At 33.9% G+C, this 72,089-nt stretch overlaps 3 protein-coding genes across 3 annotated transcripts; 1 reads left to right on the plus strand and 2 right to left on the minus strand.

Moving 5' to 3' along the window:
- Nucleotides 1-31,968: 31,968 nt before the first annotated feature.
- LOC133791057 (CLAVATA3/ESR (CLE)-related protein 46) lies at nt 31,969-32,659 on the plus strand. The gene is made up of 3 exons (XM_062228944.1): nt 31,969-32,101; nt 32,246-32,313; nt 32,421-32,659. The coding sequence occupies exons 1-3, from the start codon at nt 31,978-31,980 to the stop codon at nt 32,496-32,498; spliced, it is 270 nt and encodes an 89-aa protein (XP_062084928.1). The 5' UTR covers nt 31,969-31,977; the 3' UTR covers nt 32,499-32,659.
- A 681-nt stretch (nt 32,660-33,340) lies between these two features.
- Nucleotides 33,341-38,632, minus strand: LOC133791056 (inner membrane protein PPF-1, chloroplastic). Its single transcript, XM_062228943.1, has 11 exons — nt 38,182-38,632; nt 37,923-38,033; nt 37,763-37,837; nt 37,550-37,610; nt 37,122-37,195; nt 36,914-37,018; nt 36,068-36,175; nt 35,867-35,970; nt 34,801-34,950; nt 34,595-34,721; nt 33,341-33,624 (listed from the first exon to the last, which is right to left on the minus strand). The coding sequence occupies exons 1-11, from the start codon at nt 38,506-38,508 to the stop codon at nt 33,523-33,525; spliced, it is 1,344 nt and encodes a 447-aa protein (XP_062084927.1). The 5' UTR covers nt 38,509-38,632; the 3' UTR covers nt 33,341-33,522.
- Nucleotides 38,633-49,797: 11,165 nt separating this feature from the next.
- On the minus strand, nt 49,798-51,383 carry LOC133791542 (WUSCHEL-related homeobox 2). Its single transcript, XM_062229464.1, has 2 exons — nt 51,005-51,383; nt 49,798-50,255 (listed from the first exon to the last, which is right to left on the minus strand). Exons 1-2 carry the CDS (start codon nt 51,381-51,383, stop codon nt 49,798-49,800), a joined length of 837 nt encoding a protein of 278 aa, XP_062085448.1.
- Nucleotides 51,384-72,089: the final 20,706 nt, after the last annotated feature.

The raw sequence follows: 72,089 nt of genomic DNA on the forward strand, positions 1-72,089 counted from the left end.
TAGAGAGACAAAAAGACTGAAAGGAGGCTGAAGAAAAGACTACAAGACTACATTACTTTTGTTCATCAATCTAGTTCTTTTCTTCCCTTTATCTCTTTAATTTTAATTATAATTATGTTTGTGATTATGATTACAATTATGGAGTAGATTCTTTTTAGGTTAAGGGTTAATTCAAAAACCAAGACATGAATTCTTGATTATTAATAATGAATATTTTTCTTCAATTTCTCTCAATATTAGATTGTTTCTATTTTTCCAATTGAATGTTATGAATCTTGTAATTTCTTGTTAGGTGGCCAACTAATTAAGGTTTTACATTGTTCAATTGTCATCTTAGAATTACTACTCACCTAATAGTGTAGGATTCTGAGTGTGTGTGATAAATTGCAATTGATAGTTAAGTCAAAAGAATTGTTGATTGTGATGAAAAATAGAACCTAGGTTAAATGAATTATATGCTTCATTAATTTATTGTCTAGATTAACTTGTTTCCATAGAACTTAATGCTTTATCTAATTTAAATAGATTGTATGCTTCATAGATTTATTGCTTAGATAAAAGAGTTAATTATTGAGCGCTTCGCCTTGATTACTTATAATAGGGAGACTGGGATAATTGTCTGCTTTAGCGTTATCTGCGGGGTTAATAGTTTAATTGAGAAATTGGAATAATATTTATTATTAGTGATTAGGAATGATTGTTGAGGGTGGAGATTAACCTTTAACTGTTTCTTAATATCTTAATCCCAATCTTTATTTTGCTTTCTAGTTTATGTTATTTTAATTTTGAGTTAAAAATAAAAATCCCCTTTTAAGTTTTAGTGTTAATTCTTGAATAATAAAGTGAACGATAGTCCTCGTGGGTTCGACCTGTGCTTGCTATTATACTGAAATAATTGGAAGTATTGAAAGAAAAATTATTGTTAAATTTGTGTGGTATACGACAGCCATCAAATTTTTGGCGCCGTTGCCGGGGACTATTTAATCACTATCAAATATAATTGATTCTTGATTCTAATTTGGTTTTTATATATATATTATTTTCATTTTTTTTCTTTTTCTTTTTCTTTTTTCTTTCTTTGTTGTTTGTCTTGCGAGGAACTTGAGATGTCTCATATGCAAGTCCTCATGAATTTTGTTCAACTTGACTTTGAGCCTTTATACAAGGCATGGTGGAGATACAAAGCTTTGCTAATGAGGTTCCCATACCATGGTTTGTCCAAAGAGTGTCAATTAGAGGTCTTCCTCAATGGGTTGAATGTCGAAGCAAGAGAATGGGTAGAAAGAGGAGATGGTACCACCAATTTCTACCAAGTATCTGTGGATGAAGCCTATTAGATGTTGGAAGACATGGCGGAATACAATGAATGGTGGTATTGGAATTGTTCAATGACCAACCAAGGCTGGGAGAGCAATTATAATAATATGGAGCCAACTTTTAACAATTGTACTCAAGGATCAAATGAGGAAAATTGGGATAATTTTCAAGAAGTAATTATAGAAGAGAAATCTCACCAAGCGGCTCAATCAAATTCACTTGAGGTATTGATGATGGAGTATATGGCTAAAAATGACGCCTTAATTATAAGCAAAGATTCAACCTTGAGGAATTTGGAAAATTCAAAGGGGAAAGAACAAAGTGAGGAGGTCAATTTGGGGAGTGGTGAGGAGATGGAGCTACCAATGGAAGAATTTGAACATCAAATGGAGCCCTCTTCAATCCAAAGTAACGAAGAAAAGGGAGAGACAATAGTAATGTCGAATGCTATCTCTACCCAAGATGTGGATAAATTATTTGAGCAAAGTAGTGAAGAAAGGCTAAATCCATCATCACACTCCATGCAACAAGTACTCAATCCTCAATGTAGTGAGCCAATGGTAATGGAAGAGTACACATATGACGATCCTTATAGGCCACCACCATCTCCACCTCCATTAGAATCATTCATTTGCATCCATCATGCTTACATTTCCAAAGAAAGTCAAGTTGAACATTGGAGCCCATCAATTCCAAATCTAGCCAAGCTTGAGGGCATTAACAATGACAACCTTCAAGTTGTATTATATGACGCTTATTATGGGCGTCAACCACTTATTGATGCGTCGACGAATAATTTTATATTTGCAACCTAAGGAGGATAGCAATGAATGTCACTATAATGGAGCAACGCATTATACTTGAGGGAGTTTTATTTTCCTTATCTTTCATTTTATTTTCATTGAGAACAATGTATTGTTTAAGTGTGGGGGAAGGGAACAATTTCATTTTGTCTGCTGTTGATTTTAATTATTTTTATTTTTATTTTTTTTCGTATCTTTATTTTGTCTGCTGTTGATTTTTTTTTTTTTTTTTTGTGTTTTCTTGTGTTGGTCTTGTTGAAAGCATTGGTCGATGATGAAACTTTGAATTATGCTTAAAGTGATGTCAGACAAGGAGGAATTTTGTATGATTTGTGTGCTTGGCTCTTATGTGAATTGCTATTTTGATTTATGTTGTTTTTCACTCTATGCACGATTGAATTCACCACTTAAAAAAAATTTTGCTTGTTGAAATTTTTTTTTTTGAAGTCCCAACCACTCTAGAAATCATTAATCAATTGTTTGAGGCGAAATCATAAGTACACATGATTAGGAAGATGATTAAGGAAGTTCTTTGGATCGTTTGAGCCGTTCAAGCCAACCTACTATATGATAATCCCTAGTTTCCCATGTTTGAGCCATGATGACTATTTCTTTTATTCTATGAACCGAAATTTTTGACCTTATACTTCCTTGAAAAATATTTCTTTTAGTCACCCATTACACCATGGTTATATATATATATATATGATTTGATCTTGTGGGATGGTTTGTTGTGGGATAGTTTGTTGAAAAAAAAAAGAAAAAAAAAAGGGAAATACTTATGGGTTATTTGTTTGGTTGTAATTGGTGTATGATCTCTATTTCTCTCATTGGAATATTATGGAAAAAAAAAAACAAAACAAAAGAAAAAATGATTTGCAATGAAAGGAAATGCATATATGCAAATTTTGCAAAAGTATAAGTGTGGGGGAAATAGTGAGATCATTATGGAAAGAAGAAAAAAAAATAGGTACTTCTTGATTTGTATGGGAAAATTTGGGGCAAGTTCAAAGAATGAAGTTGATGTATGCTATGGTGTGATTTGAGCTTAAATGTATCTTTCTCAACTACCATTAACCTTAGCCTTACATTACAAGCCTATAAAGACCTTTTGATTTTATGATCATTGTGTGTTTATATTAGTGGAGAATAATTGGTTAATGTCTATGGAGTGGATGCTTTTCATTGAAAAACATTTTGGTATATAGGGACTGATTTAAAAGAAAATTATTTGGCAAGTATGGATTAAATTTGATGCATTTGGGTTGGTGTTGTGATTAAGTTCTTAGTAAATTATTTTTTAAAATCAAATGGTAAATTACATATGGAGTTGAAATTCTAATGAGTATGAAAATCTGAATTGTTTTGGCATTACTTATTTGTATGATTCTCAGAGACATTCAAGCTTTTGACAAGACCGTTGTTTAGTGAGTCTAGATTAGTTTGTTTTATTTTTAGTTTTGTTATTTTAGTGTTTTGCTAAGGGACTAGCAATATTCAAGTGTGGGGGAATTTGATAAGGCCATTTTTGTATTAATATTTGTTAAGTTTTTCTATGCTTGGATGGTGTTATGATAGCATTTTTAATAGTTTTCACTAAGTTTTGTGATTCTACAACATATTTTCTACGTTGCGTTTTATGAAGATAAATCTGACCTTTTGATGGCAAGTGTAGTTAAAATAAAGTTTTAGGAGTATTCAAAGCTTTCGGGATTGAAATGTGGAAGTGGTGGCAACATGGAAGCTTTCTAAGATCAAGATTTGAAGAATTTTGAGGTAGGCTGCGGCTCATAAAATTCAGGCCGCGGCACTTTAAATGGAAATTGCAATGTCAGAATTTTTTTCTTCCAGACAGGCCGCTGCGCATAAAACTCAAGCCGCTGCCTATGGTGCCAGGCCGTTGCGCGTAATTTCCAGGCCGCTGCCTGAGGGACAGATTTAGGCACAGATTTTGTTCTAGGCCGCGGTTCGCATTTTTCAGGCCGCGGCTTGCGACGTCGTTTTCATATTTTTTATTACTTTTTAATTAGAATTTAATTGAGACTATAAAGGATGATTAGGGTTAATTTGAGAGGGATCTTTATTACGGTTTAGAGAGACAAAAAGACTAAAAGGAGGCTGAAGAAAAGACTACAAGACTACATTACTTTTGTTCATCAATCTAGTTCTTTTCTTCCCTTTATCTCTTTAATTTTAATTATAATTATGTTTGTGATTATGATTACAATTATGGAGTAGATTCTTTTTAGGTTAAGGGTTAATTCAAAACCCAAGACATGAATTCTTGATTATTAATAATGAATATTTTTCTTCAATTTCTCTCAATATTAGATTGTTTCTATTTTTCCAATTGAATGTTATGAATCTTGTAATTTCTTGTTAGGTGGCCAACTAATTAAGGTTTTACATTGTTCAATTGTCATCTTAGAATTACTACTCACCTAATAGTTTAGGATTCTAAGTGTGTGTGATAAATTGCAATTGATAGTTAAGTCAAAAGAATTGTTGATTGTGATGAAAAATAGAACCTAGGTTAAATGAATTATATGCTTCATTAATTTATTGTCTAGATTAACTTGTTTCCATAGAACTTAATGCTTTATCTAATTTAAATAGATTGTATGCTTCATAGATTTATTGCTTAGATAAAAGAGTTAATTATTGAGCGCTTCGCCTTGATTACTTATAATAGGGAGACTGGGATAATTGTCTGCTTTAGCGTTATCTGCGGGGTTAATAGTTTAATTGAGAAATTAGAATAATATTTATTATTAGTGATTAGGAATGATTGTTGAGGGTGGAGATTAACCTTTAACTGTTTCTTAATATCGTAATCCCAATCTTTATTTTGCTTTCTAGTTTATGTTATTTTAATTTTGAGTTAAAAATAAAAATTCCCTTTTAAGTTTTAGTGTTAATTCTTGAATAATAAAGTGAACGATAGTCCTCGTGGGTTCGACTTGTGCTTGATATTATACTGAAATAATTGGAAGTATTGAAAGAAAAATTATTGTTAAATTTGTGTGGTATACGACAGCCATCAACAATTCACTCCAGGAGACAAATCCCATCAAGTGGGATTCAGGAGAAGACGTCAGCAAGATATCTGCCTTAGTAAATGAACCTAGGTCAGGACTTAAGTAAACAATCCCGAATATTGGTAAATGAACCTGGACCCTACGTCCGGATAGGGCAAGCCTAGTTGTAACACCCAACATTTTCATAATACATTTTTTATTATAAATCAGAGTTTCAATACATAAAATGTATAAGTTTACAAATTTAAGAAATAGTAATGGAAAAATATTATTTAAAATATGATTTTATGTTATTAACGAGATTACAAAGAGAGAGAGAGAAACTTGAGTAGTCAAGTATTAGACCCAAATGTCATGTAATTTTAATTGGGGATTTTTATAAAATTAAGAAAGTTTTGTTAAAGGGCTTATTTGAAAAGAATTTTAATATTTTGGGGTCCAAATGTAATTTAAAAAAAGGGAAAGGTCTCAGCCTTAATTTCTCGTTGCTTCTTTCTCTCTCTCCTCATAATTTCTTCATTTCTTTCTCTTTCTTCTTCCTCCCCCCCCCCCCCCACCTCTCTCTCTCTCTCTCTCTCCCTCTCTCTCTCTCGCGTGCATCCGTCTGCCCGACCACCGAAGATCCACCAGCGGTCACCACATATAGCCACGCGTCGGACCATTGGATTCAGAGGCCTCCGAACTATCGACCACGTGGGATCCTAGGGCTCACTCGCTGATTAAACACCTCAACTGACCGATTTAAGTTCGGCCACCGCGCGACATCAAAGTTACGATTCGGCCACGTCGGGCATCCGTTTGCCGACCTGTCACCACCATCGTGTTCCTCGTGTTGTGGGCTTCAAAACCCAATAACTTGTTCTCACATCTACCATAGTTGGGTAGTGGGCCCACCACGAGCCACCGTAGATCGACGGTCGAAATTTAGTGTTCGAGGTTCCAAAGTTCGTTTTGAGTTTCAGAAAATCATCGTTTGACTTGTTGTGAAACCCGATCATTGTGGTATAATTTCTTTGACCTATATATTGTGATTTAATTGTGATTGATTAGAGTAATTGTTATTATGTGTACCTATAGTATATATTTATATATTCTTTATATATTGAATATTTTTCTGTAATTATACTGGCTGTCTGGGATTATATGTATTTCTTATACATGTTTTAATTTTGGTTTTGTCCATTTTATAGCCGTTGTGCTGCCCAAATTTATAGAAAATAATAGACCATTAATAAATTTGAGAAAGACATATTTAATTGATTTTCTATTAATATGGAAATTATTACGATTAATTAATTTTATTGTTATTATTTTGTTAAGTAAATCAAGAATATAGTTTCATGTGTATATATATATATATATATGAAAAGTATGATTTATAGTAAACCTATTATTTAACAATTATTATTATATATTAATATTTTTGTTAATATTTGAATATTAAAATAGTATCAAATATTAGTTTCTTACAATTATTGATATTTGTAAGACTAGTGAATTTTGGAGAAAGTATATTTATTATATCATTGAGATTGATATTATGACTAATTAATAATAATATAAATATTTATATTTATATTATTATCATTATATCGATTATTATAATTTTATGATAAAAATATGATTTCTTTTATAAAATGACTATTTGAATATATACATTCACATACGTATTGTTATGGAGGTATTTTGTTATTAATATTGAAATAAGTTTATTTATAGATGATAATTATTATTGTTGTTGTTGTTATTCTTCTTCTTCTTCTTCTTCTTCTTCTTCTTCTTATTATTATTATTATTATTATTATTATTATTATTATTATTATTATTATCATCGTAAGAGTACATTATCTTATGAGCAAGGTTTAAATCATGGTTTTATATGAAGAGTTATTTGCATTACGTTGATAATAATAATTATTATCATTTATATAGTTTCTGGTATTGTTAATATACACTATCAATAGTGTCTATTTACGATTTTTATAGAATTTAATAAATGATGTACCTTGAATATGATCTGTATGGATTGGATTGATTAACTCTTGGTGAGCAGTTTTAAAATAAGCTAAGGACCTAAGGTAAGTAAATTTCACATTTTGTGCTTAAGTGTGAGATGCATGAATACATTGATTGTGTATGTTTGATGAGTTAAGTATGAGGTGATGATGATGATGCATATGATGAGTATGTTATGAATAGTTATACAAGTTATATGTGGTGTGTATATCATAATGGATTATATGATATATAATAAATGAATTTCGTGATATGTGAAAGTTGTCTTAATTGGTTAAGTTTTATATGAGTTATGTGCAAGTATGTGTTCTCATGTTGATGAATACGTGGATTACCTTCTATGTTCATGATTTTGTTACATGTTATGATATATGAAGCCTTTAAGTTTTTAGGCTGGAAACCTTAGACCTAAGCCATAGCTCTGCTTTAATGTATAACAACGCCACCAACCCAAAGCTTCATGTATTATGACTAAAGATGTTTTGAGTTATATGAGATGTGATACAATGCCTTGATTGAATACCATCAAACATGAATCATGAACATGAACATTGGCATTTCAGCATCAGCATGTCTACATGGCATGTACAGCTATGTGATACATTATTATGTGATGTAAGACCATGCATATGAATATGAGAAAAGTTGTGAAATGCCTTGAAAAGTCTTATGTGAAGTTGAACATTTTAATGACAACAAGGCTTAAGCAAAGTAATAATAAGATGTTTAAAAAGGGTGCCACTGTTTCGATGAAGCAATTAAGTAAGTTCAGTAAAGAAGACGGAGGTCTTTAAGGCTTATAGTGGCTGCCCACTAGTGTGTGCTAGGTCAGAGTTGACCATTCAGATATGTTTGCCATGTTCCCGTTTTTCTCCTCCATATGTGTAATAAGTATGGCAGTTATGGCAACGATGGAATGAGTGTTATGATGAGCCTAGCTGCGATGATGGCTAGCTGGAGGAGAACCCATAAGATTTTATATGATATGTGTAACAAGCCCTGTAGACATTGGCCGAATCAAACAGTGTGCACAAGTGAAATTGGGCCCATAAAAATGTGAAAGTAAAAGAAAGAGCATAAAAGTAAAGTTTGAAAGTGCATGAGCAATAAATGAAATACATAAGTATATAAGTAAGCATATTAGTATATGTGTACTTCAAGCTCACGACATTCAAGTGTATGTGTATGTATGAGATTTACTTACTGAGCGTTAGCTCATTATGTTATTTTCCAACATTTTTCTGGGTGTGGCTTTAGATGTTGAGCAACTTGTGGAGAACAGACTCAGTAGCAATGCAATAGTGGTTTAGGGTTTTCATAAGGCTACATTAAACTTAAAGTATTCATACGTGTAATAATTTCTATTAATAAGTTTATATAAAAGTTTTAAATTTTTATGTATTTCTTAGTATCATTTTATTTAATTCATTTGGTCAAGTGCCTAACATACTCGTAAACCCTGGAATTACGAGTATGTGGCAAACGTACCCTACCTTAGGGACGTCACACTAGTCTTGCTTGATGCTAACATGTCCCTGAGAAATCTGTAGTTAAGATGGTTTTTATTAATTTATTTTTCAATTGATTAATATAAATTAAATTCGTGATTTGATTTAGGGTTGATTAGGTTTTAATTTAATGATATTTTGGTTATTTATGTTAATTTTTAATGAATTAAAGGGTTATAATATTTTTTTTAAAATTTATTTATATATTTGTATTTAATGTTTATTTTTAATTATTTAAATGATTAATTAATTAATAACACTAAGGGGTACATTGAAAATTATTTTGACCAAAATCTGGTTCAGGGTATTATTTTGATTTATTTTGCAAAACGCAATGTTTGAATTGTCATTTAACAAAATAGGGGTCCGGTCAATTTTTTGCAAAACATAGGGTTTATAATGGTATTTCCCCTTAAATGAATATGGAAATAGGAGGATTCTATTTATATAGATTTTTAAAAATCCTACACAAATAGTTATTTTTTGGGGTGATAAAATTTCATAATAAAATTTAGGGATACTGGCAGCAAATACTCAAATCTTCTCAAAAGTTGCACTTTAATACCCAAATCTTTTTTGTTTGGCAATAATACATTCTGTCAAGAAATCGGTGCAGCCGTTGGTCTGACACAAGTGCACACGTGTCATGATTTCATTAGTTCTTATCATTTTAATTATTTGAATATTATAAAAAAAATCATTTTAAAATATTCAAAATTATAAAAAATGAAATAAAAATAATTTTAAAAAATCCATAAATATTAAAAATGAACTTACGATTTAAACAAAAATTAAAATAAACTATAAGACTTATATAAATAAAAATTAAATCTTAACATAAACTTATAATAAAGATTTATATCCTCGAAACTAGTGTTCATCATGTCTTTAAAAAATTCACGAATAAACTCAAAATTACGATGAACAAAATATCGAAAAAAAAAAAACAATGTACAAAAAACAAGAACAATCTATCAATATTTTTTTAACAATAATCTCATCTCAATCAATCTTTCAACAATAGCCTTTTAAACTCAAAATTGATATTCGGAGCTTTTGTTTTGGGTTGGGGTTGTTGCTGCCGTTGTATACAAGAACAACAGATCAAAAGGATCGAGGATTTCGTGTAGGGGTTACTGCCGCCGCTGACTTCAGGGTTGCCGTGTAAGATTTCGTCTGGGGATTCGTTGGCTACCAGCCAAGGATTTGAGATCTCCCCAGTCCAAGTTCAGATCTAAATGAGCATGAACACTTAGAAATCCACTGCAAGATCTGAAACCTCGCGTTGGATGTAACGTCCCAAATTACCTAATAAGACTTAGGGCCTTGATTAGGGGGCCGAGATGGAAAATTATGTGCTTATGTGATATTTATGTGTATCATTGCATGATTATGTGAGTTATATTATAATATGACTTGATATGCATGTGTTAGGTGTAATAAATATGCATGTGGGCCTGTTTCTTATAAGAATTGCAATTTTTGTAATTTGGCCCATTATGAGTATATTTGGCATATATGTAATTTATGTGTGAGACCACATTATTATGTGGATATATTTGTATTACTCGGCACGAGGCGATCCTAGAGAGCAAATTAGCGGAAAGTCACAACAGGACCCAATACTTGACTCAGGGTGAGTCAAGGGGTATTTTGGGTATTTAGTACATTACCGGGATAGTTGGTAATGGGAATGAATATTTGAGGATATATTTGGAGGTAGTGAGATCAGAAGGGAATTATGAGAATTTTGACTATTTTACCCTCGGGGCGTTTTTGGTACCTCAAGCCTTAGGATTTGCTTAAGGTTACTTGAGCCCCAAGTAACCGTCATAAACAGAACTACGTTTAACACTCTCTTTCTCTCACTCCAGTTCTCTCATTTGACGCCGTTATCATTTTCAAAGGAAACTCGAGTTTTAGGGCTCGGATTCAAGCACAGTTAGAGTCATAACGATTCTAGGGAATATTAGAAGCTTCATAGCCGGAGGATTTGTTGGAAAAACAACATAATCAGAGGTAATCTAAGCTTTGAATTTTCATTTTCTTAAGTTTTGAATTGGATTTCACAGTTTGGTGAGTTTTTGATCCATCGGAACACGGGTTTTGTTGCTTGGGAGGTTCTAGAGATGTTGTGAGATTGAATGGTTGGTTTGGTACATGTTTGGGGTGCTTTTTTGAGAAGATTTTGAACTAAGAAAGCTGGGTTCGCGGGGTCACGCTGCGACCCTCATGAACCCAGGGGCCTGGACGGTTCTCTGAATCACTATCACATGCATGTTTATTAAGTATTTAAGCATTTTAGATTAATAAATTAATAAAGGATAGATCTAGAAGGTCTAGAATCTTCCAACAGCTGTTAGGATCACGTTTTATTCAGTCAAAGTTTTTTTAACAAACTGCAAGTGTACTAGAAGTGTGCAAAAATGTGTTTAAAATATCAGCGTATGTCGATATATCGCAGCTATAGGGGCCGATATATCGCCTATGGGTGATACGGAAAACACGTCGACTTCACACGAACGAAACCACGGAAGCTCGGGACATAGGGGTAGGCGATATATCGCCTATAGGGGCGATTTATCGACTCTTTATGGTATTTTTGAAACTTTATGGAAACCAAATTAGAAGCAGCCTCAACAACTTAGATTTTCTCTTGAACATTTTTGACCGAGTTCTGGGCATCTGTTGAATAGATGATTCAAATTTATTCAATTAGTATTCATTTATTTATTCTTTTTAAAATGGGTTAGTTTCACTCCTTTAACTCTATAAATATGAACTTTCACTCAGCCTTTTTCATCATCATTCAAGCATTCTTTAGAGCCTCCAAGCTGCTAAGTTCAATCTAGAGAGAAACACTAGGGTTTTGGGATTAAAAGCTTTTCAATCTAAGCTTTTCTAAACATTTGGGAAGTAAGATAGAGTGATATTTCGGTATTGAGGTGTAGATCGGAGTTCTAATCTATCCAATGTATTCTTTATCCTCAAGTTTAGTCCATTATAGTTCTTTTTATTCTTTCATTTTCTTCCATATCCTAACTTGTTATTTGTTGGGTTTTATGCCCTTATAAAACCATGTTGGACATGTAGCACGATTTCATATTATCAATAAAATTAGTAGAAATCATTTAGTTTGACAACCGTGTTGCTTGCTTGTTTTATTACATGATTATTGAAATAATACAAACATTTATAAAATCCCGAACATATGGATAGTTACAATTATAGTGACTAGGTCACAGTGGATTATAGTTGTAATTATATGTTCAAAAGAACGAGTCCTAAGATTAGATCAGTGCATTGGATTTTCACTGATTAGGCAATCTACGATACGATCTACTTACACATTCAGGGTGTGATGTCTTGTCAAAGGCATCGACCAAGTAGATAAGATCGGATGTATTTAATTACATCGGACTAGGACCGATATTGATTATTGATTGATAAATAAGTATCGTTGTTATCAAATCTAATCAATGTCACAACGTTGACCATATGTTAAGTCGATCTTAATTCTGAGTGATAATAGCCTGCTAATTATATTATTTATATCTTTTGACTTGTTCGTTACCAGCTTACCCTACGGTCTAGCCCATACTTACATCTTGGAGATTTATTAGTGTAATTGAGTGGGAGTATTATTCATAGATACGAAATCTATAACTTCTGTATGAGAAGTGAAAAGATGATTTCCTAAATTGCTTTGTTCAAAAGGTTAAATGATTGAGATCTCATTTCTGTGATTAAGTTCACGGAAATATCATTTAAAAGGAACTTAGTGGGAGTTAAGGATAAAATACTGATGAGGGGTAAAACATAAATTTGCACCCAGCTCGTTAGTAAGTCATCGATAGAGGATTGACTGATTGTAATGGTTATAACAATGGATAACGTATTTATGGTTTTGAAAATACGTTCTATGAATTCAAGAGTTCAATTCCGAGTCTATAGTGGAGTCACAAGGAATTAATAAGGTAGTGAAATTATTCGTAAATAAATTCACGGTAACTTGTTGGAGCTTGATTTCATGGATCCATGGTCCCCGCATCACCTTTGAGTAAATCATCTAGAATTTCTCAATTAATTGATTTAATTATCAATTAGGATTTTTAAAGTTGACTAGGTCAATTTTGGAAAATTTACAGAGATATGAGATTTAGAGAATAAAAGATAATCTTTGGGTAAATTTATTAATATTGATAAATTGATATCAATATAAATAAATAATATTAAATCAAGTTTCAAATTATAATTAGTTAATTTGAATAAGGATTTAATTAATTAATTAAAAATAAAAAATAAAAGGTTTTGAATTTAGGCCCAGTTGGGATTTAAATTCAAAACAAAGAGATTGGGCCGAAGTCCATTTATGGCAGCCCAAGGCTTTTATTTTCGTTTATTAATTTTAATTAATTTAAATTTAAAGAAATCCCATTAAGTTGCTTATATAAGGAATATGATATCTAGGGTTTTAAAAAGCAAGTCAGTCTCAGTTGATTTGGGTAAGTGAAAACCTAGACACTCTAATCCTTTCTTAGCCACATTCTCTTCTTCTTTTATAGATCTCTATCTCATGTGTTGAGAACCAGCCCACACTAGTTCTAGGTTGATCAAAGGCTTGGTGAGGAAGACTGTGTTGTTGATCTTGTTCAATCTCTTGATAATACTCTGCTACGGAAAGGAATCAAGGGTTAGAGAGATTGAAGGATGGAGTTGTTTCAGTTCCGCTGCGTAATGTAAGTATTTACTTTACTCTGTATTTGTATCAATTTCATAGGAGCATGTTCTATGAATTTGCATGTTTGTTTGATAATATGTAAATTGCAAGAAAATAAATAAAGATCCTGAAATAAGTTTTTCCTACAAATGGCCTTAGAGCCATAGGTTGCTAGCTTATTTTCATGAATGAACATGTATGAAATTGATTGATATGTTAGGTGTTAATTGGATGGTACATGTTATTGGTGAATGTGTTACGTTTTCTTATGTAAATTTAGCAATAATTTGGTTGTTTTTGGCTTGTTTTGGATTTAAAAACTGCACAGATTTTTTTTTTTTTTTTTTAAATTTTGACTGATTTTTGCAGTGTGTATGATGGACACGCATGGAGCCGCCGGTAGGACCCAGCCGTACAGACGCCGTACGGACGTCCATACTGCGTCATTGCCGGAACCCGCGCGCGACATTTTTTCGCAAAATTTTTTTTTTAATTTTTTTTTTAAATTGGATATTTTGTGTAGTTAAGTTTAAAATATTTAAAATTGATTATCTGATAATTTTATAGATGTTTTTTCTTTTTAAAATATTTTGAATTTGTTATCTGATAATCAAGATATTTTAAGATATATTTTTTTATTTTGTTATAAATAAAATATTAAAATTAGTTATCTAATTATTCAAGATATTTTTATTGTTTAAAATATTTATAATTAGTTATTAGATAATACTATTTTAAATTTGGTTAAATGATATTTTGATATTTTAAAATTTGTTAAAATATTTAAAAATAAAATATCTTATCATTCCTAACAACTTAACAACCTTGGTTAAATTAATTATTTGAAATTGAATTTTGTTTGATAAATTCTATTTTAATTAATTTAATATTTTGTAACTTGTTTAATTAATTATATTGAATTTTGTCCGATGAATTCTATGTTAATTAATTATGGTATTTTACAAAATAGTGTATTGTTGTGGAATATTTGCATAATTTAATAATACATGCTTATAGAATAACATGTTAGGCCCATCCAATTATTAACATATCAAACATCATTATTAAGTTATTTTTTTGCATTTAGGCTTTAAATATAAGTATAATGATGGCCCAATTTTTGTGTTTAAAAAATGTGGGAAAACTCAAATAAAACTTTCATAAAATGTTAGGTTTTATTTGGGCCCAATTGAACATGTAAAGTTTAAATTCCTCTCTTGTGGGTGGTTCCACTTGTGAAGGCCCATTTGCTTTGCATTACTAGATTGGGCCTAATCAATTGAATAACAATTAATAAAACAAAGGTTCAAATTCCTGTCTTTTAGGGCTTTGTGTGGAAGTTAGGGAGCCTTAGTAGTACGTTCGACATACTGAACCCAGCTCTCCTCCATGCAAGCTCGAATTGTTAAGGCCCATTTACCTAAGTTGGACTTAATTGTATTAGGTTATTATTTTTAGTTGGACCTAATAATTGATTAGAAACATATTGATTCTAATTTTTGGATTAATTTTCAATGGTAATTTTAGAATTAATGGAAAATTTATAAACTATGGTTTGTTGATTATTTTTATAATTTGGCGAACCTTAGTTGGTTTATTGATTATTTTGATAATTTGGAAAACCTAAGTTGATATTTTTTCAAAAAGAATAAAATAATAAAATATTTAATAATGAGTTTTAAAAAAATTCAATTCGATCTCCACTGTTGATTTAACAAGGTTAGAGTTCAGTGGGGCCTCATGGCGCTTTGATTTCGTCTCCCTACGGAAGGTGTTCACTGGACTTCTTAACATGGTTAAATTTCTTAGGATAGATGGTTATAGATGGACCTTCTATAGACTCATCCCTACGGTGACTATAGGAATTAAGTCTATAATAATCGAAACCGTGGGTCAAACTCATAAAGTAAGAAATATTTGTGACTCTCGCCTACCGGGACACATGAGTTTCCGTTACTTTGATCGATAAAATAGGTAGTTAATAAAAGTCTATGACGTTTTATTAATTGAGATGTTTCTCTATTTAACTACGTGAATATTTGTGACTCTCGCCTACCGGGACACATGGGTTCATGGCTAGCTAAAGTACCTAAGAAATAGAAGATAAGTGTTTTAGTATTTTGCTTATCTCAAAACATTTTGTATGTTATGCTATTTCTAAAATATTTAATGAATAAATGTTTGTCAAGCAATGCGTTGATTTCTACTTAGTTGATAATAGAAGCTCTAGGCTTCCCACCTCATACTCTCTTTGATCTCTAAAATGTTACTTTATGGTGAGAACCTCACGAAATGTTTGTCCAACATCAACATGGTGTTGATTTTAGACAACATCGAGTTCGTGATAATCAAAGATATTCCTATTTTTCCCATGCAACGATCACCAAATCCTTCAAAGAGGATTGTTGATGGTAGTTCGAGCAAATGAAAGAATACTAATACTACTAAACAAGCTCAAGGAGAAGCTGCTTTGAGCTTCTTCTTTGAAGACAAGAGAGGAAGAAATTCATACAAAAAGAACAAGAAGTCAACTGGCAAGGCACCAAATGCTGCAAAGCATCTTGGAGCAAGGCCTGATTATAAGTACACAAAAAGGGGAGTGTTTCCAACTACAAGGAGACTGGGAATTGGAACAAGATTGCTCGGAACTCAAGGCATATGGAACCCAAAATAATTAAATTTGTCTTGGATGCATGTGATTTTAGAGGATGATACTTCGGTTTTGGATCGCAGAATCACAATCTACTAACACATGCATGTACCTTTTTACACTTTTAGCATTGGGAAAGCCATGAAGGATAAAAAGCCACGGCTTGGTATCCATCAAGGGTTGTTCATATCAAACAAGTCAAAAGGATAAGCTTGAATGAATTTTGGAAATAAATATATTGTTTTAAGACAATGTTTATTTTATTCCGATTTTCAATGGAAATTTTAATTTAAGTTTTTCTTTATTACATCAACAACAATTTGTAGTTACTTTCACAAGTAATAAAATCCTATTTCTTTAAATTGATGTGAATTGTGGGGTGGATGTATGAAAAACAGGCTATACCTATTGCAACTAAACGAACCGGATGTTATAAATAATGAGTTGTTTAAGACAGCTAATTCTAGGACTGTTAAACGACAAAAGGTCAATAACGTTTGAAATGACGTACCTTTGGCATTTTCGCTTTGGTCATATTTGTTATGATAGGATTCAAAGACTAAAAAAAGCTGGGCCTTTGAGGGAACTCACCTAGGGTGATCTACCTGTTTGTGAATCTAGTCTCGAGGGCAAAATGACAAAGCGTCCATTCTCTGTGATAGGAGAAAAGGCCAAAGAACCACTAGGGCTAGTATGTTCAAATGTCTGGGGACATATGAATGTTCAAACGAGGGGTGGTTATGAGTATTTCGTCACCTTCATCGATGATTGCTCTAGAGACTCATGTAAGTACCTAAAGCATAGGAATTCTGCGAATTTGTTAAGAAGTTCAAAGAATTCATTGCTATTGATTTAAAACCAAATTAGGTAAAACGTTAAAGATCTTGCGATCTGATAGGGGTGGAAGATATTTGGATAATCAGAACCAAGATCATTTAATTGAGCTTGAAGATTTGTCTAAAACAACTGCCCCAAGGACTCCGCAACAGAACAATGCTGATGAGCGGTGTGAATCGCACGTTTATGAAAATGTGTGTTCTATGATAAGCTATTAAACTCTACCAACTTCTTACCCAGATATAATCTGGAGACATACTACCTAGACCGCATGTGATATTTTTTTTAAATGTTGTGCCGTCTCAAAAGTTGTCTCCAAGACACCACTAGAATTATGAAATGGTCGTGAACTTGGTTTAAGTCATTATGGAATTTGGTGGTGTCATGTTTTTGTCATGAGGAAAAAGGTAGAAAGCTAGAATAATGAGCTGAGGGTTTGCTTGTTTGATGGCTATTCTAAAGGTACTCAGGGTGGTCTGTTTCATAGTCCAGTAGACAAGAAAGTGTTTGGCTGTACAAATGCTACTTTTATGGATAACGACTACATAATGAATTTCAAGTCTCATAGAAAAATAGTATTAGATGGAAAAATGATAAACTATTGTTCCATCCTTACCGACGCAAGTCGATGAAAACAAGGTACATTTAGAAACCATCAATCCAAGTCAGAAAGTTACGATGCCTTGTCATAGTGGGAGGATTTCTCGGAACCCGGTACCTATGATATGGATAGTGAAACCCACAAGTTGGTTGGGGACACAAGTAACAATGATTCGTTGGCCTTTAAATAGGCAATGGGTAAGTCTGAAAGGGATTTTTGACTCGAAGCCAAGTACCAGGTAATAAAGTCTAAGTACTCTTAATTTGTCTGAGATCTTGTAGATGTGCCATTGGACTTTAGGCCCATGGGGTGCAAGAGGATCTATAAGAAGAAGAGAGGAGCTGATAGAAAGGTCGAGACATTAAAGGCTCAACTCGTGGCTAAGAGAGAAATTTGACTTAGAGAAAACTTTTTCTCCGGTAGCCATGTTAAAATTCATTTAGTATACTCTTATCCATAGCCACAACTCTTGATTAAGAGATAAGGCAAATGGACATCAAAGAAGCATTTTTAATGGCTATCTTGATGAGACAATTAACATACATCAATCAGAAGGATTTAAAGTAGTTGGACAATAAATTCGGCAAGCTGTGCAAGTAAATCTATGGACTTAAACAAGCTTCGCGCTCCTGGAACTTAAGGTTAAATGGAAACATTAAGACCTGAGTTTTTGAACAAAATGTAATTGACCCTTGTGTTTGAAAACTTAGGGAAAAAGACATTGTGGTGTTTTGAATCCTTTATGTAGATGATATCTTATTCATTGGAAACAATGTCAAGAAATTATCAAACATAAAGAACTGGCTAGAAACGAAATTCCAGATTTCGTTGTAGCAAGTCGTGTTCTTGGTATCCAAAACATCAGGGAAATAAATAACTGAACTTTAGCTCTAACTCAAGCGACCTACTTTAGTGAGGTGCTTGGTCATTACTCTGTAACAAATTTCGAGAAAGAATGTTTAGTGTCTTGACATAGAATTTATTTTTCTAAGCAGCAGTCTCCATAGACTCCTCAAGAGAAAGAAAAGATGTAACGAATTCCTTATGCATTTGAAATTAGAAGTCTAATGCATGCTATGTTGTGTGTTGTGATCGAAGATCTTCTATGCAGTGGGAGTGGTGAGCAAGTGTCAGTAAAACCTTGGAAATAAACAATAGATGGAAGTCGGTATCTTTGATGGACTAGAAACTATATGTTAGTCTTTCCAGGTAGATCTTTGTACCTGTTAGGCTACACATATTCAGATTTTAGACTGATGTTGATGACAAGACGTCTACTTCTGAAAAATGTGTTTACTCTTGGGGTGGAGCTATGATTTGGAGAAGCGTTAAGCTTTCTGGCATTTTAGAATCCACTTTGGAGGCTGAGTACATAGCTGCGTCTATGGCAGCTAAGGAAATAGTCTGGCTAAGGAATTTTTATACGGATCTCAATGTTATTCCAGAAATGGATAAACCACTCATTTTTTTTCTAGTGACAGTAATGAGGCAATAGCGAATTCGAAAGAACCTCGAAGCTACAAAAGAGCAAAGCATATAGAGAGAAAGTACCACATTATCGAGGATGTGTGGCGAAGGTGTGAAGTGAAGGTGATGAAGATAGCATTGTAAGGCAATCTTTCATATCCCTCTACAAAGATTTAAGCAGAAAACATAATTGTGAAGCATGTAGAATGCATGGTTTTCATAAACATGTCCCATTTGTTTTAAAAGGGCAAGTGGGAGTTTGTTGAGTTTTATGCCCTTATAAAACCATGTTGGACATGTAGCACGATTTCATATTATCAATAAAATTAGTAGAAATCATTTAGTTTGACAACCGTGTTGCTTGCTTGTTTTATTACATGATTATTGAAATAATACAAACATTTATAAAATCCCGAACATATGGATAGTTACAATTATAGTGACTAGGTCACAGTGGATTATAGTTGTAATTATATGTTCAAAAGAACGAGTCCTAAGATTAGATCAGTGCATTGGATTTTCACTGATTAGGCAATCTACGATACGATCTACTTACACATTCAGGGTGTGATGTCTTGTCAAAGGCATCGACCAAGTAGATAAGATCGGATGTATTTAATTACATCGGACTAGGACCGATATTGATTATTAATTGATAAATAAGTATCGTTGTTATCAAATCTAATCAATGTCACAACGTTGACCATATATTAAGTCGATCTTAATTTTGAGTGATAATATCCTGCTAATTATATTATTTAAATCTTTTGACTTGTTCGTTACCAGCTTACCCTACGGTCTAGCCCATACTTACATCTTGGAGATTTATTAGTGTAATTGAGTGGGAGTATTATTCATAGATACGAAATCTATAACTTCTGTATGAGAAGTGAAAAGATGATTTCCTTAATTGCTTTGTTCAAAAGGTTAAATGATTGAGATCTCATTTCTGTGATTAAGTTCATGGAAATATCATTTATAAGGAACTTAGTGGGAGTTAAGGATAAAATACTGATGAGGGGTAAAATGGTAATTTGCACCCAGCTCGTTAGTAAGTCATCGATAGAGGATTGACTGATTGTAATGATTATAACAATGGATAACGTATTTATGGTTTTGAAAATACGTTCTATGAATTCAAGAGTTCAATTCCGAGTCTATAGTGGAGTCACGATGAATTAATAAGGTAGTGAAATTATTCGTAAATAAATTCACGGTAACTTGTTGGAGCTTGATTTCATGGATCTATGGTCCCCGCATCACCTTTGAGTAAATCATCTAGAATGTCTCAATTACTTGATTTAATTATCAATTAGGATTTTTAAAGTTGACTAGGTCAATTTTGGAAAATTTACAGAGATATGAGATTTAGAGAATAAAAGATAATCTTTGGGTAAATTTATTAATATTGATAAATTGGTATCAATATAAATAAATAATATTAAATCAAGTTTCAAATTATAATTAGTTAATTTGAATAAGGATTTAATTAATTAATTAAAAATAAAAAATAAAAGGTTTTGAATTTAGGTCCAGTTGGGATTTAAATTCAAAACAAAGAGATTGGGCCGAAGTCCATTTATGGCAGCCCAAGGCTTTTATTTTTGTTTATTAATTTTAATTAATTTAAATTTAAAGAAATCCCATTAAGTTGCCTATATAAGGAATATGATATCTAGGGTTTTAAAAAGCAAGTCAGTCTCAGTTGATTTGGGTAAGTGAAAACCTAGACACTCTAATCCTTTCTTAGCCACATTCTCTTCTTCTTTTCTAGATCTCTATCTCATGTGTTGAGAACCAGCCCACACTAGTTCTAGGTTGATCAAAGGCTTGGTGAGGAAGACTGTGTTGTTGATCTTGTTCAATCTCTTGATAATACTCTGCTACAGAAAGAAATCAAGGGTTAGAGAGATTGAAGGGTGGAGTTGTTCCAGTTCCGCTGCGTAATGTAAGTTTTTACTTTACTTTGTATTTGTATCAATTTCATAGGAGCATGTTCTAGGAATTTACATGTTTGTTTTATAATATGTAAATTACATGAAATTAAATAAAGATCCTGAAATGAGTTTTTCCTACAATTATGACTTTTGGTTAGGTGTTTTAGTTTCTTGAAACTTAAGGTTTTTGGTAAGTTACTATCTTGATGGTTTAGATCTTTCTCCTCATCTTTATTTCCTTAGAAAACTTATGGATCTTAATATTTGGCTTTAAGAGTTTTCAATCCCGCTCTTGTCTCCAATATCTCGGTATTTTGCAAGGAAAATAGGTTAGATTGTATGTGTTATGCTATGTTTATAGGCTATGTTATGTTTATATGCTATGTATATATATGTATGAATATGTTTTATGTTGTAGTCACTTGGGAAATATAGTTGCTTAGATAGCAAATAAGCAAATCCCAAGATTTTTATCATTACCATAGATTATAGTTATGATTTAACCTACCTCGAATAGTAGCAAGAGGACCTAGATGGTTTATCATATACTATATTGTGTTTAAACCTACCTCGAATAGTAGCAAGAAGACCTAGATGGTTTCTATCACATACTACGGTAATGAGTTAATGGCCATTAATATTGTAGTCCTATGTTTTATGATTTACGTTTTTTTTATGTCATACGCTTTATGTTTTATGTTTTAGTCTTATGTTTTAGTAGATTTTCCTTACTGGGCATTAGGCTCATTCCTTTTTATTTTAGATGGTGCAGGAAAATAAGCTTGGATGGCAGGATTGATTCATGGCAGCTTTGTCTTGTGTATTGGGAGAGGACTGAATGAATGGACTGATGGAAAAGATCGAGGATGACGTTTTGTTTCAAGTATTTTCAATTATGTATTTATGTTTTTCCGCATTTAGTATTTGAACAATTAAATAAAGGTTTTTGTTTTCTTTATGATGTTATGTAATACCAATGAGATCCCGTATTTTGGATTTTTATAATAAAGTTCTATTATGTATGTATTCCAAAATAATAGTTATGTCTTAATAGTTTTAATGGTCCAAGGTCTTAGAATTATTCGGGGCATTACATAGGACTTGGTTCGAAGCCTGTGTTTGCTCATTATTGATGGGATTCTATACTTGGTTGTGACTAGGTTATCGCTTGGGGCTCGGGATCAGGATCGTGCTCAAGGGTCGTTCTTATTTTACATTACACTCGGATCTGAGGTAAGAAAACTACACCCAACACGCGATGTACATGATTAGGGATTGGCCCGAATGATGAATATAGATTTAGTTAGGGCATTGACCCCTGTAAATGTGCATGATTATGATTATGTCTGTGAATGAGAGATTAAGCATGTTGAATGCTCTATTTATGTATATTTTTTATATGATGAATGCCTATTAGCATTATATAATTGGGAAAGGCTTGACTTATCAGTCAAGGACGAAAATAGCGTTGAGCGCTGGTCGAAAAGCATTGACTTATTAGTCAAGGACGACAACAACACTGGTCAAAAAGCATTGACGTATGAGTCAAGGGCGGCAATAGCGTGCTGAGAGCTGGTCGATATGATTAGATCTAAACAGGAGCACATCATACGCTTGTCTGACCCAATGATCATAGAAAACTAAGTGCTGGTTATTCAGAGGATAGGGCAATGGGCCCCGGGGTGACTTATTAGTCCCATATCTTAGGGCGATGGGCCCCAGTATGATTCATTAATCATGTGTTATGGGAAACGGGCCCCGATATGATTCAGTTAATCATTTTATTTAGGGCAGTTGTCCCCATATGACATTGTAGTCATTTATATGAATGGTATGTATGCATGAGTAGGGTTAATATTGTTATGCATGCTTATTATGGTTTGGTAATGTATTATTAACCGCTTATGAGCATGTTTAAGTTTTCTTGTTGGGCCTTGGTTCATGGGTGCTATGTGGTGCAGGTAAGGGGAAAGGGAAGCTAGACCAGTCATGTGTTGGAGAGCTTAGGTGGTGACGTGTACATATGCGGCGCTTGACCACCACAGCCAAGGTTTCTCAGAGGAACTAGGGTTAAACCCTATTTTTGCTGCTTAGGTCAGCATGTTGTAACTTTTGAGTTGTAATTACCCTTCTGGAACTGTAAACAACTTTATAAACGTTTATTATGGCATCTCATGCACAACTTAACATTTTAGTGAAATATTTAGTTGCACGTTTATAGTCAAATGTCTCGTTTAGCGAGTTTAGCACTATTTAAAATACATAGCGTAACGGTCTTGAGTAATCAGGGCATTACATTGGAGAGTTGGGTTGGAGATCTACCATCGTTGTTGAAGCTAATCCAAGCCCTCGTCTAATCGTCTGCCGTCGCTGAGATCTGGGTTGGAGGTATGTCATCTCCTAGCACAAGCCAAGGTTGATTTCCCGTCGACCTGCAACCCGTGGCTGCCTTCCATGGCTCCCGAAGCTACCATTACAAAAAAATAAAGGAGAGGGAAGGCAACAAAGGAGAGAAGGATGCACCGTGATTTTCATTTAATAATTATATCTATTTTAGTTTTAGTATATTTAAGTTTAATTTTGTTTTATTCAAAAATTTATTTAGTGATTTTTAATAATTTTGAAATGATTTTTTTATAATATTTAAATAATTGAAATGATAAGAACTAGTGAAATCATGCCACGTGTGCACTTGTGTTAGACGTTAAGTCTGTGTACTAACGACTGCACTGATTTCTTGACAAAATGTATTATTGCCGCAAAAAAAAAGATTTGGGTATTAAAGTGAAACTTTTGAGAAGATTTGAGTATTATCGCCGCCAATATCCCATGAAATTAAATTTTAAAGAAATATTGACGGCGATAATACTCACATATTTTCAAAAGTTACACTTTAATACCCGGATTTTTTTTTTTTTGTGGCAATAATACATTCCGTCAAGAAATTGGTGCAACCATTGATACTCACACTTAATGTCTGACATTGGCGCATACATGATAGCATTTAATTGGTCCATATTATTTTAATTATTTAAAAATTATTTTAAAATAAAATAAAATAAAAAATTCCAATTTTTTTAAAAAAGGAATTAAATTAAATTTTAATTATTTAAAAAAACAATTTAAACTTATTTTTGTATCAAAACTAATTTTAATTCTTTAATTATAATAAAACTTAATTAAAATTTATTCTAAACTAGTTACAAATTTATTTATAAACTTAAATTAAAAAAATAGAATTTATTTATCTTTCTAACATCTTTTTATTCAAATCATTAATGACGTTGCCATTATTTACAACAACATCAAAAATTATTGACATTGTTTGATACTTTGATTCAAATCAATATTCTTCTTTTTTTTAATTGATCAGTATTCATCAATACATAAATATAAACATAAAACACATTGATTTACTATCCTAAGTTTGTCGTCTTCATCCAAAAGAAGCAAAACTATAAAAATGTGTTCTTGAGTAGTTAAGAACCAAAACCCAAATCAACATTAAAGAACAAAAATATCATATCAGAAGCAAATTTGAACTCATTCAAAATTCCAAATAATTATTCAAAAGAAATATTCAACAATCCAAACTCAAAATCCAAATCAAAACATCAACAAAAATTTGGGTCACAACATTTCACCATCAAAACAGATGTGAAAAACCCAGCCTTCATCTAAAAGAGATGTGAAAAACCCAACCCAACATGAAAAATCTAGATCTCCTCAGCTCAGTTGTCCCTGTCGTCGTGCGTGCAAGTTGTGGCATGTGGGTCTTGGATCTCATGCAGAACCTTTGAAACACCGACGGCGATGGTGTGGATGTAGTGCAGGCAACGATGGCGGTGTAGAGCCTTTAAAGCTTCCTGCGACCTGACAGCATGACTGCCACGTACCTCCATGGGTCCTGAAGCTACAAGTTACAAAAGAAAAAAGAGAGAGGGAGGGGAAAGGAAAACATCATTGAGCTCCTTGTTTCTGGCTTTAGCGTCGGCAATGCAGTGATAGTCTTCCATGGGTCCAAGTGCGCAAGATTGAGTTGAAATCGGTGCTATATTAGGGAAGAAGAAGCTGAAATGAATCTCAGATTTTTTTAAGGGTGGTTGGGGCTTGGGAAGAGGAAGGGGAGGGTTAATGTAATGCCCTGGATAGCCAAGACCGTTACACTGTGTATTTTAAACAGTGCTAGACTTTCTTAATGAATCATTTGGCCATAAATGTGTTACTAAACGTGATTAATGGCTTAGGGTTAAATTTTTTGGACAAAAGGAATAGTCATTTCATTAAAACGTTAAGTTCGTACATGAGATCCAAAAATAAACATTTAAAAATGTTATTTACAACTCAAAAAGTTACAACAAGCCGGCCTAAGAGGCAAAATAGGGTTTAACCCTAGTTCCTTTGAGAAACCCCGACTATGGTGGTTGAGCAGCCGCATATGTACACGCCGCCACTGAAGCTCTCCAACTCATGGCTGGTCCAGCTTCCCTTTCCCTTTACCTGCACCACATAGCACCCATGAGCTAACACTCATCAATAAAACTTAAACATGCTCATAAGTAGTTAACAACATATTACAGAATCATAATTAGCATGCCTAGCAGTAATAACTCTACTCGTGCATGCATTCTACTCAGATAAGTGACTACAAGGTCACACCAGAGGCCCATTTCCCTAAACAAATGACCATAGAGTCATACCGAGGCCCATTGCCCTAACATAAGTGACTATAGAGTCACCCTAGGGCCCAATGCCCTATCCTCTGTATAACTAGTCTTAGGGCTAGCCAAGCGTACCTGGCGCTTTATTTTCTAAGCGACCATAAGGTCGGTCAAACGTATACCACGCTCCTAATTAGACATAACCATATCGGCCAGTGCTCAGCGCGCTATTGCCGCCCTTGACTTATAAGTCAAGTATTTCAGTCAGATAATACAGACAAACATAAATCATTTAACAATTATCCAGATACAAAGCACTCAAGCATGCTTAATCAAATAAGCACAGGCATAATCATAATCATGCTCATTCACAAGGGCCTGGGCCCTAATCATAACCATGTTCAGCAACTGGGCCAAAACCCTAATCATATATATCACATATTGGGTGCAGCTTTCTTACCTTTGGTCCAAGCGCAAGCAAGCATGCAAGCAAGCACGACTCCCAAGAATGATCCTTTCCCAAGCCCTAGCGATAACCTAGTCACAACCCATAAATAACGTTCTCATTACAATTCGATTCAATAAATGAAACCCGGGACCAATCCCATGCTCTCGGGACCTGCAATTACACCACACGACATGGTGAAATCATCCCCCAAGCCCCTGGGCCTAATCCCTAAAAGCTACAAAACTAAGGCCCCTGAAAATGGCCTGGCGCCGCGGCACCCAGCCACTGCCACTTTGCTCTTAACCGCCCCAGCGCCACAACTCGGAAGAACACTGTCGCGACACCCCTGCGCGAACCCAGATTTTATGGGTTTTGCCACCATTTTCTCTTAGCCAAAACTCCCAAAATCTCATCCCAAAGTTGCACCAAGGTCCCAAATGAGTCTAAGACTCTCAATAACACATCATAAGCAACATAAACACCCCCAAAACCAAGTCAAATCCTTAACCCAAATCAAAACCCAACCATAAGTTTAAAACTTAACCAAAGCTTAAACCACATCAAAATTTCACCAAAAACCATAGCACAGTCTTACCTCAATGAATAATCACGACCCTAAGCTGCCTCCTACTCCAATCCCAACTTCATTCCTCCAATTTCCAAGCTTTTCTTCCTCAAAATTCAAAAGTTTCCTCCAACTATTATGTAAGAGAAAGAGAGCAACGAGTGAGAGTGTGTGGGAGGTGAGTGTTTCTATTTTGATTCTACTATATTTTAAGTTGGCTGAGTGTACTACTCCTTTAGGTAAGTAAATGACTAAAGTGCATACTACCCATTAACTTACTCTACAATGCCTTCAAGGGAAAAATGGTCATTTGCCACTGCTCTTCACTATTCCCAAATTAAATCATATTTCCCAATTATTCCAATATCTCCAATAAATTTCCATTACCCGATAAATATCGATAAGGTACTAAATTACCAAAATACCCCTGGGCTTACCCCGAGCCGGGTATTGGATCTTGTTGTGACTTAACCGCTGACTTGCTCACTAGGACTGTCTCGTATCGAGTAACTCAAATATATTCATATAATAATGTGGTCTCAATCATAAAACACATATATTTACAAATATGCCATCAACGGGTCAAAATTATGAAAATGTCCTTCTAATAAGGAACGGGCCCACATGCATGCTTAATACACCTAACACATGCAAACATATTCATATTATAATATAACTCACATAATTAATTCAATTATTGCCATCTTGGCCCCCTAATCAAGACACTAAGCCTTATTAGGGAAATTGAGACGTTATAGTTAATACATTAGGTTTAGTTCAATTTTTAGTTTTAGGTTTTAGTTTTAATTTAATAAAAGAATTAAAATTAGTTTAAATTTAGGTTTAGTTCAATTTTTAGTTTTATGATATGTTTTAAATCATTTTTTTTATTTTAAAATGATTTTTAATTTATTAAAATCATATGGATCAATTAAATGTTGCCACGTATGCGCCAATATCAAATGTTAAGTGTGGGTACCAACGACTGCACCGATTTCTTGACGAAATGTATTATTGCCGCAAAAAAATAATTGAGTATTAAAGTGTAACTTTTGAAAAGATTTAGGTATTATTACCGCCACTATCCCAATTTTAAATTCTCATATATTTGTATATGTGTATTATTTTTCCCATATCTATGAATAAAGAGGAAATTACATTTTATATGAGATTTTTAATAGAGTTTGCAAAAATATGACTGTTTTAATTTTGTTTTTCACTTTTATGGGTTTAGTTTCCCATATTTTTGTATAAAAGTTTGTTTATGTCATAGTTTCTCTTAATCAAGTTTTATTAATTTGGATGGGTATGTTTCTAATTTGATTATTTTTTTAGCTTATTTGATTTTTTATATTAATTTTATATAACTTTTTTATATTAAATTTTTCCATGGTTGTTTTGCAAATTTTTTATTAATTTGTTTTTGTAATATGAATTGTGTTTATTATTTTTTAATTTATTATAAACATTTTTTTTAGATTGTACGTATTTTTTTCAAAGCCTAGGTAAGGTAACCAATTATTTAATTGATTTTTCACAGTTATGTAAAAAAAATTCTACAGCTAGGTTAAATAACATTAATCCGGAGGGGTAACCAGTTACTTCTTTGATTTTTCACAGTTATGTAAAAAATAGTCTTAGATGTTAAATAACATGTATCAGGAGGGGTAACCAGTTACAGTGAGATGAGTAACCTTCTTCCATAAGACAGTTACCATAAGAGGGGTGACGAGTCACTTGTCTTAGAAATGAAAAGAAACATCAAATTTGAAGGAAAAAAAATAAAAAGTAAGTATGATTTAGTAACCTAGGTAACCAGTTACCATAAAGAACCCAGAACTATACACAGACATCAGAACGTGAAGGTAATCAGTTACCCCCAGAAATATACACACAAAGAACGAGAAGGTAACCAGTTACTATAGATCTGAAGATAGAAAAAAAAATATCTGACCACGAACCAACCTCCTCCCTAGCCTCCGACCACCACCAGAACCCCCCATCCCCTGCGCGCAAAACCTCGTCGCAACCTCAGCCATCCCTATTGTTTTGCGCAGCTTCGAGCACCACAAATTGCACTCAGCCCAGGCGCCACCCTTCTCCCTCTCCTCCGACCACCACCAGCACATCCCTCACCTCAGCCTATCCCCGTCATTTTGGATTTGGGGGCTCGCAAATGGAATCGCGCAGAGATGCGTGGATTGGAGCTGTGTTCGTCGATGGCGTGGCTGGGTGTTCTTGGCTGGGTTTCACGTAGGTGCGCGCCTAAGGTGAATCACAGGTGGTGAGGGTGGGTGGCTGGAGATGATGGTGGAGATGGTGAGGCAGGCGAGTGGAGGATAAGGGAGGTGGCGGCTAGGGCAAAATGGAAGAGAAGAGAAGAGTTGGCTTGGCTGAAGACATGATATGGACTAAAGTTTCAGATGAAGAGTTTTTGCTATGTTAATTACCATAGTACCTCTCATTTTGCTGATATTTTTTTGTTTAATTTTGAGTTTCAATATGTGATTAATTTTCATATAAACTAAGTTTTTGTTAATTAAATTTTCTCATACAAATTAAGAAAATTTTAATTCTCATATTTTTGCACATTGATAGCTAAAACGCCATATTTTTGAAAAATTCCCATGAATAAATTTACTTTACTTTAACTCGGGCCTCTAATAATTCAACATTGACCTTGCTCACATTTACAATATATCATACCTAAGAAAAGAAAAAAGTATGCAGAAATCCCTAATCGAACTCACAAGTATTGAAACTATTTCTAATCGAACTCTAAATCTCTACTATAATGTAAGGATTACACTAATATACATCACAAGTATATACACTAAACGTGTCTATTATACATCACAAGTATTGAATCTATTTCTAATCGAGGATTACACTAATATACTCAGACCAAACTCTAAAGTTTATATTATTTTTGTGTAGGTGTGTGTTCTTGTTGGCTGTATTTAGTGCAACATCATTTATGTAGAGTTTTGCACTATTCTTCTTTGAACCTTTATTCCAACTTTGTTAGCTATCCACAAGAAGTAATGACAAAAGTTCATTGTCTTTACTCCAGTTTGTTAGTGTTAATGTTCAAAATTGTCAAGCAGAAGTGCACACGATTACGTTTACTGTAGTTTTTCATTATGGAGAGAATGATTACAAATGGGGAATTCTGCAGAACTTAGAATAATTGAGAATAAAGCATCTTACAAATGAGCTTTTTCTCTATTTATAGAAAGCTTAGGAGTAGTTACAAACAATTAATAATCAAACAAATAATATCTCCTAAAATGTTCTAGAAGATATGTAGGCACAACACTTACCACGATGTTATCTTTCTTTATGCTTGGCTTGAATCACTAAGTATAGAATAGTTTACTGAAGGAGCATGACGTGGTAGGAAGCTTGTCTCATAGTTGTCTAGTAACACGTATGACACTTAAATTCTTCTATTATTTTTGTTATTATCATTTCAAATCTTGTTACTTTCTAACTCATCATTTTCTTTCTCATCACGATTAAAGTTATACATTGGTTTAGAGGCAAGACATTCGTAATTTTGTTTAATCTATATCAAATTAGTAAAAAAAATATATAAATTAAATTTAAAATTTTAAGAAAAATAGTCAAAAAATTTCCTTTAATTTTATTTTTAATGTAATTAGCCCGTAAGAAAAACTTCTCGCTACATCACTCAATCATTACTTACTTCATTTTTCAACAATCTTTCTTACATCACTTTCTATTATATTATTTTTTCTTTCATCACTTTCTAACTCGTCATTTTTTTTTCATAGACTTGTACAATATTTTATCTTTCTAAATATATTTACTAATTTTTCTATTTATTTTTATTAAAATATAAAAAAAAATTAGAAAATATTAGTTAAACATCATTTATTGTTTCTTAAAATTAACAAAAAAATCCATTCTCAATTTTGAAAACACAATTTTGATAATAAAAGACAGAAGAATGCCAATGTTCCAATACTTTTATGAAATGCGTTTTCCCTTTCCCATTTTTTTAATTAAAACAGACCTTCATTGTCCTTCTCAACAAATGATCTTTTCCTCCCAAACCGAATCCCTTAGCAAAGCCAAACTTTTCGGATGAAATACTACAATAAGGTCAATTAGTGGAGTGGTAACAAATCTATTTAGCTGCCAAAGTCAACACAAGTAATTCAAGAAATAATCACTAATGATTCGACTTTTGAAAACTGAAACTAGTTTTTAACAATTCATCCTGCTACTCATCGCTCGAATCATTTATATATATAAATATATATATATATATTTATAAATTTGTCTTTCTTCTTTTTTCAAATTAAAACAATTTCAGCTTGAAACAAGGTCGACTTATAACAATATTTTAAGCTCAATTGTTTAAAAAGGCCACGAATTCAGTGGTGTTGTCCTTTCAGTTCTACAATGAAACTACTGAAGATCTTACAATCCACCGTGCAAATTAAGTTACTCATTTATTGGGTGTAATTTGATGAACTTGTTGTTAGGTAAGGTTTATTTTTATTTTTTTTAATCAAGAATCAAGACGATCATATCTCACGGCAACTCATCTAGATTGAATCTACAATATTTATGTCATATATCAGCAGCAGCAGGGTCAACGAGTGCATTGAGCATCAGTACTATAATGGAAATGATTTCTCCTCAGGTTCTGCTCTACTCAATTTTTCTAGTAAAATAAATAAATAAATGAGTAGAGTACAAGCCACTCCTGCACAAAAAGACAGGCTGTAGAAAAACGTTGTTCATTCGAAGACAAACATGCACATGTCATGCGTTCATGCACATCCTTTCATTGTTTTATACAAAGCCAGGTGTAATTGGAGGAAAATTATGCAAGATAGAACACAATTGTTCGTTTCACTTTAATGCCGAACTAGGAATCAATCAACTTGTTTTCGAATTTCAGCTCACATGGTAACTAAACAAACAAACAAAAAGAAAAGAGAAAAGAAAAAATTCAAGTGCTTAAAAAGGCTTTGTAAGTCTCAAGGTTTCCTTAGAATAATGACAAAAGAACTAACTCTAGGTAGATGTGGTAACTAAACATGCATCGGTGGGGCCTGATAATCGAGTTGCCGACATGGCCTGAACAATTAAAAAGGCTTAATAGATAGGAAAGGAGTACTTAAACTATCATGGATGCAATGATAACTGGGAAGAAGTCAACTCACAATGACGAGCCAGCCGAGATTCCTATCTTACCAATTCTATATCTAATGGCATAGGATACCCAAGCAATCATTCAAGGGAAACACTCCTACAAAATTTTCCAGTTCGGCTATGATTACTTACCAAAAACGTGTCTTATAAATAAATGCTTCTTCATGCTTGTAATATATATCACATGCCACAACTGAACCTATCCTATTCACCAGCGGCATGCACAAGCTCATGTTCAGCATGGGAAGAGTACGCGCTCTCATCCAACTTTTCTTGGCATGCATCCTGCTCGCAGCTACTCAATGCCATCATTCTACCATTACTGTTCAAGCTATTGAATCAGGCAAGCTATGCTACATTCTGTTCTTATAGTGGGATGTGCAGGATTTGTATAATATATAAGCTTTCTTTCATTGCATTAATATGTCAGGCAAAAATATTGTAAACAGTTTCTAACTTGTATTACCTGCCTCAATTGCTGGCACAGTTCACTTCAGAATCAAACCTGCACAACCCAACTCAAGGTCTGGCACCAGATTTGGACCACCTGCTAGGGTGCGTATATCTCTTCCAAATGAGAAATTGTAATTACCATTCATTTTTCTCAATGAGTTATGTATGCACCTGAACTGTTACACCTTTATTCAACAATTAATAAACAGGTCAATGGAGAGAAGTTTCATAAAAGACCATCAGGACCTAACCCAGTCGGGAATCGTCGTCCGCCATCCAGACAATGAACTGATGAATGCACTTGAGAGACTGGATAGTGTAGGACTAAGGATCAGTGTTTTCCTTCGATAGTTCAAGTACATCAAATGTATTTATTTAGGCTGGAAACTTCTTATTCTGGTACTGTGCTTGTACAAATGGAATTCATCTGATGATTTCATCTCTAAAAGTTTCAGTTAACAACTAATATGTCAACTTTAACGTTAAAACATATATCCCTGCCTTCCACTAAAGTCGCTATCTTAAGCAACAAAAGGACACAAAATACAATATTCAGATTCTGACTATCAGAGTTTCTAAATTATGTGCAATGCAGTAGTGTCAACTGATGAATAATGCTCTGGTTTGTTGTCGAGAAATATAAGACTTCACATGTGTCACTTTCTTTCATGAATTATAATAAATATGATCGTCTTAATGCATAGGAAGAGTAAATCAAAACAAATTTTCCTGATACTTTTATATGGACCTAACCCATACATATAGACATGGATTTCAAAAAGATCACAAAGAGAATTGACTGAAACAATGCAAAACACCTGCTCTCCAAACTCTGTACATAAGAATGTACCACCAGTGACAAGCTCTAAATTATGCTAAGCCCCCACCCCACCCAAAAAGAAAACTTACTCTCAATTCTGCTTTTATGATCCTCTGAGAATGAGAATTGCAATAAAGAAAACTGCTTGCTTGCATTTTTTCCCCCCAGCTGCCATAAGGTTTTCTATGATTTCTCATGATTATAAGGTTCCTTTTAATAAAATATTCACAAGATATATTCATCTTCAATAAGGTTTTAAGGTTTCTCAAATTCACATGAAATTTTCTTAAACAGAATGCGAACAGTAACTGTGATGAGAAATGATGCTTTAAATATAATGTGGAATTTTAAAGTCTACTGAACATTATTACTTTGTGCAATTAGCATTATATCTCAAAATGAATGAGCCAACACAAAACTGGCATCTACATATTAGAAATATCGTTTTCTGAGAAATACACTCACCGTAAATTACAAACATCAGTAATCTTTTATACAGCACGTTTTCGTTTGGACCGCTTACTTCTCCTCGGCCGAGAATTATCAGGAACCTCTTTGCCAACATTGGACGCATAAGCTTCTTCTCGGTCACCCTATTAGAGACATTAAATTATTTTTTCAAACTAGATAATAGAAACAAACTTTACAGCAGAAAGATTGACAGAAGATTAAGCAAGATGGTTAAATCTACAGGCTTAAGTTCTGGCAATTTATAGATGCTATAAATCTGAGATACACGAAACATAACCCATGTCACTTATTCTTTACTCTTCAAACCGTTCATTCAAGAGCATTCACATTGACAGGTTCAATCCTATATCAAAGAGAGTACCCATTCTGGCCATGTATAGATGGCGAATACAGAGGGAAATTGGTAAAACTACAAGATAAGCTGTCTTCTGTATATTAGCCCAACAATAATCTTTACTCTTATTATGCTGATGAGACAAATAATGATTCTTCCTCAAACAACTGCTTGATTATGTGAGAAATCTATGTGGCTCACTCTGTTCTGTAGCAGATGGAATATTTTTTCAAATGCATTCAAGTTGTGCATGCACACAAATCGAAACAGATTGGCAGTTAGATCACAAGACTGTTTATTTAGTCACAATCTTGCAACAATGACTGAATTGAATTTGAGAAAAAGGAATGGTTAATATCTGGTATGTTCCACTAAAATACAGTCAATGATAAGTATTGTGTCTCTTCATAACCCTTTACATCACAGTTCAGAAGAGAAGTTTGTATTATGCACGGGTGAAATGTTCTTATTCTTGAGCAAGTATATGACCAGAGAAAGAAGAACTGTTTTCTTTTGCATTCAGAAACTATAATGCAATCTGGAGGATTTGTGACCATATGCATGACTTAAAAATTATAGAAAATGTGGAATGTTTTAATTTTCTTTTATGATATTACCCCCCGATAATTGTATACAGACGCAGATACATATACATTATATATATATATATATATATATATATTTCATAACAGAAATCAAATATTAAAAGAAAATAACTGTAAAAAACGTTAATTAAATTACCAATAGTTTCAAATTACCTTGTCACTGTTTTCTTCTTCTGAACCATCCTCAGAATCATAAGTCAAAGCAGGGGTCTGAACATCTTCTGCTGGTAAAGCTTTGTTCAGTTTTTTCTTTTTGTCTTCGTCTTTCAATTGTTTGAATCTGTTGATAACCATCTTTTCCAAGTAAGACACTTTTGAAGGGTTATTAATTTTAGCATGCATTGTGTCAAGATACAAACCTATCACCCGACCGGTCTGGCAGAGAGCCTGACCGTTTTGCACGACCTGCTGTTATAATTCCACTTGCATTTTCACTCACAACAGGCTTTGCACCTCCTAATTTGCGGAGCCATACCTGTTGTGCGGTGCTGAGGACATTGTTTGTGAACCTAAAGAGAGATGGTTAAATTTTATAAATCAACATAACAATAGAATTGTTTCTTATAAATAACTATTATGGTATTTGTGTTTATTTATTCAAGGTTCACAATATATTGCTTCCAAGGAGATCTAATTTGGCATTCTTGAAAAAATGTCTTGCAATAACTCTAGAAATTAAGATTTACAACAAGAGTAATGATTGAGACACACTCAAATTGCACACTATTTACACACAATAATGTGTAATTAATCTCAAACACACAATTAAAAGTGATGTGATCCTCACTTAAAATTATCTATGGTTAAAATTTAACACACATCATTGTGTGTAAAAAGTGTGTGCAATTTGAGTGTGTGCAATCATACAGATTGTTGATCTATTACTTAAAATCTAATTTTACTAACTAAAATTCTTAGTCATTTGATTTTTATTGCAAAAGCCCAACTAACATAAATGTACAAATTCCATCATTTTCCTAATTCCTAACAGTAGCAACCATACAATTTTTAATATACATAGATAAAGTATAGCTTAAGGCTTTAAACTTCTAATAATGTCCACAATCTAATTCTCTGTTACTCTAAATTTAAAGTCGTAAACTAAAAGTAATGGGTAGTTAAGGATGGATAAGGAGTAGTTTCTGAAGACGAATTGCACAGTTACATATAAGGGAATCAGGATTTCCATAGGCAACCATTAATATAATCCTAGCGGTGTTTGTAGTCTCATTTAGCGGAGACAAATTCCAATTCCATTTTCATCCTTGGTTAAAACAAGAAGAAAGCCAGTGAGAAGTTAAAAAAGCTCAGAGGTCATTCTTATAATACATTAGTAATCTCATTAGGACAAACAGCTAATTACTATTTGCATGCATTCATGTTAGCTTACACAAATTTAAAAAGAGTTTGTTCAGAAGAACCAACCAATAAATTGATAGCCCCGAGGGTACAGACAAGGAGAAATAACCAATCATGAGTGGAAGAAACTTGAATACAAGTAGAGTGTTTTTTTGAGCTGGATCATTAGTCTGCCAAAGGAAAAGTTTGAGATTTATAAGGATTAAAGGGGACGAAACAGAAGGGAAAAGGAAAAAAGAGATAATGATCATAAAGCCATGTCTTTACCTGGGGAGGCTTCATGATCTCCATAGAAACATACTGAGAAGCAACAAGGAGGACTGGTAAAACTAGGTATGCTGCTGTGTCATGCCAGCCCAGTGGTGGATGGCCATCCTGCATTACAGACCAAGCATTATGACACCCATACGACATATATAGGCTTGTAGCAAAAACTCATCAAATAATATCTAACTTTCTTATATAAATTCTACAAGATTCATAAAGAATCCACATGTCTTCAACACGCCCACCAGTTAAACATAAATTCGAAGAGTTGTCAAAAATGAGTTTTGCAAGAAACGTGTTGGAAGAGTAGTTGCATTGAACTCTGTAGAAACAACGCCTAACCTTCATTCTTCACAAACCAACACAAAGATAAAAACATACATATGTCCTATAGGTTAAACTTTTGGTAATACAAAACACGGATAACTTAAAATTTTAGCTACACGGCTAAGAACACTTCCATAAAATTGGAAACAAAAGCAATGGGGCTTCAAGAAAAAAAGAAAAAAAAAAACTTTTGTCAAACTTTGGAAAACATCCATCAGCAGAAGTTATTCTTAAAACGAAAAAGGGAGATCTTATATGTTGAGGGAAACAAATAATATAAGAAAGCGTGACAAAATTAATTTCCTACTCCATAGAGATTACAACTTAATCATTATTGAAAACGAATAGAAATAAGCATTCTATGGAGCAGACATAACATATCATCTTCAACAAGCAAGTTACCCACTTCTACTTTGCCTATTATGGCCCTATAATCACTCTCTCTAGATAAGAATATGTTTCTGGGATCATTTTGTAACAAAAAGAGTCTTGTCTTCACAAAAGCATGAGATTTATTACCACAAATGGAATCAGCCAAGAAATGCCGGATCCACTCTGTCTAGCAGCTATTGTTGTAGGGCCACCCAATGATGGAATCCAAAAGAAACCTTCAGTCAACAGTCCCTAGTTGAAACAAAGGAATGCAAAAAGTTCAGCAAGGTTCAAATTTCAACATTTAAATTACATGTACATCAACATCACTGAAAATAGGAAGGAAAGTACTTACCTCATTCGCTACATTGGAAAGAGCTTGGTAAAGACCAATCCAGACTGGTATTGTTGCCAAAGTCGGCAAGCAACCTACAATAAAGTTTGACTAAAGTGATTAAAATTTTGGTCAACATAAGTCAGTGTACCCATTTTTGAAGATACAATAAGTTAAGCAGCATAGTGAGAATGACAGTTAGAAAATTTCTGATACAAACAGCAGACTCTTAGAATTTCAGTTGACATAAGGAGACAGTGGTTCTTTTGCATTGGCAACAAACTTACTCAAGAAGACAACATTTTCAATATAAGCAGAGCCCCATGAACATTCCAACTTAAATAGGAACTAGCTCCCTCAGTGATATCCTTTTCTTACGTTAGAAAATGCAAGTGATCATGTGCAGATATATATATACACCAACATAAAGAAAGAAACAAATTAAATACCTGCTAAAGGGTTAACCCCAGCCTGCCTGTACAACCGTGAGGTTTCGAGTTGTATTCTTTCCTTAAATGCGTGAAACGAAGATATAGATTAGAGAAAAGAAAATTATTATTTGAAATTGATATATATATATATATATATTTATATTTATAGATATACATTTATACACTTATAAAAGTAGCGAAATAAATGTAGACGCAAAGCTATAGCCTCACTTGGTTGCCTTTGTATCTTTCTTGAATGGCTTTAAGCTTTGGTTGAAGATTTTGCATAGCTAACGTCGATTCCACCTGCATGTTAAACCATTACCACCTTATCATAACAGCGAAAAACTATTAAGTACTCACTTAATCATAACCTGAATAAACAACCCACCTGTTGTTTTGTCAGGGGAAGTGTGGCAACTTTTACAATAACAGTCAGCAATATAATAGCAAATCCATACGCATATGGCACATGAACAGCTGAAAGTCCATCCTTCAAAATCTGATACAGTCCAAACACACACCAATTACCATAATTCAATTTAAACACAACTGTAACCAATAGTCTGAAGCAGCAAAATCATCTAATTTTCAGAAAAATTGAAAATTTTCATTTTCTACCAATATTCGACATGTGAAATCGAAATTACCTTGAGAACGAATTCCATGCCTTCGGATATGAATCCAAACCAGCCGCCATTCTTCTGAGCCGCGGCAGCGTCGGTGGCACCGGATGCCGCGTCCCCAGCCACGGCAGCGTCGGCGAGAGTGTAAAGCAGGCTCTCAGCTCGTGTAGCAATAATGCTGAAATCGATGGTGGAATCGAAGGCATGAATAGGAGGAATTTCATTGAGGCTAACTCTGACTCTTGCCGCTAAGAGCTTACGGTGGGGGAGGCAACAAGTGCCGTTGCGAGAGAGAGAAAGAAGTGGCGTGCCGAATAACGGTGGAGGCGAAGAGATTAGAATTTTCGCCATGGACGGGAGAGCTGTACGGATTTTCAAGGTCACGCGGAATCAGAGAGTCTTAGTCTGAGTGTCTCATGAGGCTTGGCTGAGTGGTGGAGATGAGAGATACCAAGACGGGGAAGGAGGATGGGATATTTTTTATTATATTTTTTTTCATTATTATATTTTATTTGTCCGAATTATCCGTATTTTATTTTTATGATGTGGCGCAAATAAATATCCGATTATTTGAGCTTGGCTTGGCAATAATAAGAGATTATTTAAGCCAATGGTTACGTTCCACCTCTGCGTCTACGTGACGTGGTCATTTTTCTTTCAACTGAAGATGCTTAAATACCAAAATGCCCTGAGGTGTTCGTTGGAGGCCACGGCCATCACAAATAGAAATAAAAAAGTATGAAAAGCTGCTTAGTTGGCATTTATATGGAGGAGCTCAAAGGCTCAAATACAATTGGCATGATGTAACAAGCCCAAAATAAAAAATTCTTATTACACTAATATATACAAAATATAAAAATGTAATTTTTAATTTTAGAGGAAACAATTTAAATTTATATATATTTCTAATAATAATTTATAAATATATATTATACAAAAATATAGAGAAAAATAAAAGTTAGAAGTCATGGTCCACCGCAATCTTCCTAGCTCCGTCAATTTAATTAGGGAAATCGTATCAAAATTTGAAGTTTCTAACACTTAATTGATTCATATAGATTGGGTATTAGTTGATTTAGTTGTTGAGTTATTATTATGTTTAACATCCTCTCCAGTTACATTGAGATTGAGTCATGGATGTTTGGACATGGGCAACAAGGATTGAGTTGTAGACAATGACTTTGTGAAGAGAAATGAATTTCATCATGATTATGGACAAACTGACTTTTTAGTTGCTTTTGAAGAACTCGACCCAAACAAATTGAATGTAGATTTTTATGTGCTTGGTACACTAATGAAATATAGGATTTCCCTTTCATTAGTAGGAGGGGTTACATGAATGATGAATTCAAGGTTATAAATTGAGTTTGAGAAAGAGAAGTATTAATTTAGGTGCGTCTATCTTTTTTTGCCCTTAAAAGTAAACAATAAAAATAAAAGTAATATAAATTATATGGTATCTATGTTTATAATTATTTATTATTTTCTTTTTAAATAACATTTTCCTTCTTTCTAATTTACCAAACAACTTTCAAGTAAACACCCAATCCATCTTTATATTCAATTCATCATTAACCCACTCAATCCTTCTTACCAAGCAACACTGCACCTTCATTGTCACACCATATATACTAGAGATATTCGAGATGAAATGCAATAAAGAACCTATAACCAAACTAGTTCAGCAGTCACATGAGAAAGAACCCTCTATTCAAACTTAGTACTTTAGTGGACCACTACAGACATTGTTTCTTAGAACTCCAAGACACCAAGTTACCACCCAAATATGTGTAGTAGCCACTGGTTGAACATCGATCATTTGGGTAACTTGCCAATCCACATCAAGTAAACTCAACAAGGTGTAGAGAATTTGTCACATGTATGATGCTCTATTCAAACTAGTAGAAGCTTGGAGAAATTGATTAAGCTTATTAATCATGTAAGTTATGTCTAGTGTCGTGATTGTAACATATCGAAGATCACCTATATTTTTCACCTAAAAATGGTCAAACATAGTATGTAAAGATTTTGAAGAATCCAATTTGACCTTTCAGAGTAAGTTAGCAATATATTTAGATTAAGTGAGAGATATAGTTGTGTATTATCCCAAAAAGCCTCAATACTTATAAAATAATGCAGATTACCAAGATCCTTTAAAGCAAGATTTTAATCATTAAACAATTTGTTATTAAAAAATGGGGTATATATTAGAAGTAACAAATCTCCTTAAGATTTGAAAATGAACAATGAGAGTAGATTTAGAATTAACAAAACACCGCTTATGAGAAGCAAGTTGAAGTTTTTCAAACCAAGCCTATGGGGCTTGTTTCAAACTATTACAATTGGAGAGAAGAAAGGGGGGGAGGGGGGACCACTAGGATTAGGATTAGGGTTCTATCTTAAAACCAAACCAATTGGTGTTAAGTGGAGTAACCATTTCCTTTATAAGGATATTGTTGTTCTCATATATTTTCCATGTGAGATTTTTTTCACATCTAATACGCCTCATCATGTTTGGGCCTAAAAGTATGGGCATTATGAATGACCTTAGATACAACATGATCGAACGTAGATATTTGATATAATGCCACAAGGCTGACTAAGGAAATTTGTGGGAATATATGACATCACAAGGCTGGTCGGGAAATTTGTGGGTATACACGCCATCTAAACACAGGTTATAGAATCCAACATAAATCGACGCACATTAGAAAGGTCCCAAACCGAGGTCAAGAGTGGAGTGCAGCGGAAATCGAACCGGACTCTGATACCATATTACAATTTGAGAAGGGAAAAACCACTAAGATTAGGATTGAGATTCCATCTTCAAATCAATTGGTGTTAAGTGGAGTAACTCTTTCATTTATAAGAATATTGTTGTTCTTATACAAACCATATAAAGATTTCTTGAGTAGATTTTGTTTGATCAACAAACCCTCCAAGTTGCACCATGAACAAATTTTATATCGAATAGATTACGTTGTATTTACCAACCAACTAATTACATCATTTGTATAAATTGTGTTACTCTTTATATATGTATCAACTAAGTTGTTCTATATTTACCAACTGGAGTTCACAATATTTACCAACCAAGTTACACTTTATGTATCAAAATATGTAGTATATGTATATCGATCGGGATACTCAATATAGAGTAACCAAATGGGTACACAAATAATAACCCACTTATGCATCAAGTGGGTTACTCTAAGTGTACCAATCATGCTACTACTCCTTACATACTAACCAAGGTCATTACATGTTTATATATATATGAGTTTATACTCTTTTGGATTCCGCGTTTTGTTCCATTATCTGTTTATACTCTATGTTTTGACAAATTATTTTTTAGACTTTGTGTTTTGTAAAATAATTCAAATAAACCCTTAAACTCACTTTTAATGAAGAAAAAATTGAATATGACAACACAGTTATTAGGCATAATGATTGTTTTGTTCTGAATTATTAGTTTGGTAAATTATTTGCGATTTTAGTTCAAAAAACTTTTACCAAAATCGGGTGTAGGAGTCTATTTGAATAATTTTACAAACCACATGATCAAAAAATTAATTTTTTAAAACATAGAGTCCAAACACGTAATGGAAAAAATATAAGATCTATAAATGTATAAACTCATATATATTTGTGTCACTTAATCTTGAGGTACTAAGTAATAAGTAATATAAAAAAGTTACTGGTTGATTTTAAAGGTTATACAATGCAAACCAACAAATTAGTGATTCTTTTTTTTTTTTTTAATTATCATCAATTTTTGCAATGCACACATGTATAAGTTGATTTTCATTTAAATATGACAAAGAATAAAAATATTAATTATTAAAATTTAATACTAAAATTGTAATGCTTAAAATAAACCATTTTAAAATTAGAAAGAGGTTGTCTAAATAAATTACATTTAACCATTTCAAAAAAAAATTATATATTAATTAAAAATTTATTTTGTACAGAGTACAGAAATTATTCTTGACCAAGTGGAGTAAATTTGTGAAGTCAACCCATTTTATATATAAAAAATAAAAATATTGTTAACACGTATAATTATATTCCTTAAATTATGAAAATGTGTCAGAGATTATCATATTTTTTAAAATATTTTATTTTTCTCATATTTTTTTAAAATATATTTCCTTCCACATATAAATATTTATAATAATAAACTAAAAATTTTCAGTCTGTTATGTTACATTAGACCCTTTTTTTTCCCTTCATATTTCAAATATCGTGTGCCCACCGTTTATCTTATGAATCTATAATACAACAACATTCTTAAATGAAAAAATATAAATGGCTGACAAACTAAAAAAAAAACAATATATTACATACTTCAATGCAAACAAAAAAATAAATGCGACCGATACAAAAATAAATCAAATGCACGACACCGCCATTTTTCCATTTTTTGTTTTAAGTTAAGGTACGTCATGTAGCTTACTATGGAGGTCCAAGTTCATTCCTCTTCCTTTTTATTTGTATTGATGCATATTTCGGCAATTTTCGTATAATATTATTCTTAATATCTTGTCACCGATGTTTTTTTTTTTGTTTTTTCTATTAAAATAATATGACATAAGATTGTTATCACGTATTATTCTCACTACTGTGAACTAGTAGTAATTTTTTTTTGTTTGTAAAGATTTGGCTCTTCCATAGCCCCTCTCAATTTGATTTTATAATTATAAAGTATAATTTTTCAAATAATTAATTCAGTCATTTATAATTATTAATTCACACGCAGTACTTTATGAAAAAACTGCTATCAATTAATCTTCTTTGGAATTGGAATCCCGATGAAAATGCCCTTTCGATGATAATTTATCATAATTAGTCTTTTTATTATATAAACATGTTACTTTGTATGAACACAGTATTATAGTACGTAACGAACGAGTCACATTGTAACTTGGGGGCTGAAGCACCCCTTAATTTTTATATTATTGTTCAAGTTCAAAGAATATGAATATTGTGTAAAAAAAAAATTTAAAAGTTATAATATTGCATCCCCTAAAAATTTGTAAAAACATCATTTCTCTCGAAAATTAAAGTAATAATAAGTACATAAAGTATTAACATTAATCACTATTTAATATATAACATTTAATTATGATCATAGGTACAGCCAGATGTTACCACACCCCTCCTTACAAAGAGAAGGTCCGAAAATTCCCAATTCGAATCCTCCAATGTCAAAAAAATAAAATAAATAGCACTTAAATACCATGCTCTATCTATATGTACATAGGCATGATATGTATAGTTGATTATGAATCACGTAATAAATATAACAATGTTAATTAGTACATTTCTATGCATGTATATATTTCCCATCTAAATTTATTTCAAATTATCTATAAATATACACTAACATCATATAAATTTCAACCTTATAACTTTACTACTCATATGATGTTTTGATTGATTTTCACAAAATCTCTAGTGTACTTAAACTTTTAGTCTAGAGAAGCTCAGTTATGTATAGAACTATCTTGTCCTAACCCACCAGTGAATGTCTACCAATTTATAATTGTCTTCATCAATTATGTAAAATTCTATAATATTGTTGTAGCTGGTTCACACTTTTTGAGTTCCCCAACAGTATCAATTTACTTCACTTCACACATGTCAGCTTGATCTTTTGCCATATATATATATGTGTGTGTGTGTGTAAAATACCAAGCCAAGCCACCTCACTATTCAGTATAACTTTTCTGGTTGGCTCCGTAACTTATATATTATGCTTAATGGCTGCAACCTCATTCAGAACAGAACACCCCTTTCTATCTCCCTCAATGGAAGAGAACATAGTTAGATAGGAGAGGTAAGGCAATGCATTGCATTAAGCAAGGACAAAGTCATTCATTTTTTTGTCCAAATAACTAATCGTGAGATACTTGGGCAAGTAGGATATTATTGGCATATACAACATTAAATTGTATACTTCTTGAGCTACATGGTGGCCTACTCAAACAAGGGTTTTTGCTACATTTCATGAACAAATATAATGTTTGAGCCAATATATACAATCAAATGATCACCTATGGTTTTAGACAGAATATATAGAAAGTAAAGAAAGAGATCAATATACACCTGACACTGCTGGCTGCTGTAATGGTATACGCAATGCCACACCCATACAATCTCTGTTATACAAAAACTCCACATGTATATATATATTGCCATTTCTCTCCTACAATATATCATTATTGGCATTCACATTGTTATATGATGATGTTTAAGAAAAACCACATATACAAGTCCGAGTGAGAACACACTTTGGACAAGTGGTTTCACTGTAAAATAAAATAAAGTGCAATACATGCATGCATAAAAAGCTGCCAAGAGTGGGAAGGAACCAGCAACAAAGATAGACAAAAGAAATAATAGGCCACTTTTCATTTCTAATTGTGTACTTACAAATGAGGATACGAAAAATGATCTGTAACAATAATCAGCAATGAGATCTCCAAAAATGATGATATGTCGTCGTCGAAGTTGCCTTGTTCTGTTTCAATAAGAACTTCACCATTTTCGCTCTGCACCTCAATCTCTTTCTCTGGCCGAGTCTCTCACTCTCTCTCTCTATATATATACTTTGGCCTTGGAAAGTTAAAATAATTTACCAATTTTCATTCCATTTCCTCTCTTTCTACTCCCACTATCAACACCTTTCGTTTTTTGTTTTTTTAGAAATAGTAGAATACAACCAGATTCACTCCCTCCTAAACAATTTATTGCCCCTATAAAGCTGTCGGAGAAATATTAAAAAACTTTGAAATCACTCTATCCGTTGGATGAGATCCAACGGTAAATAACATCAACGGATTCCTTGTCCTTTGAATATACTTATAGAGATGTGATCAAATGTTATATTTAACTCATAATTTTTATTTACTTTCCCTTCTTTCTGGATATATTAGAGTGTGAAAGATATTATAAAAGCTCCAAGTACAAAAGAGAATGAGAGATGGCACCAAATGCATGTTTGGATCCAAATTAATGTTCTCTTTCTCTTTCAAATCACAATGGTTATTATAAATGAAGGTCGCTGCCGCCGATATCGATTGAAGAATAAAAGTAAGCTTAATTTGTAATACATGTATATAATGTTTTATATAGTATATACATATATCATCTGATTTTACAGTCAATATAGTTCTCTTCGGCCTTAATCATCATCGATATTAATAATGTTGCGGTTGAACCGAATCATTAAAAAAATTTGGGAAGGAATGAATATGATATACATTAAATGCATGCGGAAAAAAAAAACTTCTATAAAAAAAATGACTATCAATGCTTATCTAATCAAGGATTTTTCGTCTGGAGATTAATATTGAAATTCGGAACTATATTTTATATATATATATATTTATTTATTTTCTTAAAGATCTTCTACGATCGTGAAACGAAAGATCCCCTTTCCAGTTTCCCCTTAGTTTTGGGTAAAGTTTTTTATTTTTATTTTGACCCTGTAATTAAATTTAAAGTATTAGTTATAGTAGTTACAATTTTTTTAAAAAAAAGTAGTTACACTTAAAGTTTGAACACAAAAAATATATTTCTTATTTTTGTAAAATAAATCATTAATATATAGTTTTTTTTGTATGTTTTTAAAAAATTATTTAATCTAAAATTTGAATTTTTTTACCATAATATATTATAGTGTATAAGATTTTCATTGATTTGGAAATCTACCGTAAAGTCTACTTATACAATTGTGTGATGTTTTGTCAAGAATATTAACTAAGTAAATAAGATCATATGTACATTTTGTTACATTGGACAAGGGTCGATATTGATTATATTGATAGATAAATAATTATTGTTATTATCAAATCTAATCATATCACAATATTGATTATTGGTCGATAGTCAATCTCAATTCTGAGTGATAATACATCTATTAATTATATTATTTGAGTATTTTTTACTTGTTCGTTAAAACCTATATGATTGATATGACTAATATTTACATCTTGGAGATTCAGTAACATAATTGAATGAGAGTATCTATCATATATATGAAATCTATAGCTTATCTATATAAGAAGTGAAAATATGTCTTCCTTAATAACTTAGTCTAAATTGATAAATGACTGAGTACTCGTATTTGTTATTCACTTCACGAATTTATCATTTACAAGAAACTTAGTTGAAGTTAAGGATAAAATACAAATTATGGGTAAAACAGTAATTTACCCCCAGCTTATTTGTATGTCATCAATAGATGATTGACAGATGGAAATAGTTCTAACAATGTATCACATTTTAATACGAGTAAAAATGTTATGTGAATCAAGAGTTCATTTTCAAGTCTATAATAGAATCATTCGAAATTAATAACTTGTGAGAATGTTTATCTGTTGAATGTACTTACAAGAATTTATTGTAGCTTGCATTCATAGATTCATAGTCTTCGCCTTGTCTCTTATTAAAAATCAGATCTAATAGTCTCAATTAGATGGTTTAATTATCAATGATAAATATCATGTTGACTAGCATAAATAATGTTACAATTATATATTGACATTTTCATGAATAAATAAATAAGGATAAGATAGAGAAGTTTTCTAGTTACTTGAGTCATTTTGTTAATATTGATAAATTTGTATTAATATTTAAGAAAATAGATTAAATCAAGGTTCAAATAATTATAATTAGTTAATTTGACAAAGATTTAATTAATTGATTAATTTATTAAGTCAAGGTTCAAATTATAAATACTTAATTTGAAAAAGGATTTGATTAATTAATATTAAAACTAATTATAATGTTTTGTTTTCGAATTAATTGGGATTGAAATTCAAAACAAATTCTTTGGCATATTCCTCTATGAATTTCGGCTAGGAAGAAGATGATTTGTTTAGATTCAGATTTTGAAATGAACAAATATATCATTTATTTGATTATTTAATTGATAATTAAATAAAATTGGTAGTGACCTAGATAGGCTATAGATAAATAGGAGTGCTTATGAGATGATCGGGGTTGAACAAATTTGGTAAGTATGTCAAAACTCTTTGAAATTTTTTGAAACACTTTCATAGCCAAAATTACATTATTTTTCTTCCTCTGTTTTCTATCTCATATTTTGAGACCAAACCCACATTTAGTTAGGTTTGATCGGAGATAGACGTGGAAGACTATGATGAACTTTATTTGTGGTTTTGATTCTTGACAATACATTACAATCAGAAAAGATAAAATGCTAGAGAATAAAAAAGAATGAGTCTTATATTCCACTGCATACATACATGTAAGTGTTTTTATATGTATTCTCTTTATATTTTATTTTAATACACACATATTCTTATTTTCATGTATAATTGTATGCTTATATGAAAATCTTTATTAAATTATATTGCATACACCCTTAGGGATAAATTGTTTATAAATTTAATGAAATGTAAGGAAGAAACTATTCAATTTTAAAAATAAAAGGTAATTTTCTATTCATGAAAAAAAAAACTGATAATATTTATTCTTGTTTATTTTTAGGGTTCTTTTTTTTTGGCAAAATGACTTATTTTTTGAAGTTATTTTACACTCTAACATAGTTTTGATAATTTTTTGCAAAATGACCTCGAACAATTCAGATAGTCAGTCGAATTTTTAAACAGATGTTATTTTGCAAAAAAAATAATCAAAAATATGTCAGAATGCAAAATTATCACTTAAAAAAAAGATGTCATTCTTACCGATTTTCCTTTTTAAAATCCCCCTTCCCAATATTTTAGTAATCAAGTGTTTGATTAAAATTAATTAACGATTTCCTGAGTTTTGTATAAATCAATCTTCCCATTTTTTTTAGTAAATAGGTAAGAATATCAACGTTGATCTAATTAATTATATGTACCATGGATAGAGAATACATTAAACAAAATGAATATAGGTACATTGATCAAACAAGAGCATATACTTAAAAAAATTCTTCAATTTTGACGAAGGCTTTTTAGTACTAAAATAACCCCCAGAACTCAAATAATTGATAAATAACTCCACAAGTCAATTAATTCTACTCGAACCCCCTTAAGTAAAATAAATATATTGTATGTCTATTGAAATCAAAAGTTTAATATTTTGTGTAATAAATAAATGAATTTGGCAATTCAAAGAATACATTATATTTTTAAAATTACAATCTCTAAAATTATATATTTAGAGAAAAAATATAATTAATAAATAAGTCATAAATAATACAAACTTCACACCATTAAGATTTTATTAGAAATTTCATAAAATATTATTGTATTTTTGTTTTATTTTATAATAAATACTAAATGATTTCTTTATTTTTTTAAAATATTGTAATACTCTATAAATTAGAGCATTATTTTAAAATCTTTATAAGTAAACTTCTTATTCTTCGTTTTATATGTTTTTTAAAGGTTATTAAACAACCATAATATTATGATTGAAAACAAATACAGAATACTGAATGACTTTTTTCTATCCAAAAAAGCTTATAGGTTTATGCACATGTGAATTGATATAAATTATAAATTAATATAATTTTAAAAATTTCTAAATAATATTAAAGTTCATATACTGTAAAGAAAATCAATTGTATTTAATATAAGAAAATAACAAAATTAGATTGTAAATTTTTTATGATATAGTATTCAAAGTAAAGGATCCTACCACATTTTGAAAAGCAAAGGGTTTTAGTTTAGATTTTATTATAATTAAATATTATCAAGTGAAATTTCTAATAAATTTTCGTGGTACAAAATTATAATATTTAGGACATATTTTATAATTATTTAATTTGTAAAAAGTTTTACATACACATAATATAAATATCACTTACTGTTTATATAGTAATAATATACATTAATTTGACTTTAGGGGTAAAATTAATTGACCAATTTATGGAATTACTTATAACTACTAGAATTACTTCTCAAATTATGGAATTATTAATTTAAAAAAAATCTCGGCTTTGTAAATTACATTCAAAGTTTAGATTAACCAATTTTTGTTGACTGTTTTAAATAATCATTAAATATACACTCAATCCTATCCTGATTAATTTTGAAATAATCCTGGTCAAACATTTGTTTATAGTCAAAATAACTTTTCAATGAAAATGGCTTTTTTATTTCAATTAAGAAATTAGAAGCAAATATTGTGAATAGCATTAATTTCCCATATAATAAACTCTATTAGATACACGAATATATAGCAAATACTTGGTACAAGTTTTATAAAAATTGAAAATAAATAAAATATATTCAACATCACAGTAAGATTATAACAAAGGCAACATGAGTACAAATAATAGATATTTATAAAAAAAACACAAAATCAATAATTAAACAAAGCAACTTCATTAACTTTTATTCCTTATTTTACATACATCTATCTTAAGATAAACCAACTATTACGACAAACCAAAAAAAAAAACATTATTATATGATTAAACAAAACACATGATATAAGATAAAACATACAATATATGAAAAGTACTAATAACATATCCTTAGTGAACTCACTAATAAAAACCAAACATACGTTCATATTAGTAATTATAAGTTTAACTATTAATTATGATTCAAAAAGTAGTTCTAACATATAACAAGGAAATATTTATATATATATATCATTATATATGATTAACTATAAAGAGAAAAAGTTGAAAAAAGGCTGATCATGACCGGAAGAGCAATCTGCTTGTTCAATTTCAGAGGAACAAAGACGCAAGTTATCTTCTTTCTCTTGTAAAATACCTGTTGGGCACACTGGAAACAGTGCAAGCGTCTCTTGGTTACTTTTTTGAGTCGGCATATCGCCGGAGCCGATCGCAGTGCCCCAGGCGCCCGCATAGTAGTGAGTGGCGCCGCAGCCGATATAGGAGGAGTTCATTCCGCCGTTAGGAAGGGAAGACACTACAGATTCGTATTCAGAAGCAGCACTTCTACGGGAGATAGTTCTAGCAATTTTATCCATTTTTTCTGAACTTGGTGAACTCAGTCTTGTGCTGCTAGATAATGGAACCTTATTGTATGGTTGGTGGATAATCCCAGAAGGATCATGCGCCGGCGGTACTGCTGGAATGTAATATGGACCGCATACCACTGAATCAAAGAGTTATCAGAAATAACGTAAGTATATATATATATAGAGAGAGAGAGAGAGAATAAGAAAAACCCTATATAATATATAACTACAAACCACGTAAGCTTTGACAGACTTTCAAAAGATTTTCAAAGAAAATGATATATGTAAATAGGCTTGACTATATAACATATAGATTATATATAAAATATGTAAATAGGTTGATAAAATAAAAGTAAAAAAAAAACATCATAATAGATACTATTGAAAAGAAAAATTACTATCTATGTCGTCAACTCTCATTGATTTATTATTAAAGAAAATCAACCACTACAGCTAGAGTGTCCAAGAACCGAAACAGACATTCGAATGAGTGCGCTATAACACGTATATCGAGCCCATTTGCATGAAGAGACAGCGTGGATGTTTCAGACTACTCTCTATAAGTATAAATACGCATATACTATCATATCAACCCCACACAAATAAAAAATAACAAAATAGAAACAATCAGTAATCATTTTTTCTTTTAGAAAATATATAAACAAAGCAAGAATGGAAGAAATCTTATTGATTTTTTTTGTTTCTTTCCTATTAAAAGAAAGAAAAGGATATTCAACTGTATAGAAAAAGAACACGGTATGGGTTTGTTTGTGATCCCCCATGTTCTGAGAACACACGTATATATATATACATATATAATCTTTTAATGAAAATAATAATAAAAAGAACACACGCGCATATATGTATGTATATATATTAATTATACCATTTGGGCTATTAGGATGAGAATTGGAAGGGAAAATTGGGCGAGGGCTCCTATGGATGTATCGGTTAATATAGGCCATGGTCTCTTGCTTCTGCTTCTGCCTTTGCCTGGCCTTGTGATTTTGAAACCAGTAAAAGACATTTTTGCCCTCAATGTGACCAAAAGCCCTTAACCTCGTGGTTATCTGCTGTATTTGGTCAGCACTGGGAGTTCTTATTCCCTGCTTATACAAACTCTCAAGTAAATTTATCTGCTCCTTCGTAGGGTTCCACCGAGAAGTGCTCATGACCGGAGGTCCACTACTTCCATCACCGCAATCGCTAGCATCACAGACATTACTGTCGTTCATCTCCAGTACATTATCATGATCATCTTCCATGTTTGATGTTATAAGTTTATAAATCTATTAGTCCAGTTTTCGTGGTGTAACTAGAGGAAGGACAATATGTAGTGTATATATAATGCGAGAAGAGAGAATGAAAAATAAGAAGGGAAAAGAAAGAAAAGAGCAAACAAACAAAAAAAAAATTGGTTTACTTGGCCACTGGGGTTAACTCGTTTGCGTGGCTTTTGTACCGTTTTATAGAGAAAGACAGAGGGTCAAACAAACGAGGGAGAGCAGAGATAAGAGTGAGAGTTAGGAGAGTTAGAGGGAGATATGGACATGCGTATTGTTTTTGGTGCAACTAGTCTCTGAAAACATGGCATGTAGCGGCTAATAAAGATTAATCGAAGAGGTGGTGACTAGAAGGGTTTTAATTATTTTGCCGTTTGGAGAAAAAGAGAGTGATTAAACAATAAATGAAATTAAAATATAGGAGCAAAATGACAATACTACCCTCTATATTTTTGCATATTTATAGAAATAGAATTGGTATATATAATGGTGAGAAGAAGTAGGGTACGTAAGATTCTCGGGAATGACATGTTGGGGAGGGAATTGGGAAAGGGATCGAAAACGACAGCCGGTTGGGTTATAAGGTGTAGGTAATAGGTAGGCTTTGGGAATTGAAGTAGGGACAGAGCGAAAGGGCAGCGCAGGTGATGAAGATGAAGAGCCTAGTGTGGAGGTGTTGCCGTGTTGATACTTGGTAGGAGTTGGGGTGGTGAACCTTATGCTCCGCGCATGGCCTCTCTTTTGACTTGGCACAGCAAAATATATACTTCACCTTCACGAGCTAGCTACTTAATTAATAATATTCTAATTAAATATAACCATCAACGAAACCTAACCTGTACATATATACAATACACACTTACATACGTGTCTATATTACAAACTTTAGAAATGCTGAATACACACTCTATTTTGGACTCTATGACATATGTACATTCTAATAAAGATTTAAACTATAAAAGATTAGATAATATCCACATATCAAAAGATGAAATAAAGAGTTTCCTTAGAATTCTTCAATAAACTATAAAATTTCATTTTTTATCAATTAGGAAGAGTAGTACTTACTTTGTTATGATCCGAGTCCTGGACCGTGACAAATTTATAACATTCATAACTTGGGTGGCAAAATGTCAAACTTTGATCCTTGTTGGAAAATAATATTTATAAATGATAATTTAGTTTATATTAAATAGTACTATAATTATAAGTCAAAATAATGGAATAACTCCTATAATTATATATAAAAATATTAGTGATAAAAATATGATCATTTATCATTATACATAGAACTCGGATCATAATTCACCAAAAATAATACTTAGCATCCACCATTCCTCATGATCATTTATCATTATGTAGTCACCAAACAGTTATTGTTCTATGTATAATGATAAATGATCATGTTTTTATCACTATGATCATTTAGTATTATTTTGTAGTATTATTCCTCATGATCATTTATCATTATGTAGTCACCAAACAGTTAAATTCAATAAGTTATAAACACCCAAAATAATACTTAGCACCCACCATTCCTCATTCCTAACTATTACATAGCTAATTCAGATATACCGATCATTAGATTCCAAATCAAATACATATCTAATGTTCAAAAGATAGGACTATGGCACTAAATAGAACTAGGCTAAACACATTGGCTCCATCAATAATTCACATTATCCACATTCGCGTCACTAGGTTCCTGGAATGGGAGAAATATAGAGGTGAGCTTATAAACCCCAGTAGGAAAGCAACTAATATCATCGGACCCAAAAAGTTTAATAAAACCCCTGCATGGTTATCTTTGAAAACAAAACATATATCATCATGTATGAACCAAAATAGAGAGAAACCACAAATAATCATAAAAGCATAGCTACACGTGCACATCACACCGTCCACTAGATCCCTAGTTCCCGTTACCCACCTCCGACATCTTAAATCGGGTAGCCAGACCTGATAACCACCACAAGGGGAGGCTCAGAACACTTCCTGTATATAGATGCTAGGTCTTTACACCTACAGGTGAGTGGAAACCTGATCGGACACCTGATCTCCCTATGATGACATAGAGACTAGGTTGTGAAATAACAACATGCACAAATCATGATCACTATGGCTCTCAGCAGTATAACCAAATGTAGGTAAACATGAAAATAAAGAAACATACTCCCTTTATATTTTAGAAAATTGGGCAGCATAGCGGCTGCAATTGAATAAAACCCAAAAATCATAACCTGCATAAATAAGTGAATAAAAATATATTTGGCACTCAGTGCCCTCAGAACAGATCAGAAAACATGCAGATTAAGTTTTCAATTTTTCAAATATTTTATAAATATCAAAAGTGGAATATGTTTAATGCAATTCAATACGGGTAAAATAAGTCCAATAGTCAAGTTGAGTTCCTATCTCTTTAGAATTTTCAATCCGAGCCCAAAACGGCGCTTCTAAGCTTAACGATGATCCTAGAGTGATTTAGTTCAATTTTAATATTATGTTTTTCCTACGTGCACCAAATGAGAAAACGATTCACATCATTGCATTTCTTATTCAAAATCGTCTCCAGCAACATATAATATGACCATAATTAAAATTTCAAGTTCTGGAACCTCACCCAAGTGGTGCACAGTAGTAGTTGGTGGCGGTAGTGAGCGGTGTACCATAATGTCGATGAAGGTAGGCATGACATATATCAAAATGACCACATCGGCTAGTAGATCATGTTCATGCCAACCATCGGTCCAAAAAGTGCTCAGACTCGCCAGAAACACCAGAAAGTGGCAGAGATACCCAAAATCTTGCCGGAGAAAAGCGATGAGTTGACGAGAATGACTTAGTGGGTTTTGTTCCTCTCTCCACGCTGGTTCCAAAGGTACCAACCACTCATCGACGGGTGGTTGGAGTTGGCCGGAAAACACAGTCAAAGTTGACGGACCAAAACTTTGATTGACTATTCCGAACAGTTGACGGCGAGTTGGCCTGCACCGCTTGATGGTTGAGGTTGCTGGAGCAAGGCAAATCCAATGAGCCATCGCGTGTCAAAAATGGTGGTCGCCAGTGGTTGGGTCTGTGTGGTGATGTGGAGAGAAGAAAGAAAGAAAAAAAAAGAGAAAGAGAAAGGGAAGAGAGAGAGCAGTCGGGGGGGGGGGGGGGGGGGGGGAGGGGGAAGGGAAGAAAAACAAATATTGAGACTTTGTCTCATTCACTTGGTGGGTCCCACCTTTTTAAAAAAAAGAATATTTAATATATAATAAAAAAAAACAAGTCTTTACATTCTTCCCTCCTTAGAAAAATTTTGTCCCGAAATTTTCAAGCTAAAAATTAAACAAATGAGGATACTTCTCATACATCTCCGACTCTAACTCCCAAGTAGCCTTGTCTTATCTATGGTTCCGCCACAAGACGTTGACTACTAGAATCTCCTTGTTCCTTAGCACCTTTAACTCTCTTGCCAGGATTCTGATAGGTTGTTCTTCATATGTCACGTTCTCTTGAAAAGGGATAACCTCATACTCAATGATGTGCGATGGGTCTGGAGTATACTTCCTCATCGTCGACACATGGAACACATTGTGAACATGCCACAACCGCACTGGTAAGTTCAATCGATAAGCGACCTCCCCAACCCTCTCGATAACCTCGAAAGGTCCAATATACCTCGGGGCTAGCTTACCCTTCACTCCAAATCTCGTCACACCACGCATGGGAGTAACTTTCAAAAAGGCATAGTCACCAACCTCAAACTCAACTTCTCGTTGGTGGAGATCGACATAACTCTTCTGACAACTTTGAACAACCTTAAGCCTCTCTTGGATGTCTTTGATCTTCTCAGTGGTACTAGCGATAATTTGAGGTCCAATTGTGACATGCTCATTTGGTTCTGCCCAACACAAAGGTGATCTGCATGGTCTCCCATATAAGGCCTCATAAGGAGCCATGCCTATACTGGACTGGTAGCTATTATTATAAGTGAATTCCACCAATGACAAGTGTTCTCCCCAGCTACCCCCAAAATCTAAAATACAAGAACGAAGCATGTCCTCCAAAGTTTGGATACTCTCAGACTGTCCATCTGTTTGAGGGTGGTGAGCGATGCTCAAGTTAAGTTCAGTTCCTAAATACTTTCGCAATGCTCGCCAAAACCTTGATGTAAATCAAGGATCTCTATCAGAGACAATGCTAGAAGGTGACCCATTCAGTCGAAGTATATTATCCACATAAAGTCAAGCTAGTCTAGAAACCTTATAATCCTTCGTAATTGGAATGAAATGAGCAGATTTGGTCAAACAATCGATAATCACTAAGACAATGTCATACTTTAATGGTGTTAATGGTAATCCCGTCACAAAGTCCATTGTGATCTTATCCCACTTCCATTTTGGTATAGGTAAAGGTTGAAGCAACCCTGAAGGTCTCTGGTGCTCAACTTTAACCGGATGGAAAACCATACACTTAGCTACAAAGTTAGCCACATCTCTCTTCATACCTTCCCACAAGTATTGTCTTTTCAAGTCTTAGTACATCTTTGTGCTTCCAAGATGTACAACAAATTTAGACCTATGAGCCTTGATCATAACAGACTCTCTAAGATCAAAGATATTTGCGCAACCAATCTTTCCTTATGGTATAAGAATCCTTCGGCATTTATAGTCCATCCATCTAACGACTCACTGTTTTGGATTCGATTTCAGATAAGTCTCAATTTCTCATCTTGCCACTGACATTGCTTAACTTGCTGAAGTAGCACTGGTGCAACCACTATGTTTGAAACACAAGCAATCTATTTTCCTTCATAGTACTCTAATTCATAATTACCCACCGTGAACGTTATTTTCAAATCCTCAAGAGCCAAACAAGCCAAAATGCCATGAGGTTTTCTACTTAATGCATCAGCAACCACATTTGCTTTTCCAGGATGATATTGCAAAGTGAAATCATAATCTTCCATGTACTCGACCCATATTCTTTGCCTCAAATTCAAGTCTTTTTGAGTAAAGAGATACTTTAACCTCTTATGATTAGAATATAATTCAAACTTTGCCCCATATAAGTAACATCTCCAAATTTTCAAGGCGAAAATCACTGCTGCAAGTTCAAAGTCATGTGTAGGGTAGTTCTTCTCATGTGGCTTCAATTGGCGTGAAACATAGGCAACAACCTTGCCATTTTGCATGAGAACTCCTCCTAAACCAGTACCAGAAGCATTAGTGAATACCACATACGGTTCATCACTATTAGGCACAGTGAGAATATGCGTCGTAGTCAATCTTTGCTTAAGTTCTCTGAAAGCTTCTTCACAACTGTCATCCCACACGAACTTTAAATCCTTTCTTGTTAGCTTTGTCAAAGGCATAACAATTCGAGAAAAATTCTCCACAAAGCGACGATAGTAACCTGCTAACCTAAGAAAACTTTGAATCTTAGTAACGTTCTTTGGTCTTTCCCACTGCAAGATAGAATCTATCTTTGCAGGATCCATAGCAGTGCCTTCTTGAGATATTACATGCCCTAAGAATTTGACCTCAGTCATCCAGAAGTCACATTTCTCTTTCTTAGCATATAATTGATGGTCTCTCAAAGTTTGCAACACAATTACTAAATGTTCTGCATGGTCCTCAAGTGTCTTGGAATACACCAAAATGTCATCAATAAAAACAACCACAAACTTATCCAAATAAGATCTAAAGATTCTCTTCTTAAGGTCCATAAATGCTACAGGCGCATTCTTCAATCCAAATGGCATCACCAAAAATTCAAAGTGTCCATAACATGTTCTAAAAGCAGTTTTAGGAATATCCTCTTCCTTAATCCTCAATTGATGATAGCTTGACCTTAAATCAATCTTGGAAAAACACTTTGAACCTCCGAGTTGATCAAACAACTCATCTATCCTTGGCCAATGATACTTGTTCTTAATTGTCATCTGATTCAATTGTCGATAATCGACGCATTGTCGCAAGGATCCATCAGCTTTCTTGGCAAACAAAACTGGAGCTCCACATGGAAAGTACTATTCCTAATGTAACCTTTATCCGTTAGCTCACCCGATTGCTTTTTCAATTCAGCTAACTCTGTAGGTTCCATGCAATAAGGTGTAGTAGAAATTGGTTGAGTCTCGGGAATTAAATCAATGCAAAACTCAATCTCTCTATCAGATGGTAGTCCTTGCAAATCCTTAGGAAACACATATGGAAAGCCACTAACCACTGGCATCCAAGGAAACTTGTTTAGAGGCCTAGGCTCATCCTCAATTGTAAATAGACTTCCATAATACTCTAAGTTTCTTTTCCTACCTAAACATGCCTTAAGGATAGATTCCGCCTTACTGCCTTCATGTTGGCTCGAGATACAATGAAATCTCCATTTGGAGTTAAGCGTGAGCAATCTACAATGGCTTGGTACTTAGACAACCAATCCATGTCAAGAATCACATCAAATTGTCTCATAGGTAACACTATCAGGTGTCCTAACAACTTATGCCCTTCAAACAAAATACAAACTGATTTACAGATGGTTGGTACTTCACCATGCCCTCCCATAGGTACACTCAACTGCAATGTAGGACTAAAAGTTTCCCAACTCAAACCCAACATGCTAGCAAACATTAATGACATAAAAGAATGTGATGCACCAATATCAAATAATACATGAGCCCAAGAGTGTGAGATAAGAACCATACCATCCACAACTCCCTGGCATGTTCCTCCTTGCACATCATCACCACCAAGAGCATAGGCTTGACCAGAGGCTTTTTCTTTTGTTTTCCCTTTTCCTTGACCAGGATGGCTTGTGCTTGTATCAAAACCCCCTCCTTGATTGAACCATCTCTGACTCCAAGCAGAAATAGGAGTTTGGAAACTCTGTGAGTACCCTGGTTGAATCTTGAACCTTGGGGCCTGAATTGATGTTGATATTGGGATTGTTGCCATGGTGTGGGTGTGAAACCATAGGATGAAGACTGAGACTGGTTACTCCTAAGTTGTCTTGTAAAAGGAGTAGACCTAACATAACTCCCTATGGGTCCTCCATGTGATGGTTGAAACCTCTGTTGTCCTTGTGGGCAATCTTTCTTCTTATGACCATGTTGGCCACAACTGAAACACCCATATGGCCCAATTCAAGTCTTTCCTAAAGATATGCTACTATTCCTACCCCCACTAAGTTGTTGTCATTGGGATAACCATTACCCTTGGTTCTTCTTGTTCATTTTCCTATCATTTCCCCTTTCTTGGGCCGGATTCTTTTTTTTTCTTTCAATTCCTTGTTTATGAGCCTCAGTCCATATGGCTGCTGTCACACACTCATTTAAATTTACAAAGGTCATAGGGGCAAGTGGACCCAGTATTGAAGGGCTTAAGCGACGGAGGAACTGCTCAATTAAAAGAGGTTGATTGACAGACCAGCATAAGCATAAGAAGATAACTCTACAAACTTCATGTAGAATTCATTTACTGTCATATCTCCCTGTCTTAAGCTGTCAAATGACCCAATTAAGGTCCTTCGATGAGATGGGTTAAAATATTGCTCCTTGAAGACCCTTTCAAAGTCTCTCCAAGTCATCCCTCCAGTCTCAATTGTCCTACTCAAAGTTTCCCACCAATCCGTTGCACTACTGTAGAGTCCAAGAACTTTACTTAGCTAGTTAGATAGTAGTAGTAATAGTAATAGCTAGTAGTAGTTATAGTATGTTCATTACTGTGGATTTTGGTTCAAGCCGGGACTTAGTTGGACACTTGTAGCAACACTTGTAGATTTTATAAGTTTAACCTATAGTTTAAGAATATTAATTATAACCTAAGGTTTGATTAATATAACTGATTATGAAGATGATATTTATTATACTATAAGGTTTAGATAGACCCAAAAAGATCATGACACTTGTCATGTGCATGTTTATCGAGAAATTAAGTATTTTTGAGGAATATTTTATTAAGAGTAATATTTGAAAATCCCAGAGTCTGCCAGCAACTTTGAAATCGTTATAGGACTTAGTCAAAGCTATTTACTCAATTCAAATTAGACTGAAAAAATGCAATTATGTGTATAATATTTCAGCGTATGCCGATATATCGCGGCTCTAGGGGCAATATATCGCCACTCGGAGAATACGAAAAACACGTAACTTTGCACGACCACTTCGACGAGCCTCGGGAATATCATCCCAGGTGATATATCTCCTAGCATGGGTGATATATCGACTCCAGGGCATGATTTTTGAATAATTTTGAAACCGAGCTACTTTTAGCCCATAACCTCTTGATAAGTCTCAGAATCTTTTGACCGAGTCTTAAGCCTCTGCTGAATGAATATTCAAATGTTTTTAAATTAAAAGTCATTATTTTTATTCAAGCTAAAAGAAGATCTTTTCATTCTTGAACTCTATAAATAAGACCTAGTACCCAGCCATTTCTTCATTCTTCAAGCTGAGTTCAGAGCCTTCAAGCTGCTAGGTTTACTTTAGAGTGTTAAAAACTTGGGTTAGGGTTATAAGCTTTATCATTCTAAGCTTATTAAACACTTGGGAAGTAAGGATAATAGTGCGTATTCCGATATCGAGGTGTAGTTCAGTTATAGTGCATTCAAGGTATTCATATTTCTAGTTCCTTTCTGTATTGTTTCATTAGATTTTATAGTTTTCCTCTACTCAATTCCTAACTCGTTGTTTTCATTCGTGGTTAGGCATCTAAGTTCATTGAACTTGAGGTTCTTGTCGGTAAGTACCTTCTCGGTGGTTTAGTTCATTCCTTTATCGCCTTTCTATTAATGATTTTTAGGAGTGTTCCAAAATCCTGTCCTTGTTCTCACATCCCGGTATTTGGTAAGGAATATGGATAATATTATATGCTTATATGATTATGCTATAGTATGTTTTTTATATGTTATGATATATGTTTTGGGGCTTATAGTTGCTTAAATAGCAAACCCCAACACTTTTATATTTTTGGGGCTTATAGTTGCTTAGCTAGCAAACCTCATTGTATGTTGAGGCTTATAGTTGCTTAGTTAGCAAACCCCAATAGTTACCATGTACATGGGTTAGAATTATGATATATGTTTATAGTATAAGTTATATGTTTATAGCTTATGTTTATGTATATGTTTCATGTTTGTAGTAGATTTTCCTTGCTGGGCATTAAACTTATTCCTTTGTTTTATATGTGCAGGAAAATAGTTATAGCGGCGGAAAGATTCTTGGCGGCTTGGGATTGTGTATTGAGGGAGAATGGATTTGGTGGACTGCGTGAACAATTCGAGGACGAAGTTGTATAAGTCTTTTAATTATGATTTCTATGTATTTCCGCACTTGATTTTAACCAATTTATTTATATTAAAGTCATGTTTTATTTTATTTTCAAACAATGGGATCCCATATCCTAACTGAATTTTTTATGTATTTCAACCTTTGCCTTATAGTTTTATTTACAAAGTTATGACTATTTCATATGTATGTTTTCTTAAGATTAGTATTTATGTATAGTAGTTATTAATGGTCCAAAGTCTAGAATTAGTGTGTCATTACAGTAGGTATCAGAGCAACAGTTCATCCGCATGAAGTTCTCCTCGATACACACACTCAAAGCTCCGAATCTGACCGCCAAGTAAGTGTTTAAGTTATAGTTATTTTGTTTATAAGTATAGCTAACGATTTTCGTCTTTATGTTTTCAGTTAAGAATAAACGGAGCATTAACTTATGAGGATATCCGAGCCATTAAAGCCTTAAAAAGAATTAGAGAACCCTGAAACACCGTAGGAGTGCTAGAAAGAATCACTCGGAGGCTACTTTTGTTCCACAGGGAGATAGGTCACCTCCAAGAATCTAAGCAAATTATGATGAGAGCTGCGGAGCAATATATTTTAGTGAGTAGATTATTTAAAGATTACCCTATTGTAATTGCAACCTTAGAAGAAATTTGGGAGACCATAGATGATGAAGATGAATTGCCGGTAGCTATGAGATATTATTTTCTCATACTTAGGTTCACTTCAAAAATGGAATTTCAGTTTACAAATGAACTAAAACATATAATTTTTACAAATCTTCCTCGAGGGCATTTTAAGGCACAAGACAACGATGACTACGAAGAGATATATGACGATATGCTAGATGAAGGATCGGATGTAGAAGATCCCGATTTTTATAATAGACTAGTTTCATTGTTTATTATTTGTTTTCTTTTATGATTGTAAATAGTGAAAACTTTATTTTCCAAATTAATATCATAGTTATTTTGTTATCATGTATGAGTTTGATTTTTCTTTTGCAATCATAATAAATAATGACTAAGTTCGATGAGGGTGGATACAAATCAATGAACCAAGTTTCTATATTGAGAGTGAGGGGGCCATAGTAGTGGGAACGATTTCACTGATCCCAGCCCTCCCTCAATATGGTTAACTTTGGAAAAAAGATGAGTTTCGAGCCTGAGAATTAAGTCATATAGGAAAATTAGAAACAGACTTAGAAAATAAAGATGGCTTATTTTTCTAAAGTATAGAAAACCACTCTCATAATAAAGAAGACTTATATAATTTTCATAAGAAGTCATAATTAATAGATCCGAGTTATGTTTGTTTAGATTAAGTTTTTGTCTTAAAGCCCATTAGGGTAAAGTTCTAACATGATTTTCTCAACTGTTAGAACTCTATTGAAGATGTCGCTCCGAAGGTCTGCTCGCACCAACAAAAATGCCTCCAACGCTGCTCCGGTGAACAATGAAGCCCCTCCAGTTCGCAGAAGGGGAGTGCGTGCTACTGCCAGTCGCAATGCACCGCCGCCACTGCCAGTTGACAACATTGCGGAGATCGCCAGACTGCGACAACAAGTTGAGGAACTATTGCAGCAACAACGACAACAGGCTCAGCCTCAAACTCAGCCTCCGCCGCAAACACAGCCACAACAAATGGCCTCAGCACCCCAACAAGTTGGTCCATATGGGGGATGGCCAGTGGCAAATTATGCGCCATATCCAGTTCAGCACATGGAGCCAGTTTATGAGAGGTTTCGTAAGCAACACACTCCAAACTTTGAAGGGACTACAGACCCCTTCGAGGTAGAAGAGTGGCTAAGAAACGTGGAGCCAATCTTGACACACAAGAATCTAGGCAACGCGGACCGCATATCCTGTGTTTCGTCTCTGCTCAAGAAGGATGCCAGGATATGGTGGGACTTATTCCAGTAGACGCATGATGTTGCCACTATGACTTGGACCCGATTTGTGGAGCTTTTCAACAAGAAGTACTATAATTTGGCTGCCATCGCTTCAAGAGTCAAGGAGTTCACTGGCCTGAAGCAAGGGAGTTTATCAGTGGCAGAGTATGCTCGGCAGTTTGACCGATTAGCTAAGTTCGCACCAGAAATGGTTCTAACTGACTATCTGAGGGTGTCTAAGTTCATTAGAAGACTTCGACTGAAGATCGAGCTAGGGGTTAAGCTAGCAAACCCAGGAAATACTACATATGTCGATGTTCTAAAGACGGCAATAGAAGTAGAAAGGCTGCATGCTAATGTTAGTATAGAAGAAGCCAGTAAGTCTGAGCCTAGACAACAGAGTCAACCTCAGACTAGTCAGAACAACAACCATAACAACAACAACAATGCTTCCAGCAACAACAATAACGGTCAGAAAAGAAGGCATCCTGACAATAAGCAGTCCGATAGTGATAAATGGGCACAGACAAACAATGGAAGCAGTAAGTCGGGTTATGTAGAGTACCTACAGTGTACTAAGTGCCAGAAGAAACATCCTGGTGAATGCTGGGCAAACACCAAGGGATGTTACAACTGTGGTCAAGAAGGACACCGGAAGAAAGAATGTCCTCAGCTCAAGACAAAAAGGAAAAAGGAAGAGAAGATGGTTCCTACCAGGGTTTTTGCCTTAACCCAAGGAGAGGCTGATGCTAGCAATAAGGTGGTCACAGGTCAGGTTTCTATCCTCAATAATATATGTTCTGTATTATTTGATTCGGGAGCCACTCATTCGTATATCTCGTTAGGAATGATAGAAAAACTAGACAAACCTTGTGAAAGATTTAGAACTAGGTTTGTAACCAAGTTGCCTTCGAGAAAAATAGTTCTATCATCACGGATAGTACGAGGCATACCGATCAAGATTGAGGACATAGAGTTAGAAGGAGACCTGATAGAACTGGAGATCAAGGACTTCGACGTGATACTAGGCATGGGCTGACTAGCACGACATGGCGCAACCATCGACTGCAAACACAAGAAAGTGACGTTCGAGACTCCTGACGGCCAGAGACTATGCTTCATGGGAAAAGTGTTAGGATTACGAACACCGCTAATATCATCTCTCAAAGCTCAAAGGATTATAGAAAAAAGATGTCAAGCATTCTTATCTAGCATCACAGACATAGTAAAGGAAACACCGCTTAAGGTTGGAGATGTCTGCATTGTACGAGAATTCCCAGAAGTATTTCCCGATGACTTACTAGGATTGTCGCCGACTCGCGAAATTGACTTCACGATAGAGTTAGTATCGGGCATCGAGCCTATCTCCAAGGCACCATACTGGATGGCACCTGCAGAACTCAAGGAGTTAAAGACGCAGCTACAAGAACTCCTAGACTTGTGTTTCATCAGACTGAGTCATTCGCCATGGGGAGCACCGGTTTTATTTGTGAAGAAGAAGGACGGAAGCATGCGGATGGGTATAGACTACCATGAGCTGAATAAGGTAATGATTAAGAATAAGTACCCGCTACCCCAGATTGCCGAGGTGCGACCATATTTTCAAAGATTGATTTACGGTCCGAGCACCATCAGCTCAAGGTGCGGGGAGAGGATATTCCTAAGACAGCTTTTAGAACTCGTTATGGGCATTACGAGTTCTTAGTTATGTCTTTCGGTCTTACCAACGCTTCAGCCACGTTTATGGACTTAGTGAATGGAGTCTTCAAGGACTACTTGGATAAATTCGTCGTAGTGTTCATCGACGACATCTTAGTATACTCCAAGGACGAAGTCGAGCACAAGGAACATTTGAAGTTAATCCTATCGCGACTAAAGGAGCATCAAATCTATGCCAAGTTCAAGAAATGTGAGTTTTGGCTTTCGCAAGTGGCGTTCCTCGGCCACATTATATCCAAGGACGGAGTTGCAGTAGACCCATCCAAGGTAGAGGCTGTGAAGGATTGGCCAAGACCAAAGAACGCATCCGAAGTAAGGAGCTTTATGGGATTAGCAGGTTATTATCAGAGGTTCCTTAAAGGATTTTCTAAGATAGCCACTCCACTCACCAACCTGACCTGGAAACAGCAAAGATTCCACTGGACTGATAAATGTGAAGAAAGCTTCCAGTTGCTTAAGGATAAGCTTTGCTCAGCACCAGTACTCTGTGTACCGACACCCAATGACAAGTTTGTGGTCTACTGCGATGCATCGAAGCAAGGGTTGGGTTGCGTGCTGATGCAAAATGACAAGGTGATAACTTACACCTTAAGGCAGTTGAAGGAGTACGAGCAACGCTACCCAACTCACGATATGGAGTTGGCAGCGGTGGTCATTGCGTTGAAAATCTGGCGCCATTATCTTTACGGAGAACGGTGCGAGATTTATATGGACCGCAAAAGTTTAAAGTACTTCTTCACTTAGGAGGAGCTTAACATGAGGCAGCGCAGGTGGTTAGAGTTAGTAAAGGATTACGATTGGGAAATCCTATACTACTCGGGAAAGGAAAATGTAGTTGTTGATGCGCTAAGTAGGAAGAGTTATGGAAGTTTAGCAGCACTAGTTGGAATAGAAAAGCCGCTGCAGCAAGAGCTGATCAATGCCGGAATAGAAGTAGTTGTCAGTAAGCTGACTAATTTGTCTATCCAGTCAAATCTGCTAGAAGATATACGGATTGGGCAAGGGTATGATGACACACTCGTAGCAAACATGGATGCAGTTAGAGAAGGCAAGGCCACAGATTTCTCAATATATGGTCAAGGGTTATTGAGATATAAGGATCGGTTATGCGTGCCAAATGATCAATGGATTAAGATGATGATTCTAGAAGAAGCGCATAGTACCTCGTACTCAGTTCGCCCAGGGTCAACTAAGATGACACACGACATCAAGGCAATGTATTGGTGGTCAGGGATGAAGAAGGACATAGCGGAATTTTTGTCTAAATGTTTAATATGCCAGCAAGTGAAAGCAGAGCATCAGCGGCCTGCAGGCTTATTGCAGCCACTTAGCATACCATAATGGAAATGGGACGATATAGCTATGGATTTCGTGACAAGTTTGCCACGAATGAATAAACAACATGATTCGACTTGGGTAGTAATAGATAGACTAACCAAGTCCGCTCATTTCCTGCCTGTTAAGACCTCATACACAGCAGATTAATACGCAGACATCTATGTCCAAGAGATAGTAAGGTTGCATGGAATCCCTAAGACAATAGTGCTGATAGAGGATCGATGTTTACATCGAGATTTTGGGGAAGTTTACAGCAAGCCATGGGTACCAAGTTAAGTCTTCGTACAACTTTTCATCCTCAGATAGACGGTCAGTCCGAGTGTACGATACATATTTTAGAGGATATGTTGCGCACTTGTGTACTTGATTTCGGTGGATCATGGAATAAGTACTTACCGCTGATAGAGTTCTCCTACAACAATAGCTACCAGTCAATGATCGGGATGGAACCTTATGAATTACTTTATGGAAGAAGGTGTCGATCGCTGCTACACTGGGACGAGGTAGGCGAAAGGCAGCTCCTTGGTTCCGAAGTTGTTAGAAAAGCTCAAGAAGCAGTAGCGCTGATTAGAAAGCGTATGCTCACTGCTCAAAGCCGTCAGAAAAGCTATGTGGATCCCAAGCGACGCGATGTGGAATTCAAGGTCAGAGATCAAGTCTTCCTGAAGAGATATCCTATGAAAGGCGTAAAGCGGTTTGGGAAGAAAGGCAAGCTTATTCGTCGGTTTATAGGTCCTTTGGAGATATTGGAAAAAGTGGGAGCAGTAGCGTATAGATTAGCCCTACCGCCAGCCCTAGCAGATAGCCACAACGTGTTCCACATCTCAATGCTACGCAAGTATGTGTCAGACCTATCTCATGTCCTAAAGTACGATACGATAGCACTCCAGAAAGACTTGAGTTACGAGGAACGATCGGTTAGCATCCTAGATAGAGAGATGAACCAGTTACAGTCCAAGAGTATTCCGATAGTCAAAGTCCTATGGAGTAATAGTGCTGAATGAGAGGCAACGTGGGAGTTGGAGGAAGACATGCAAGGCTGGTATCCGGAATTATTTGGTAAGTAAATTTCGAGGATGAAATTCTTTTTAGTAGGGGAGAACTGTAGAGTCCAAGAACTTTACTTAGCTAGTTAGATAGTAGTAGTAATAGTAATAACTAGTAGTAGTTATAGTATGTTCATTATTGTGGATTTTGGTTCAAGCCGAGACTTAGTTGGACACTCGTAGCAACACTTGTAGATTTTATAAGTTTAACCTATAGTTTAAGAATATTAATTATAACCTAAGGTTTGATTAATATAGCTGATTATGAAGATGGTATTTATTATACTATAAGGTTTAGATAGACCCAAAAAGATCATGACACTTGTCATGTGCATGTTTATTGAGAAATTAAGCATTTTTGAGGAATATTTTATTAAGAGTAATATTTGAAAATCCCAGAGTCTGCCAGCAGCTTTGAAATCATTATAGGACTCAGTCAAAGTTGTTTACTCAATTCAAATTAGGCTGAAAAAGTGCAATTACATGTATAATATTTCAGTGTATGCTGATATATCGTAGCTCTAGGGGTGATATATCACCACTCGGAGAATACGAAAAACACGTAACTTCGCACGACCACTTCGACGAGCCTCAGGAATATCAGCCTAGACGATATATCGCCTAGCATGGGTGATATATCGGCTCCAGGGCATGATTTTTGAATAATTTTGAAACCGAGCTCCTATTATCCCATAACCTCTTGATAAGTCTCATAATCTTTTGACCGAGTCTTAAGCCTCTGCTGAATGAATATTCAAATGTTATTCAATTAAAAGTCATTATTTTTATTCAAGCTAAAAGAAGATATTTTCATTCTTAAACTCTATAAATAGGACCTAGTACCCAGCCATTTCTTCATTCATCAAGCTGAGTTCAGAGCCTTCAAGCTGCTAGGTTTACTTTAGAGTGTTAAACACTTGGGTTGGGGTTATAAACTTTATCATTCTAAGCTTATTAAACACTTGGGAAGTAAGGATAATAGTGCGTATTCTGATATCGAGGTGTAGTTCAGTTATAGTGCATTCAAGGTATTCCTATTTCTAGTTCCTTTCTGTATTGTTTCATTAGATTTTATAGTTTTCCTCTACTCAATTCCTAACTCGTTGTTTTCATTCGTGGTTAGGCATCTAAGTTCATTGAACTTGAGGTTCTTGTCGGTAAGTACCTTCTCGGTGGTTTAGTTCATTCTTTTTTATCTCTTTCTTTTAGAATACTCACCTTTCTATTAATGGTTTTTAGGAGTGTTCCAAAATCCTGTCCTTGTTCTCACATCCAGGTATTTGGTAAGGAAAATAGGATAGTATTATATGCTTATATGATTATGCTATAGTATGTTCTTATATGTTATGATTATGCTATAGTATGTTTTTTTAAATGTTATGATATATGTTTTGGGGCTTATAGTTGCTGAAATAGCAAACCTCAACACTTTTATATTTTTGGGGCTTATAGTTGCTTAGCTAGCAAACCTCATTGTATGTTGAGGCTTATAGTTGCTTAGTTAGCAAACCCCAATAGTTACCATGTACATGGGTTAGAATTATGATATATGTTTATAGTATAAGTTATATGTTTATAGCTTATGTTTATGTATATGTTTCATGCTTGTAGTAGATTTTCCTTGCTGGGCATTAGGCTCATTCCCTTGTTTTATATGTGCAGGAAAATAGTTATGGCGGCGGGAAGATTTTTGGCGGCTTGGGATTGTGTATTGAGGGAGAATGGATTCGGTGGACTGCGCGAACGATTCGAGGACGAAGTTGTATAAGTCTTTTAATTATGATTTCTATGTATTTCCGCACTTGATTTTGTAACCAATTTATTTAAGATTAAAGTCACGTTTATTTTATTTTCAAACAATGGGATCCCATATCCTAACTGAATTTTTATGTATTTCAACCTTTGCCTTATAGTTTTATTTATAAAGTTATGACTATTTCATATGTATATTTTCTTAAGATTAGTATTTATGTATAGTAGTTATTAATGGTCAAAAGTCTAGAATTAGTGGGTCATTACAACTACCCTCTAACTTGGATACAACAAAAGTCACCTGATACTCTTTAGGTGTTCCCATGGTGTTAAAATATTTCTTAATCTGCCTCAACCATCTTTCAGCCATCATAGGGTCTTGCCTACCCTCAAACTCAGGCATTTGAATGGAAGATCTAGAAGTGTTGACTCTACCGAGCAGCTGGATCCATCTGTTGGGCAGGAAGGCCTCTTAAATCTTCAAGAATGACATTAATTGGGAATGCAGCTGGCTGAGAGGGAACCTCAGCCTCAAGGACTTAAATTGCAGATCTTCTCCTTGTTGCCTTTCCTCTCGGAACCATTATCTTAGGTCTGATAATTAAAGCTAAACAGTTAGTGAGGAATGGATGCTTTTTACATACATATGCATTTATATATCAAAATGTTGACCCAAGATTTGGCCAACTGACACAGAGTCAAAATATGCTTGATACGAATGATAGAGATGAGAAGAACGCAATGACAAAAGTAAATAAGACACAGTATTTTATAGTGGTTCAGCCCCAGGATCTAGTAATGACCTACGTCCACTTAGAATGATATTGATCTAAAAACCAGAAGAGTGATCAAAGAACTAGGGTTCAATGAGTTTCACCACTTTCTCAAGAACAATACGGTATTCCTAGGATAATTACTATAATCTCTCACGTATCAAAAGCCAAAAGTCCCCTCCCTTGAGCTATCTCTTGCTATTTATAGGCTCAAGGGGGATTACAAAAGATTGTTAGAGATATTCTTTCCTGAATAATCGGATACTCAGGAGATTGTGTGAGATAAATTCGGGATTCATAAAGATCCTCCCATAAATGTCGCATTGTACACGGAACTATCGACCAGACTGGTCGCGGGTAAGACAAGCTTACACTGCTTCTAATGAATCCTCTGGTCGATACTCTAGCAGAACGTTTCCAGGTGTCAGCCACGTGTCCAGGGATTACTTACCACGTCACCAATGCTAATTTTATGGATAACACAAAACACTTTACTTTAAAAGAAAATTAATCTATTTGGTGACACACTCCGAGGTATTTAAATCAGGTGCTCTAATACCATTTTTTTGTCATGACCCGAGCCCTAGGCCGTGGAAAATTTATAATATCCATAACTTGGGTGGTCAAAGGTCAAACTTTGACCCTTGTTGAAAAATAGTCTTTATAAATGATCATTTAGTTTATATTAAATAGTACTATAATTATAAGTCAAAATAATATAATAACTCCTATAATTATATATAAAAATATTAGTGATAAAATCATGATAATTTATCATTATACGTAGAACAATAATATCTCCACAGTTATGTAGTCACCAAATAGTTAAATTTAATAAGTCATAAATGTAAATCCTAAAATTGGCATATTTTATAGAAATATCTTTTTAATTAAAAGATCAATTTTTGTTTCCCTTTATTGTGATTTTCGAAATTTACTTTCCCTTTCTTGTGATTTTCAGATTATTTAGCTTCCTTATTTAACTTTATATTATCACAATTTGATTATAAAGGGAATTTATATCTTGCAAATATTCAGTACTTACTCAAAGTCATTTATGGAATATTTGACTTTATATTTTTGTGTAGCTCAAGATTATAATATTCAGGAAACTGAATCTTTGATGTCATTAATTATTATTTCTATCTTGAGCATTTTGATCCGACACAGGTATTAGCTGTCTCCACCAAAATCGTATCTGTTGGATCAACATCTTCTAAAAAAGGCAATTCTTCATCAATCAAGAATATCTTCAAATATTCTTGCCTTTATTAGGAGATTCATTCTCAGCCTTTATGAGCACGAAATGGACTCTATAAATAGGTCTCTAAGGCTTTGATAAACAGTAAACTCTTAGGTGCATAATTTGTGAGTGTATTGTAATATTTGTGAGAGTTCCTAATTTGTATTCAAGATCATAGTATTCATGTGATCTTGTAGAAATATGAGTGTTTAGTTTTTGTGGTGAGTTTATACCACGTTCATGAGTGAATACACATTGTAATTTGAACACAACTTTTATAGTCTTTGGGAGAGGATTTTTACAAGCCTTGCGTCGGGAGGATGCAAGCACTCGGTGGCCATTGAAGGGAGTTCAAGTGGTTGAGCGTTTCAATCAAGATCAGATTAGTGAAGAGAAGTTCAACAAAGTTGCGGCAAATCTCAAGAGGGAGTCTTGTTTTGTTTAAGTCAATATTTTGTACTTGTGATTCTTTATTAATTGGTTTTATTCTCTAGGCGTGGCCCCAAGGAGAAGGTTATCCGAAAAGGTTTCTGAACCTTGTAAAAATTCGTTGTGTTCTTTATTGTTTTGCATTGTCTTTTTATTGTGTTCAGTTTCTATCGTGACAAGTTTAGATTCTGTCCCGACAGATCTGAACTCAATTTCAACATTTACTTACCATTCCGCAACTTAATTACTTCACATGGTTTAATTAGTTTGGTAATTACTAAAAACAGAATTTCAATAAACACCCAAAATAATACTTAGCATCCACCATTCCTAACTATTACATAACTAATTCAGATATACCAATCATTAGATTCCAAATCAAATACATATATAATGTTCAAGAGAAAGGACTATGGCACTACATAGAACTAGGCTAAACACATTGGCTCCATCAATAATTCACCTTATCCACATTTGCGTCACTAGGTTCCTGGAATGGGAGAAATATAGAGGTGAGCTTATAAACCCCAGTAGGAAAGCAACTAATATCATAGGACCCAAAATATTTAATAAAACCCCTACATGGTTATCTTTGAAAACAAAACATATATCATCATGTATGAACCAAAATTGAGAGAAACCACAAATAATCATGAGAGCATAGCTACACGTGTATATCACACCGTCCACTAAATCCCTAGTTCCCTTTACCCACTATAGAAAAACCAACATCCTAAACCGAGTAGCCAGACCTCATAACCACCACAAGGGGATGCTTAGAACACTTCCTGTATATGGATGCTAGGTCCTTACACTTACAGGTGAGTGTACACCTGATCGGACACCTGATCTTCCTATGATGACATAGAGACTAGGTCATGAAACAACAACATGCACAAATCATGATCATTATGGCTCTCATTAGTATAACCAAATGCAGGTAAACATGAAAATAAAGAAACATATTCCCTTTATATTTTAGAAAATTGGGCAGTATAACAGCTGCAATTGAATAAAACCAAAAAATCATAACCTGCATAAATAAGTGAACTAAAATATATTTGGCACTCAGTGCCCTCAGAACAGATTAGAAACACATGCAGATTAAGTTTCAATTTTTCAAACATTTTATATATATCAAAAGTGGAATATGTTTAATGCAATTCAATACGAGTAAAATAAGTTCAATAGTCAAGTTGAGTCCCTACCTCCTTAGAATTTTCAATCCGAGC

Source organism: Humulus lupulus, chromosome 7 (assembly GCF_963169125.1).
Source record: "Humulus lupulus chromosome 7, drHumLupu1.1, whole genome shotgun sequence".
In the NCBI taxonomy this organism is placed as follows: Eukaryota; Viridiplantae; Streptophyta; class Magnoliopsida; order Rosales; family Cannabaceae; genus Humulus; species Humulus lupulus.

What these genes read in the sequence shown, in the direction of transcription:
- LOC133791057 (XM_062228944.1), top strand. Translation starts at nt 31,978, where the DNA reads ATGCACAAGCTCATGTTCAGCATGGGAAGAGTACGCGCTCTCATCCAA. An exon ending in TGTTCAAGCTATTGAATCAG is followed by an intron (nt 32,102 to 32,245) that starts GCAAGCTATGCT and finishes TTGCTGGCACAG; the next exon opens with TTCACTTCAGAATCAAACCT. An exon ending in GATTTGGACCACCTGCTAGG is followed by an intron (nt 32,314 to 32,420) that starts GTGCGTATATCT and finishes ATTAATAAACAG; the next exon opens with GTCAATGGAGAGAAGTTTCA.
- LOC133791542 (XM_062229464.1), bottom strand. Translation starts at nt 51,383, where the DNA reads ATGGAAGATGATCATGATAATGTACTGGAGATGAACGACAGTAATGTC. An exon ending in TCATCCTAATAGCCCAAATG is followed by an intron (nt 50,256 to 51,004) that starts GTATAATTAATA and finishes TCTTTGATTCAG; the next exon opens with TGGTATGCGGTCCATATTAC.
- LOC133791056 (XM_062228943.1), bottom strand. Translation starts at nt 38,508, where the DNA reads ATGGCGAAAATTCTAATCTCTTCGCCTCCACCGTTATTCGGCACGCCA. An exon ending in TTCCCCTGACAAAACAACAG is followed by an intron (nt 37,838 to 37,922) that starts GTGGGTTGTTTA and finishes TTTAACATGCAG; the next exon opens with GTGGAATCGACGTTAGCTAT. An exon ending in TCGGGGCTATCAATTTATTG is followed by an intron (nt 34,951 to 35,866) that starts GTTGGTTCTTCT and finishes ATCTCTCTTTAG; the next exon opens with GTTCACAAACAATGTCCTCA.